Here is a 72,089-nt window from a genome sequence, read left to right as displayed (position 1 = left end):
GAGATATTAATCAGTCTTGATCCATTAAAGATTGACCCAGAAAAATTCCGACTCCACTTCCGAAGAAGATGCACGGGTAGCTAAAAGGAAAAACGGTCCAAGATTGATTATCTTCTTGAAATTTTCTGCCAAGGGTAAGAGATGGATACGTCGCAGGGAAATGGTGGGTAATGTGTGTGTTTCTTCAGGTTTACAAGAGAGAGAGAGAGAGGGGGGGACCCTTTAATATTAAATAATTAGTTTTTTTTAAATACGACAAATCTTCATAAATGGTCCCTATGGCAGTGAAATGACAAAAATACCCTTCACTTAACGGCCAGAAAGCTAACGGAGTGAGCCGGAAGGACCAAATGTAACCACAGGGACCGTCTGTGAGGTTTTTTTGAACTTAGGGACTAAACTTGATATTTTTGAAAACCACAGAGACCATTTTTTAAGTTTTGTCTTTAAAAATAAAATGGAAGTACAATGCTATATTAAGTAGATTGTCAAAAATAAAAATGAAATATATATATCTATGTAGCTTTTTAAAAAAAGATCAATGCCATACTTGTGTAGATTTCCATTTTCCAATATATAAAATTGGAAGTTCAATAACTTTTAAGAAAATGAAAATGCAATCCTATAAAGAAGTAGTTAAAAAACAGAATTACAATGCCATATTTGGGTAGATTTTCAAAAGAAAATGAAAATGCAAGGAAATATCATATATCTAGGTAGGTTAATAAAAAAGATAACTTACATATTTGGGTAAAATTTGGGTAGTTTTAAAAAAAAAAAAAAATGAAAGTTGAATACCATATTTGGTAAGAATGTAAGCTTTTTGTAGATTTTTTAAAAAAATGAAAATGCAAAGCTATATCTAGGAAATTTTAAAAAAAATGAAAGTGCAATGCTATATTTGATTGGTTTTTCACAAAATATGAGAATGGAATGATGTATCTAAAGAAGTTTTTAGTAAAAATGAAAATGCATGCTAAATTCAGGTAGTTTAAAAAAATACAATACCATATTCGGGAAGACTTTTAAAAAATTGAAAATGCAATAATGTATTTAGGTAGTTTTAAAAAAAGAAGGCAGAATGCAATATTCGGATAGTTTTTTAAAATAAATAAATGAAATTTGAAATTTTGTATCTGGGCTGTTATAAAAAAAATGAATATGTAATGCTCTATTGGGGCAGTTTTATAAAAAATGAAAATTTATTTATAAATAATGTATTTAGGTAGTTTTTTAAATAAAATAAAAATCTGCAATGCTATACTTGAGCAGTTTTTTTATAAATATATTAAAAAAATAATAATAATAAATAAATAATAAAAACTGAAAATGTAATGCTATATAAGTATATCCAGGTATTTCTTGAAAATATGAATGTCCAAGGCTTAATTTGAGTATTTTTAAAATAGAAAATGAAAAGATGTATCTGGGTAGTTTTTCAAAAAAATTGAAGGTGCATATGGGAAAAAAAAAATTTTAAAAACAAAATGTGAATTGCTATATTTAGGAAGTTTAAAAAAACGGATGTGCAATACTATATATGAGAAGATTTTCAAAAAAAACAGAAAGTGCAATGCTCTGGTTAGTTCTAAAATATATGTACTGCTATAATTAGGTAGTTTTTTATTAATATATATATATATATATATATATATATATATATATATATATATATATATATAGAAGAGTGCAATGCTACATTCGAGTAGTATTTAGAAAGTTAAAAATGCAATGCTAAATCTGGGTAGTTTTTATGAAAAGAAAAATGAAAGTGCAACGCTACATTTGTGTGGTTTTTCAGAAAAACTGAAAATGGAATGTAATATATCTGACAAATTTTATAAATATATATACGCAAAGCTATTTCTGGGTAGTTTTCAAAAAAAAAAAACACAACGCCATATTTTAGATATTTTATTGAAAATATATAAACGCAATGCTATATCTACGTAATTTTATGAAAAAATCAATGTGCATTCCTGTATATGGAAAAAATTTAAACAAAAAATGGATATGCAATGCCATATGTAGTTAGTTTTTAAAAAAACTAAAAACAATCCTATAGCTGAGTAATTTAAAGAAAATGAAACCTATTCAAATAGAATGTTTTAAAATAAAAATGCAACGTTATACCTGGGTAATTTTAAAAAAATGAAAGTGCAAAGGTATATTTTGGTAGTTTTTTAAAAATATAGAACTTCATATGCTATATTTGGTTAGATTTTCAAAAAAAAAAAAAAAAAAAAAAAAAAAAAAAAAACTCATGCAATGCCATATTAAATTATCTTTTCAAAAAATGAAATACAATGCTATATTTAGGAAAGTTTAATAAAAAATGAAAATAAAATGTTATATCCGGTAGTTATAAAAAAGTGCAAAGCTATATGAAATGCATATATGAGTAGTTTTTCAAAATAAAAAGAAAGCATAATGCTATATTTGGGTTGATTTTTAAAAAAATAAAATGCATGCTTTAAAGAGGTACTTTTTAATAAAAATGGAAGTACAATGCTATATTTGGATAGACGTTAAAAAATGAAAATGCAATGATACACCTTAATAGGTTTAAAAAAAGTTTTATGCCATAATTGGGTAAAAATTGGGTAGTTCTAATAAAATGGAAAATTCAATGTATTTAGGTAGTTTCTCAAAAAAGTGAAAATATAACTATGATTGGGTGGATTTTCAAATAACAAAAAAAAGTGTAAGACTATATCCTGGTAGTTTTCAAAAAAAAAAAAATGAAAGTTTCATACTATTATTGGGTAGTTTTTAAAAAATGAAAATGCAATAGTATATTTAAGAGGTTTTAAAAAAGGAAGTAAAATGCTATATTTTGGTAAATTTTTTTAAAAAAAATGATAATGCAATTCTATATCAAGTTAGTTTTAAAAAAAAATGGAAACTAAATGTTTTATTTGGTAGATTTTCAAAATAAAGAAATGAAAAAATGCAATGATATATCTACGAGGTTTTAAAAAAGAATTCATTGCTATAAAACTGAAAGTATACGGGTGTATTTAGGTAGATTTTCAAAAAATATGAAAGTGTAATGCTATAAATGTGTAGACTTTCATAAAATAAATGAAAATGCAATGATGTATCTGGGTGGTTTTTAAACAAAAAGTTTAATGCTATGTTTAGGTAGTTTTTCAAAAAATGAAAGTGCAATGCTATATTTGGGTAAAAATTCAAAAACAAATGAAAAAGCAATTCTACTTTTCGGAAGATTTGCATAAAAAACATAAAGATGCAATGATATATCTGAATAGTTTTAGAAAAAATGAAAGTGCAATGCTATTTTTCAAAATATTTTCAAAAACAAAATGTAAATTCATCGTAATAATTGTGTTGTTTTAAAATGATTGAAAGTTTAATGCTATATTTGGGTAGTTTTTCAAAAAAAAAAAAAATTTGAATGTGTAAGGCTATATTTGGGAATATTTAAAAATATGAAAATGCAATGCTATATCAGGGTAGTTTTTTTTATAATGAAACTGCAAAGCTATATTAAGATAGTTTTGGGGAAAAAAGTACAACGTTATATTTTGGGCAGTTTTTTAAAAAAACAAAAATGCAATCAAGAAATTTAGAAATATACTCATGTAACCAACCCGCTCCTCTACAAATAACCCCACACATTGTTGGATAAAAATCACCCAAATCCTACTTAAACATAAAATGAACATAACTAAAAACTTACCTTGTTACTGTGCATTGACAATTAATCTCCATATGACAGATATAGAAGCCCTTGAACCTAAAATAACATATCAACATCAACATAAATGTTAGACAGAAGCTAAATAGTATTGTAGTTGGAGATTACAATCAATACACAATTACATATAACATTAGTATCCAACTTTATCACTGTTAAGTGATCCAATTATTAGCATCCTACTTTTATCATTTTGATCAGGAAATCCGTTTACTAGCATCCTACTTTATTACCTAACCCTAAATCTCTTTTCATAACACTTCTTTAAAAAGAGGAAGTAAATGGTTTAGGGAAAACATACCATTGCATATTGTTTTAACATGAATCATTTAGACGCATAATAAATATATAACTTTTATTTTTCAAGTATTTAAACCTTGATTGCATAGTGAGTTTTGATCGAAAATTCACCAATACAAAAACATGAACCTAATAGTGCTAATATCTTGTTCATATCAGTTATGACACAGAATACCCCCAGTAATTACAAAAACATGATCCTTTAGCAACTGCAGTTCTTTTCCAGGCAACAGATCATGAAGTGTTGGAAGACAAAAATTAGGGTTAGCAATCAGTTGCTTTTATTCAGTTTTCCTATAGCAGAATACAGACAATTCATGGGGACTAACGTCCTAATATAAGTGTAATTGTTGAGAAAACTAATCTCCTTCTTTATTAACAGTTAACATGGTCAGGCCACGTGATTCCTCGTTGCTAAAAACAAAAACTACAAGTAACAAAACATTAAGGTGATCGTAATTCAAAATACGGCTTTCTTCTTTGAGAGTGAGATTACCGGTGAGTAAACTGGTGTGATCTGTAAAGGGATTGACAACTGCATTACATGTTGCCTGCAAAAAATACGAAATCAAGTGAATGAACTGAATTCGGCAAATAATCGATTGATTATCTTAAAACGTATCGTAAATTGAACGGTGGATAATGCGTTTATTCAAAATCATTGACAAGACGGTGTGATGAATGAAACAGAAAAGAGTTTTCATTGATGGATGAGCACCCGTAGAGCAAGTTGAAGACGGTGGAGATAATGTGTGAGGGCCAGTTAGACTGCGGTGTTCTTGGACGCTCGGTAGGATTCCAATTTTGACTCTATTCTCTCCGGTAATCGAGGTGGATGTAAGGGAGAGAAATCGAGGAATGTATCACCTTATTTGGATTGAGAACTGCTTAAAGTCCAGAACTATGGAATTGAAACAAATGGGAGAAGAAGGAAGAAAGAAACCCTAAAATAAATAGAAAGAAGAAGAGAAGGGCGGTGATGGTAGTATAAGGCGTTAGGGTTAAACTTCATCGTTTTTACGAGGGAAACTGTTCAGTTTCCAGAGAGATCAAAAGAAGAAAAGGGCGGTGACGGTATACGCTACGCGTGTGGCGGTGTGGATTCCGGACCTTCCAACGGAGCATTAACATCCGAACCGGCTAAAACCCAAATACCGACCCGTAAGGAAAAAAAATATTAATAATAATAATAACTAGCAAGGTACCCATGCTTCGCCTGAGACTGTGTGTGTATTTTTTTTGTATCATGCTGAAATGTGTCGATGTTTCATATGATTCACCTCCTTCAAATTCTTCCTATTATATCATCCTGTTTCAACTCTTGAATGGAATCATTAAGAATAATCTATTCCCAAAAGTGGAATTTAACTAAATTAATTTGGATAGAATCAAAATAGGATGAAATGGAATCATCGGGTGTATATTAATAATGGTTTTGCCATTTGTTTATATTTAATATTTTTTTTATTTGGTAATTAATTTTTTGTGTTCTTATAGAAAACTATGATTATTAATCCCTTAATAGAGAATGTTAATAAACGAAAAAATAAATGTGTCGGGTACATTCCCACAGAGAAGGTAGATAGGCCACAATTATATAAGGAGATGAAAATTAAATGTCACGATGATGGTTAACTAATGCTTAAACTTACCTATAAAATGATTACACCACGAAAATCGAAACAGATTCAAGATGAAATCAAAACACAAATTCTTGTGGAACACCCATTTGCGGATAATACCTTCAAATCCAAAATGAAACGCAAACATTCGGTTGAAGGTTAAACAAATCATCATAAATTGATTCCATGCCCTTTGTTTTTGCCTCTTGAGAAGCATCACCTTTTATTTCAGAGACCTCCACTGAAGAATCTCCCAACTAAGATTAAAAAAACAAAAACCACAAGACACAAAAAGAAGCTATGAGAAAAATAAAAAATCACCAATTACAAACCAGAAAGATGGATGACAGAAGTAGGTACATACTTTTTGTAGTGGATCGTTATCAGGCTCCACAATCTCACCTTCGAATTTAATATCATATTCTATTATCTCATCCTCTTCTTATTCATGTCCTTCAAAATCATCTTCATCCTCTTCTACCACATAAAGCTTCTGCAAGGTCAAAGTTGTTTAATCATCTAATAACCATTCGATACTTATACCAATTTTGAACTTCAAAGATAGCTGACTCATAGGGTATCAAATTAGTTGCTTACAAATAATTAGGTCATTCATACATATAATTTAGATTAATTTGCTTACAGATAATTAGGTAATTCATAAATATAATTTAGATTAATTATTTTAACAACGACGTTTACATGATTATATAGCATTTACCCCAAAAATGCTCCAATCATTCATATTCCTCATCAACAACTACAAACAATAAATAAATCATGAAAAAGAGGCACCGATTGCAACTAACTCTTGAAAGCAGATGATGGAAGTTTAGCTGAAATAAAAGAGTAAACATGTTTCACATACTGTAGTGGTGGTCTCTTTGTCGAACTGGGTATGGAACAAAGATGCAGTAGCGGCACAAGCGGTGATAGTGTTACCTGTTTAAAGCTTCACCGGAAAAGCAATTCTTAAAAAACCCAACACCTCAGGGACTTTGACTACTTAATTCTTAGTTGAATCCACGTTGGTCCGGACGGTGCCTAACCATATGGATTAAAGTAAGCCAATGAACAGGCGACGATGTCCAGGGGAGACAACGATTGGTGATGCAGTGGTCCGGTGAAGCAACGAAGAAGATAAATGTTCATCTAGTCTGAAATCAGCCCCACCAATTGAAAGAGTGAACCGAATAAGGGATATTTGTCTGGATGGAGAAAAATAAAAGAAAATTCGCCTGAGTTCCAAGCGGTGGTAGATCTTAAAATTTGCTAATGGTAATCGAAAATCATGAAAGATGTATTTGGATCGGGGAATGTTAAATCAGTGACATCAAGCTTATTCCTATTGGATTCTATTTTGCCCTTTTCAATTTCTTTTCTATTTTTCATATTGTTTGTTTTCAATTTATATTAACAAATAATTGAATGGTCCATCAATTATACCCCACCCCACCCAAATATTTTGAACTTTCAGGTAGGAAAGAGATACAATTGTCAGTCATCCACTACCACCGTCTCCGACCACCTATCGCAACCACTAAAACGACCTTCATTGATACCAATAAAACTCACACTCTCATTCTCTCTTCCCCCCTGTCACCTTCTTCACCCGACACCTTCCACACTCTCATTCTTCATTCGACCTCTATCACCTTTTCCAAATCAGAGCTCTTTGAAAAGCCTGTAAATCTATTTGATGGTTCAATAAGCACCGAAGAAGAAGGATGGGGGGTTTATAGATGGATGTAAATCTTTGTAAATCTGTAAATCTGTAAATTCGCCTGAGTTCCAAGCGGTGGTAGAACTTAAAATTTTCTAATGGTAATCGAAAATCATGAAAGATGTATTTGGATCGGGGAATGTTAAATCGGTGATAGCAAGCTTATTCCTATTGGATTCTATTTTGCCCTTTTCAATTTCTTTTCTATTTTTCTTATTATTTGTTTTCAATTTATATTAATAAATAATTGAATGGTCCATCAATTATACCCCACCCCACTCAACTATTTTGAACTTTCAGGTAGGAAAGAGATACAATTGTCTGCCATCCACTACCACCGTCTCTGACCACCTATCGCAACCACTAAAACGACCTTCATTGATACCAATAAAACTCACACACCTCTCACACTCCCATTCTCTCTTCCCCCTTGTCACCTTCTTCACCCGACACCTTCCACACTCTCATTCTTCATTTGACCTTCATCACCTTTTCCAAATCAGAGCACTTTGAAAGCCTGTAAATCTGTTTGATGGTTCAATAAACACCGAAGAAGATGGATGGAGGGTTTATAGATATGAGAAAAAAAGGTGTGGATCAAAAAAATAAAGACGATTTAGTGGGTCAAAGATGATGATGAGGTAGATTTGAGATGATATATTTGTTGTTGCAGTGTAGATCTACAACGATGGTGGTGCACAAATATGGTGAGTTTTTTGGGAGGGGTTAGTCGGCGGTCGGAAAAGAAAAGAAGCAGTGTTGCTTGTGTTGTCTTCATCGTCAGGGATGGTTTGGATTTCGGATGAATTGCAAAGGCATGTCGACGACAGCCTTGGTTGGTTAAGGTTTGGGTATTCGTTCGGGATTAGGTGGGAAAGAGGGAGACGGTGGCTTAGGATAGTGTCTTTAGTGGTTCGGAACACCGGTGATGTAGTGGTGGCGGAGCATTGTCGGGTACGTTGAGTTTTAGTGATTTCCGACAGAATAAAGGGTGGCACTGAAGATCTTGAAGGAAATGGAGAAAAAGAAGTTTAGAGTGAGAAAGTGTACCTGGAAGTAGCAAGTGTACCTGAATGATTATTGATGGGGTGGTAGGGTCCAATTCATTTTCTAGAAAAATTATAATTAATAAAAAAATAATAGATAAATTATAAAAACAGAAAAAAAAGGAAAAAGAAATAGAAGAAAATGTTATAGTCATTCTATGTTTGGAAGAGACGAAATGTGCAACTTTTAATATTATAAGGACGGTCCGAGTTAATTTTCGAAAATAGGGACTAAACGTACAATTTGACCCTTCAATTTGGGACGAATCGTGTAATTTACTATTTTCTTTCGTTAATAATGTGCGCGTGACGGTTAGTTTAATTTTGGTAACTAATTTCTAAACGGCGGTTAGTTTCAACATACATCCTTTTGTTTCCTTTCGGTATATATATATATATATATATATATATATATATATATATATATATATATATATATATATATATATAGTCCAGATTAATTTACCTTTTGTAACTCGTCAGAAATATTATAATTGAATTCTGTGTTAAATTGAAACCATTTCATTAAATGTTTCCTTTTAAAATAATATCAAAAAAAAATATGTTAAAAAATGGAAGTCATATATCGGATGTACAAAATATCCCTTTTTATATCGACGATATTTTTCAAAATTCAGAATTATATTTTTACACTTTTGTTGTAATAGTTTTCATGCTCTGATTAGTATTCATGCACTAGATTTGGCGGAATATTTTCTTTTCAATGGATAATGACTGGTTAGATGAATAATTATTTAATGAAAATATAGAATTAGAAATGTTAAAGGTGCCCAACGGACGTTTATTCTAACATCCATAAAATTCATGAAAATTAAAAACTTTTTCAAACATTCAAAATCCAATATTTATTACAAAATGTTTTCAAAATAGTGTCATATCAGAGTATCCCAGAAATCAAATCATAAAAATGCGAGGAGGTGCACGATCAAGCCTTCACATTCCCACGATTATCCGAAGTACCTGAAACGAAATCCAAAACTGTAAGTCCGAAGCTTAGTGAGTTCCCCCAAAATACCAACGCCATACAATCATAACCATATCATAGAAAATAAACAACATGCATGTAGAGTCTACAGTAAAACTAGATTGCCCTCACCGGGCCTGCAGTCTAACTGGCCCACTCTCAGAACCTTCAACATGTCTGGTCCGCCCACCCGGGTCTTCAACCTGTCTGGACCGTTCTCCTGGCCTTCGGCCTAACTAATATGCCCTAATGGGCCTGCAGTCTATCCGGTCCATCTTGGTTTTGTTGGCTCGACCCCATCCGACTCAATTTCACTCATGAACTTGTGTGGGAGGGTGATATTCAATGGGTCCAACTTCAATGATTGGATACACAACATTCGCATGGTTACCCGTTACGAGGACAAAGAGTATGTTCTCAACAAGGAGATGAAAGATGTCAGTGTGAACACTGCCACTCCCGAAGAGATTGTTGCCTACGAGGCTCATGAGCGAGATGCTACGAAGGTTTATTGCATCATGCTTGCAACAATGACTGTTGAACTCCAAAAGTCCTACGAGGACTACTATCTGTAAGAGATGCACCAAGATTTGATGGATAAGTACCATCAAAATGTCATGCAGGAACGGTATGAGATCATCGTTGTGATGATCACTACCAAAATGAAGGATAGAGAGTCCATCATGGCCCACTTGAAGAAAATGCAGAGATACGTGGATCGCTTGCTGAAGTTAAATCTTAACTTCGATGAGGAGCTGGCCATAGATATTATTCTACACTCCTTACCTCCTTGCTACGACTAGTTTCATATGACCTATCACATGAACAATGAAGATGTGAGTCTAAGCAAGCTTCAAGGCCTACTAAGGACTATTGAGAGTAGTCTAAAAGGCAAATATGTTGCATCCACTCCTGCTGTTGCTGCCCCTATTTTGGCTATTGGGCAAGGAAAGGGAAAGAAGAGGAAGGCTCCTTCAAAGAGCCACCACAAGGGAAAGTCCCAAGATGGTACCTCTTCTAGTGGAACCAAGGCGGGTCTTGATGTTCCCTCTTCAACCCCAAGGGATGCAGATTGCTTCTACTTCCACAACAAAGGGCATTGGAAACGAAGCTGCCCGAAGTACCTACAGGACATCAAGGATGGGAAAATAAAGCCCTCCTTCGCAGGTATTTATACTATTCATTCTAATAACTCATCACATGCTATGTCTTGGGTCCTCGATACAAGATATGGTTTTCACATTTGTTCTGATTTGCAGGGTCTAAGAAGAAGTAGGGATGTGGAGCATGGGAAGATAAACTTGATCATGGGGAATATGAAAGTGTCGTCTGTCACCAACATTGGAGTTTACTCTTCAGTGCCTAGTAGTGGATTAGGTTTAGCTTTGAATAATTGTTGCTATTCGTCAGAAATGACACAAAACATTATTTCTTTTCATGGTTTTTATAAACAAGGTTTTAGATTTTCATTTAATAATGAAACTGGTTCTATTAATGCTTTCTTTAATGGTGATTTAGATTTTGAAGCATTACCTTGTAATGGTATATATATGAAATTGTGATGGTTGTAAACAACTTAGGAAATGATGTGTTGCATATCGATTCTTCCAATGATTTGGACAAAGCATGCTTGTGGCATTGTCGTCTTTTACATGTCAACAAGAAGCACATAGCCCAACTCCAAAAGGATGGAGTGTTGGACTCATTCGACCTTAGGGACGATGACACGTACAAGTCTTGTTTACTTGGAAAGATGACCAAGTCACCCTTCACTGGTACTTGTGAAAGGGGTGAGAGTTTATTGGATCTCATACACACCGATGTATGTGGACCCTTTAGATCCACCACAAGGGATGCTAACTGCTTCTATGTGACTTTTACCGATGATTATAGCAGATACGAGTATATCTACTTAATCAAGCACAAGTCATAAGCCTTTGAAAAGTTCAAAGAGTTTAAGCAAGAAGTAGAGAATCAGTTGGGTAGGAAGATAAATATGCTATTATCCAACTGAGGTGGTGAGTATCTTAGTATCGAGTTCCATGACTACCTCAAGGAATACATAATTGTTTCGCAATTGACGCCACCTAGGACACCACAATTGAATGGTGTGGCTGAGAGGCGCAATCGAACCTTGTTGAACATGGTTCATTCCATGATGAGTTGAGCTTCATAGCCTATATCATTTTGGGGGTATGCCTTAGAAACTGCCATCCATATCCTTAATCTAGTCCCGACTAAGAAGATTGCCAAAACACCTCACGAGATGTAGGCATGGAAAGCTCCCTCGTTGGGACATATCAAGGTTTGGGGTTGCGAGGCTTTTGTAAGACGAGATATTCACGACAAACTCGAGCCTCATAGTGTGCGGTGTATTTACATCGGCTATCCACATAAGTCCTTTGGATATCTCTTATATAGATCGAGTGACAATGTTGTCTTCATTGCGAGGAGAGGGGTTTTCCGAGAACAAGAACTCATATGCAATGAGGACAGTGGGAGGCAAATTGATCTTGAAGAGCTTCAAGAATCAAGTGATGAAGGAACCTCTAACATTGGCGCTCAACCCGAGGAGGAAACTCCTGTTGAACCGATTGACGAGTCCTTACCTCTTATACGTTCCAGTAGAGTTAGTGTTTCACCCGTATTATATGGTTTCCATATAACTGCTGAGGGTGATATGTTTATTAATGATAGTACACTGATAAATTTGGATGAACCTAACAACTACAAGGAAGCAATGGTAGGCCCGGAGTCTGTAAAATGGAAAGAGGTTGTAGACAGCGATATTCAGTCCATGTATGATAATCAAGTTTAAAATTGGTTAACAATGTACCAGGTCGTAAGACGGTCGAGTGCAAGTGGATCTTCAAGAAGAAGACCGACATGGATGGGAAAGTACGCGATTGGTTACGAAGGGCTTTACTTAAACTCCCGGAGTTGACTATGATGAGAACTTCTCACCAGTTGCGAAGATTAAGTCTATAAGGGTTATGCTAGTCATAGCTGCATTTCATGATCATGAAATATGGAAAATGGATGTCAAAACCTCCTTCCTTAATGGAAAGTTTGTTGAGGATGTTTACATGAGTCAGTCAGAGGGTTTTGATGATGCAAAGTAACCGAATAGAGTGTGTAAGCTTGAAAAATCCATTTATGGATTGAAACAAGCATCTCGCAGATGGAATCTTTGTTTGGATGAGAAAGTCAAAGAGTTTGGTTTTTCGAGAAACGAGGATGAGTATTGTGTATATGTCAAATGTGACAACCGTCAAATTCCAATCAACTCAAAGTCAACTAAAGTCAACAAGTCAAACCGATCGACTCAATTAACCCTTGTATACTAGGGTTTACGCTATGTTATTTCCGTACAACTTGTTATTCTAATGAGAAATCATATATTGAAAAGTTTGTATATCTAGATTTCATTAACCTAAAACGGTGTTAAGTAATGAACCAAACCGATAAAACAATGTTGCATACTCATCGAGAGGGTGTAAGATCCTTAAACATGATTTAACGGGGTTTACGGACCTTGCGTTACGAAGCCGGACACTCACATATGTCACACACGAAACCTCTCTAAATCGTTTTCACTCTATCTCTCTCTATTTAGAATCTCTCCCAAATCTCTCTAAGAATGTGAAATCTCTCCCAAATCTCTCTAAGTATGTGAAATCTCTCTTTGTATGACAAAATCTCTCTAAGAATGTGAAATCTCTCCCAAATCTCTCTAAGTATGTGAAATCTCTCTTTGTATGAGAAATCTCTCCAAGAATGTGAAATCTCTCCCAAATCTCTCTTAAAAGTTCCCGTAACTTTTTATAGTCATTCCGACCTTTAACCGGGTCAAAAACCGATTAAAACGGGGTTAGAACGAGTAAAATACCCTAAAAGACCCGAAGCCTCTTAGGGCCGAACCCCTTGGACCAAAAGCAGCAAGAACCAAACCCTCTTGGTCAGACCCGAAGGCTGCTGAACCGAAACTAGGAGGACCGAACCCGAAGGATGCTCTCGGGCCCGAACCGAAGCCTCGGCCCATTTCGCTCCAAACCACATTCGCTCCATTTCGTATTATTTCACCTTCGGGCTATTTCGGGGCATTCCACCTTCGGTCCAGAACCAGAAGGGACCGAACCTCGGCCAGGACTGAGAGGTCTCGCAGATTCAGCCTTCCTTGCCGGTTTTCGATTCCGACTTCGTTTTGGCTTCGTTTTTCATCATTTTAACGCGGGATTTTCACCCAAAACTTTATTTTATCAATTAAAGCCCCATAATTCATTAATTCCCACTTTTTTTTGGTGCAAATATTATCCAAGAAATGAGTGGGTGAAGTACAAAGGTTGAGTATTGACTTTACTTTACCTTATGACACAAGCAACCACCCCCACACCCACTCTATGACCAGCCACACCTCCCCACCTTACCTAGGTCACTTGAATGCCCATTCCACTCAATTATCAGCCTTCCCCACATTCTTAGAGCTGGAACAACCCATCCTCTCTCCTCACTTCTCTCATTTGCTCTCATTTCACCAAGGATCCAACTCCACTTTTCTTTCAAAATTTCTCTATCAATTTCGAGATTCCAAGGCTGATCCTAAAGCTTTCTTACATTCTTGGTAAGTATAATTTGTCCTCCTTGTGATAATTACACTCCATTCTACTCCGATCATAGATTGCTTACACAAATTACATCATTTTGGTGTTAGATTCTCGAAAATCTTCAAGGCATCTTCAAGTGTTCTTGAGTTGAACACTTCCCTAATCCAACATTCATCCACTGAAATCACTCAAGGTGAGTTCATACCCCTACATTTTCATATTTTCTTATGTTTTAAGGGGGAGAATACAAGTCAAATCATCAAGAACACAACTAAATATTTGTAACAGCTTACATCAGAAAAGTTGGACTCCATTCACGGACTGTTTTGGTCAACTGGAACATTTTTGTTTTCAAAACTGTATAAGGTGCAGTTCAAGTTCTTAGATTTTAAATGACTACTTGCACATCTCCATACTATTTTTCTACAATTTATGGTGATTTTTGCAAAACTGCCTATCATTTCAATAACCAAACCGGACCAGTCTGTGTTTATGGCTGTTTTCACTTAAGTTGGAGGTTACTAAAAATCATGGAAAAATTTATGAACAAACTAGACTCATTAACCAAACTCCCAGAATTTACGGATTCTGATTTGGATCTTTTATTAAGTTTCTACAAATTTTCTAAGAACAGTTACAAAAAATGTTATCAACAGAAAAATACTACCAATTTCATTTCACCTTGTAACATGTTGAGCAAGGTATATATCTTTATGTGATTATGTGTAATTGCAATATATGACATTTTGTCTTAGTATATAGATATACATCAGTTAAAAATGGATTTTTGGCTAGATAAAGCATAGAAATAACAATGTGTTAAAATCAAATTACATCCATTACATACAAACGTTTGAATAAACTATGTTAAGTATAGTTTATGTACATCACTACTGCTACCCTTGTTTTGGTAAACTATAATAGGTATGATTTATGTTTCCATTAATACATCAAACACTTTTCGGAAGTTTTATTCCCACATAAAAAGGTTCTACACTACGTACACTACACGTAAACTTGTTAACTTAAGTTGTGAGACATTCTCTCCCCGTACGTTCGAGTACGTGATATAAATTCCTGTAAGTTAAAACCAGAATCTCTTGTAGGGAGAGCGTGATAATTGTGTATAAATCTATATTGGGGTTGACATCCCACACCTCGCTGCTAGCTACAACCGGACCGGTAGTTCTGTGGGTGACAAGAGTCATAGGATCAGGGCGTCTGAAAGACGTTGTGCAGGTTACCTCTAGTCATAGTTGATGGGTCTTATACAAACAATCCTATGTGTGCATGCAACCCTAGTATTGGATCTATGTTTTCACTATTAGTTATACAACTTTATGAACACAAAAAGAAACCTGGCATGCTACTATAATTTTCGAAATTCATATATAAAGCTAGAATACATACCTTTTGTTGTTATATAGCAATAACAACTAGTTCCTTGAATTTCCTTAGCTCTTGAAAGCAAGTACCACAAGTGTAGTACCTCTAATGGAGTCACAAACACCATATGCAACTTGGATGAAGAGGAGAAGAAAAAGAGGCACCAAAAACGGCTGGAAACCCTAATGGAAGTGTTGTCCACATTTTTGGGGCCTAAGGGGTCCTTTATATACTAGTGTGGGCTGTTAGGGTTTAAGTCAAAACCCTAATGGACAACTTAAACTCTAAGCAGTCCATGGAACCTTCTGGACAAGGCTATGGACGAAAATATGATGGGCTTCCATCATAATTTCGTTCACCCCTTATTCCTTTAGCATTCCTTAGCCCAATAACTCAATTATCCAATAATTGCAGTCCAGTCCCCTATATTTAATTAATCTCTTTTAGCCACAAAATTAATTCTTAATTAATTATTGACTAATATTAATTAAACAATATGATTTCTCCTTTAATATATTATTCTCATAATATATTAATAAATCATATTTAAACCTTTCTCTCCTTAAATCATCCTACATATTGCTATGGTGAAGGCAACCCAAAAGGACCATGCTCATAATCGGGTCAAGTACATACCAAAACAGTTATGGACTTAGACACTAATCCAACAGTCTCCCACTTGGATAAGTCTAATAACTATTTTCCGTATGACTTCAGAACCTGATCAGCAATCGTAGCTTTCAAAAGCCGCTATCAACTCTGATCTTATCAGATAGCGTGTCCTCTAGATAAGGGATTATATATTCCTCCATTCTCAAGATATCGTATAGACAAAAGACATGAATTTCAATCATTCTCTCTATACTATTTCCCGACTTCCGATTCATGACGACTGATAACAGACTACAATTGAACACATCAACTTAGTCCCGGCTTGGACAAGCGCTTAGGTGTCATCACTAAATCATCGAGAGGCCCACATATATCGCTTTTATCCCACTTTGGGTAAAAGGAATGAATAAACTTCGACTCAAATGCTCGCTTGCATTTACTGATCGAATCACACACAACAATAAGTTTTATAACACCAAGTTACTGGTGCGTTTACTTATTATCAATGTGTAACTGACCAACAAATAACAACTCACACGTCTCGGTTTCAAGAATATACAATATTATCGTCTCACTAATCACTCGTGATAAAACCGTGAAGTGATCCAAGTGAGCGTGGGTTTAATCCAATACTTTAATCTTATCAAAGCACTCACGAACTCTGCAGCAAACTTGTGCCATGTCTAAACACTTCAGACAATCTACAGACAGATTCATGACAGTCTTTATTCATACCTACTCCCAACGTATGACCAACTGTGGATGTTTGAATAACCTAGTTATTTTGGAAGTCAAAATATGCAAATTGAAACATAACAACAATACTTAATCCTATATGGCCCCAAACTTGTGAGAGTAAAATAAAACCCTTCTATTTATTCACCATATTGATTACTCATTATTTATCATTTAATGTTTCGAATAATCAACTCATTACTTGAATTATAACAACAATTGTCCCATGCTCTAAACATGCACACTTTGTTTCCTATGGTCCATGCTTTGTGAAATAGATCACTTGAAAACTTTTCCAATGATGCTCATTTCACAATTCCTTAATCCTAATTATTAGTGTAAGAACACAAGGTTCTTGCCACTACTAGAATATGCTAGATTCTAACATTTTATGCAACGATCCCTTTGCAAAATCATAGCACAAAAGTCACCAAGACGTAGCTAATGAAATTACAAAGTACTTTCTTAGAAATTGTTACAAGACAATTCCATAGATGTGAAGTCTCACATTCAAAGTACATTCCTTTGAACATCCTTCTTGCATAAAAGTTTCTAATCTAGGCATAGACTCTCAATATCCAACTCCCAATATGGAAACATTTCCACATTTGCCATATGACAACTCATTCTTAATAGAATCTTATCTATTCATAATAATGTCGATATGGTGCATCCAATACCATACTTCCAACTACTTACAAGCGATCAATCCTCAGCGAACTTTGGATCGTCCTTTGATAGTTGTTAAATTCTTTCAGTCAAAACCAATTCTATTCCTTTTTCCCTTTTAATGCGCTAGACATTTGGAAAATATTAGAATGGTAAAATACTATAGCATTTACAATCGATCCTACACCCGAAGCGTATGGGACACGATGCATAATGTCTTACATAAAGATATGATACTTTACCAATCTTTTGCCATAATATTTTATGTGTCATGTTCTCACAATTCGAACTATGAAGAGGGATGCCGTAATCATAATCGAATTTTAAGAACACACAATGTATCCTTTGACTGAAAATATTAAAATTTCTTAATCTAAGCTTTAGATTTTGAAACGGAGTATAATATTCTCTCCCTTAATTATAGCAAAACAACTTTTCAACCCATGCAACTTTGCAAATGGAATCTTTGTTTTTCTATAATTAATATTGCTAACTTGCAATACTCGCCATAACAATCATACAAGCATAACACTTATGCTCCCACTATCATGATGATTATCATATAAGCATAACATTTATGCTCCCACTAGCTTTGACATGTATTCAGAAAACAAATGAACTTCCAGAAAACAATGCCTATTGAATTTCTGAAATTCATATTTCTAATACCAGATGCTTCGATAAGCCTTTATCTAAGCTTCTTAACCTTATACACCTTTGCCTTAGATAGCTCATGTGTGTGTTTAAACAATTCATAACTTATGTTACTAAGTTCCAAATGTTGAAACTAATTGCCAAATCTCACAATTCGAACTATGGAAAGGGATGCCGTAACCATAATCGAATTTGAGAATACAATTTTCACAATCGCTATCTTCTTAAAATCTCTCTTAGTGAAAGCATTTCCTCACAGTCATTTTCATGAAGGAGGGAATCTTATAACACTTAGATTTTATGGTGTATGAGTTCCTATCCATGTTAATTTGCCAAAACCAAGGTTCGCGACAAATCCAAACTCATATGGACTGAACTTTCTTAATCTTGATTTCATGCCCTATGGTAACACGAGTGCCCACCATGTATTCCAAGTAACTTGTCCTTACATATCAATGTACTTTCCATCGACTAAGGCTTTAGTATGTATTCAAATGAGAACTCATAGAACTCATATACACAATTAACTCAATTGGAATGGCACAGAAACAAAATAATGTCAGCACGATAGATTGTAAACCTCAAGTCGTGTGCTAGTGATGATCGATAAGGTTTATTCTTGATTTGTTCTTGAAACTTTTCAAGATCATTAAGACTCCCACTGACTTCTTGACATATAAGATTCTCTTGTCAAGAAACATTTCTTGACAAACAAATATTCAAGAGTTAGTGAAGCATTTATCAAGACAAAACACTTCACACAATTGGTCCTAGTTGGTCTTTGTCTTATCCAAGACAACACAACTTACCAATTTCAAATGTGCAAGAATAAGAAAACTTTTCCAAATTCCACATTTGATGAGTGTTATAAACCTACTTAAGACTTTTCACTCAATGTCACAATCTTGACTCTAAGACTTGATATTGGAACGAAGTATGATTGACTTATTGATATATCCATTTCTACAATACTTGATACCTCTTCTTAGACATGCAAATGCACTAAGACTCACTTAAAGGATCAATTGAGATATGGTTCTTAATCATTAAGACTTATCATAAAACACAATAAAAGGTACTCTCCCTTCTTCTTAGAATAGAGAAACTTTTATCTTTCTGCCTACTTGATTCTTCTTTATTCGTTCTACTATTCATTGAAACTTTTTCAATCAACTCAGAATTATACTTAATCTTATAAGTATAATCATATTTACTAAGCTTTAGTAAATCATGACGAATATCTTTGTCACTCTTGTGGTGGACTTGATCAACACACAACCTTGTGTACTTGATCTCCTTGTCCTTTAATTGACACTTTGCCAAAGAATTAGTCTAAGTTTCCCAAATGTGAAAGTTTTTTCATTCATCATACAATACACATTGCATGATTCCAAGTTTCTGTCAAATTGAAACTTGGGTGATGAGAAACTCTCATTACTTGGTAAATTCTTGACACTTCCACAAATAATACAATTAAGAATCAAATCCATTATTGCTAATAATAGAAACATTCAAACATTAATTTTTCATACATGCCATTGCAAGGATAAATAAATAAGATAAAATCAAAATTCATTTTATTGCGGAAAAAATTTGTCCTTACAATGTAATTCAATTGAAAAACTATGATATTACATATTTCTTAACAATCTATTCTAACTCCAAGTAGTAGCTCAAGAATCCATTCTTCAAGTAATGCGATCGAAATCCATTTCTTCATGATTAGATTCAGCTCACTTCTTTTCTCAAGCTTCCTCTCTTTTCTTCGATCCTACAAAACATCAAAATGTAATCTTATCACATCATGTATTAAGAATCTAGAATAGGAACTCAAAAGAGTTAGATAATGGATTTTACCTGAAGTAGAGCCATATGTCCTGACTCTCCCATCTCTTAGATTTTTCAGGTAGTTAGGGCAGCTTCGTCTCCAATGCCCCTTCTCTTGGCAATAAAAGCAGATGGACTCCTTTGGCATAACACATCGGACAATCACAGACTTAGTTCTTTCTGGACTTCCAATGTTGCCAGTGTCCATTGAAGTTTGGGAGTTTGATTCACTAGACAAATTTGCTTGACCAGCACGCCAAATCATTGCTGATTAAGCAGCTATAAGCAAATAGGTGAGATCAATTAGGGTCACGTCGTGGTCCATCATATAGTACTCTCTAACGAACTCACTATATGATTCAGGAAGTGACTGAAGAACCCAGTCAACAACCAACTCACTTGAAATCTCGACACCCAACATGTTTAACCTATCAATGTATGACTTCATCTCTAAGACGTGCGCACACACAGGTTTCCCATCTTCGTGTTTACTTGCCAAAAGGGCTTGAGTGAGCTTGAACTTTTCAAGCCTTTGAACTTGTGGGTCAGGGAGAATAATTGGAGGAGGTGGAGGAAGTGAAGCATGACTCTCATTTCCTTGATCGTATCTCGGAACGTCATCTTCATTTGGAAAGCTTGTTCCAAAGGATTTGGGAAGACCATTGTAAGATTCAGACATCTACAAAACGGGAGAAAATTTAAGTTAAGTTGATTAGAATTCTTGATGCAACACCCAAATGAAACATCAAGCTAGGATCCAACACAATACTCTACAACCTAGAAGAGGGATGCCGTAATCTAGTTGCAGAATATTTGAAGGTAGGTAAAATGACGATTTACCAATTTCCACCATGAAAAACGAAAAAGAAGTTTAAGTTTTAAATGAATTGAAACTCCTAGATCTTTTAAGACTCATTGAACTCTTCAATGGCATGTTTAATCTCGATTATGCCCTACTATTCGTGACTGGGATGCCGAGGATCACAAACAAGGTGTAAATAACCATACGAATCACGTGGTGCACCCAATGCTACTATCACCTAATCAATGTGCCGGTTAGCTACACACGCTCCATTGATCTATGATAAGCATCGAGCCACCCTTTGCCACCAATGTCATCCCCAAATTAGTGTGCCGGTTAACCACACACGCTCCACTAACGTTTGACAAGGGTACGAAGTGTAATTCCATGGGTTAGCATACAATTTCACATTTTGCCTAAAGTAACTATGATTTGGGAATTTGAAAAAGCATTTAGTTACTTTGTACTTCATTATACTTATAATGGAAGGTTTCTGTCCTATCCTACCCGTTCGGCTAACGACCCTCCACTAGTCAAGAGTGTGGTGGGTAAGAGTGGATACCCATTCAATCGCCATTTTATAGGCAATTTCCTTAAACACCCCTTATAGACTAGCTTCGTGAATGAGGCCTACTAACGGTAAGACTGAATTTTTAGTTATACATATATAATATTAAACTTTTAATGTTATATATAGTATAAGGGTGTATTTTACACTTTTAAAATACTAGGTGGTTTAAATTATACTTTTAATTAACCAAAATCATTATGGATTTATTAAATCTCTTTTAATTATACACTTAATTAATTTAATAAAACCATAAGGGTTTAATTTGAACTTTTCAAAATCAGGGTTTTGGATTTTAGACTTTCAAAATTAACTTTTAATCAACAATTTAAATTCCAAAACTTGAGGGCAAGTTTTGAAACTCTTCAAAACAATTAGGTTTTAATCTCACTTAAAATTTTCGAATTTAAGACATTTAAATTAAAATTTTAAATATTAAAACTCTTGATTTAATAATTACCATAAATTAAACAATTAATTTAAATTATTAAATCACAAGGGATTATCTAGATCATGAGGATAATTACCAATTATACATCTAAGATATCCTAATCCCTTGAATCCCTCTCTAAATCTCGAAAATAAGGGATGGGATAATTCAAGATCTTTAATTACCATATTTAACAATTAAAAGATAATTACAAGATATGGGATTATCCAAATCCCTAAAATTTAGGATCTAACCTTGGGGAAGGAGGTAATTTCGAAATCCAAGGGTTGGATAACCCTAGATTTCAAAATCTTGGAGGCTAAGGAAAGGATTTGGGAAACCCTAACAAAAATCGCCATCTAGGGTTTTGCAACCCTAATTGCGAAAATTACCTAGCCTTTAGGGTTTATTAGCCATAAACCCTAATATGTCAAGTTCACAAATTTGAATAAAAGCTAATTGAAAACAAAAACCAATGGCTCTGATACCACTGATGGGTCTTATACAAACAATCCTATGTGTGCATGCAACCCTAGTATTGGATCTATGTTTTCACTATTAGTTATACAACTTTATGAACACAAAAAGAAACCTGGCATGCTACTATAATTTTCGAAATTCATATATAAAGCTAGAATACATACCTTTTGTTGTTATATAGCAATAACAACTAGTTCCTTGAATTTCCTTAGCTCTTGAAAGCAAGTACCACAAGTGTAGTACCTCTAATGGAGTCACAAACACCATATGCAACTTGGATGAAGAGGAGAAGAAAAAGAGGCACCAAAAACGGCTGGAAACCCTAATGGAAGTGTTGTCCACGTTTTTGGGGCCTAAGGGGTCCTTTATATACTAGTGTGGGCTGTTAGGGTTTCAGTCAAAACCCTAATGGACAACTTAAACTCTAAGCAGTCCATGGAACCTTCTGGACAAGGCTATGGACGAAAATATGATGGGATTCCATCATAATTTCGTTCACCCCTTATTCCTTTAGCATTCCTTAGCCTAATAACTCAATTATCCAATAATTGCAGTCCAGTCCCCTATATTTAATTAATCTCTTTTAGCCACAAAATTAATTCTTAATTAATTCTTGACTAATATTAATTAAACAATATGATTTCTCCTTTAATATATTATTCTCATAATATATTAATAAATCATATTTAAACCTTTCTCTCCTTAAATCATCCTACATATTGCTATGGTGAAGGCAACCCAAAAGGACCATGCTCATAATCAGGTCAAGTACATACCAAAACAGTTATGGACTTAGACATTAATCCAACAATAGTATGGTTATAGCGGCTCACATAGGAAGTTAACAACACATAAAGTTTATGGGGATTTTCATAAATCAAAAAGGGGTTTTATGTCGATTTAAAATCACTTTTTATATCAATAATTACATATATTATTGTATACTTTCAGTCTTGGTATTTAAGACTACACACCATTCATTACGGGATTTTTCTCAATTCAGAAAGGGTTTTATGCCAATTTAAAACCACTTTTATATCTTTAAGTATGACAAATACTTGTTCATTTTCGGTCCCGACATTTCGGACCACATAACTTTTTAAGGAAAATATTGGATTTTTCTTGGTAACACACCACACATTACAAAGAACGGTTTCCAAACTCTTTATCTAAAAAGCTTATGAACTCACCAACATTTGTGTTGACACTTTTTCAAACAACTTGTATTCTCAGGAATTCAGTGAAACAGGAAATCGACAACGTTTTGAGGATGGGACGATAAATCGTCAAATAGTTCATTTTGTCATCATAATGTAATTGATTTGAATCATGTAAACATATACTTTGGTATAACTTGTTCAATTATATTTATGATGGTTGTATTTACTTTGAGCACTATTATACTCATTGTTGTGATAATATACATGAAGTCCGCCACCCCCGGACGTTTCCGCCATCCTTGGTTTGGGGGTGTGACATCAAAGCCATTGGGAGTATAGTTAGCTTTCTCATATTGTATGTGGATGATATACTGCTCATAGGAAATAACGTCCCAACCTTGTAAGAGGTTAAGTCCTTGCTTGAGAAGTGCTTTGGTATGAAGGACCTCAGAGAAGCTGCTTATATTCTAGGGATAAGGATTTTAAGAAATAGGAGTAAGAGACTAATAGGACTTAGTCAAAGAACTTAGTTAGATAAAATGTTGAAACGTTTTAGCATGGAAAATTCCAAGAAATGTAAGTTACTAATCCAAAGAAATACCAAGTTGAGTAAGACTCAAAGCCCGAGTACCGAAGTTGAGATAGCAAAGATGAGCAAAGTACCTTATGCTTCCGCAGTTTGCTCGATCATGTATGCTATGACTTGTACTCTCCCTGATGCGGCATGGTCAACAGATATCAAGGGAACCCCGGTAGAGAACATTGAACCGTAGTAAAGAATATTATTAAGTACCTTTGAAGGACTAAGGAATGGTTTTTTCCTTGGTGGGAGTGATGACTTGAGAGTGCGAGGGAATAGTGATGTTAGTTTTCAGACTGAATGGGATAATTTCTGCTCGCAGTCAGACTGAGTCTTTACCCTAAATGGAGGAGCAGTGACTTGGAAAAGTTCCAAACAGGAGACCGTAGCTGATTCAACGTGTGAATCAGAGTACATAGCAGTGAGCGAAGCGTCGAAGGAGGCGATATGGCTGAAGAATTTCATCAGAGACCTTGGAGTTTTACTGACCATAAAGGAGCCTATGGAGATTTTTTACGATAACGAAGGTGTGGTTGCCTTGATGAAGGAACCGAGAGATCATGGTAGATCTAGGCATATCGACAGAAAATATCATTTCATTAGACATTGGGTAGAAGAAGGACTCCGCGTGGTAAAGAGGGTATCATCAAAAGAGAACCCAACAGATCCACGTACGAAGGGACTAAGTAGGGTTAAACACTTGCAGCATGCTAGGAGCATTGGGCTGAAGGATGATATTAGTTTTAGTGATTAGATAGCCTTAGAAACTTATAATGGATAAATTGTAAATGACATTTTGATGATTAAATAAAGGTGTTTTATTTATACGTAATGTTACTGTCTTATGTCAATTATTTACTATTGTTTCACTTTGCATGTTTGGACTTACTAAATAATAAGATTATTTAAACTATCCACAATCGTTCATACGTTGGGAGTAGGTATGAAAGAAGACTGTCATGAATCGGCTTGTAGATTGTCTAAATGTTTAGACATAACAAAGGTTTGTTGCAACATTCATGAGAGCTCTTAAAATAAGTTTTGAGTATTGGATTAAACTCGCACTCACTTGAATCACTTCATGGAATTTAATCACGAGTGATTGTGAGATGATAATATCATATAGTGTTTCAACCTAGACATATGAGTTGTTGTTTACGAGTTGGTTGTGCATTGATAATGCGTAAATACATCAATAACTTGATGTTATAAAACGCATTGTTGTGTACAATTTGGTGAGTAAAAAGGGTATTGGTGATTGATTTTGTATTGAAGTTCAACCTCTTGTTGGAGTTTTTCTTACCCAAGAAAAGTATTTCATCGGAGTTCAACTTATCGATGATGCATTACTGAAAGATTCACTGCTGATCTTTTCTGGAACGATATTGTTTAGGGTTTGCTAAATAATTTCTTGCCTGCTACTCTCACTTTATTTATAGACGAATAATTTGTCTGATGGACTTGCACGTGGCGTATTGTCTAGGGTTTGTGAGGGGAGGATCTGGTTAAAGAAGAGAGCGATATAGAGAGGAGTGCGAGATACAGGAAGGATGGGAAATATGATATTAGGGGTAGCCAATTCTTAATTAATAATATTAATATAGTTAAAATAAATAACAAAAATTTAATATAATATATATATATATATATATATATATATATATATATATATATATATATATATATATAGTCTTTTTATATAAGATAATGACCAAACATGCAACAAAAACATGTTTTAGGGATGGTCCAAGTTAAAAAAATATTTTAAGGACTAAAATATAGTTTACCCCAAACCACATGGATCCTTGGTGTAATTTACCCTTAAGAAAACATATGTTAGGACTATAGGGATGTTGGTTAGGCTCCAGTGGACGGTAAATGGTGAGGTTACCCATATTATATAAGCTTTCATGGATGGTGACTCAAGACTATCACCTAGTAAGATAGTACTCACACATAGTAAGATGGTACTCACGTTGGGTTCATTATGTATAAAATATTTAGAAATTATTGGGATTATCGTCCTGTAGGTATTATATTAATGTTGGTCCCCTTTGGGGATGGCTATATGCCGATCACTCAAAACACAAACGAAAATGTATTTACTTCTTGATTTAGAATGTACTATATTGTTTAATGTAGCTATCTTGTAGTCTTATTCATATGTTTATAATTATTGTTAGTGATGTTGTATAGAAGGTCATGCTAGTTACTCACCAAGCTTTTTGTAGCTTTTTGTGGTTGTTATAAGTTATGATGGTAGGTGCATGTATTAGTAGTAAGGCTAAAAAAGTAGCTGAGCTTTAAGATGACATAACAAGACTTAGAAGTTAGATGTTTATATCAATTTTGTTTTGAAGTTCTATAACATACGTTTGGGTTAGTATATAGCTTTGTGATTTAGCTACAATTGTTGGTACATCTTATTATAATTGTTGTAATATGAAATACTCCACGTTGTATAATTAATGTTCTTCACATGAACTTTTGTGTGTATATTATGTATTAGAGTTTGGGGTGTTACATTTGCACCTCTAAACATACTTTTTCATAGTAGTTTCTACATGTATGCTTGATGATCAATCCTCACTACTCGAAGTTTCCATACCTAGATATCATATAATAGAAATCATAAGATACAAGAAAACCAAGCTCTAATTTCCGGCTTATACTGATTATATTAGATACTACAAACACAAATCGACACTATTAGGAACATACAAAAGTTACATGAATATGCAACATGACAGAAATAGTAAACGAAGCAAAGTAAACAAATATTTAATTATAACAATATTATTATATTGAAAGCAATAGTGTTTAGGACTCAAATCTGTGAATTTTTCCAAGTCTACACTTCATAAGAAAACCATGTCTATGTTTTTGACAATTCAAAAAAATATTTGATAGGCGACTATTCAACATGTTAAGTAATCAATATACTAAGTATATTATTATAATTATGAATAATAAAATACATATCTTTATATTTGCAAACAGTAAAAATACATTGTTATTTTATTAAAATATTTTTTGTGTTGCATCGTTTCATATATTTCAAGACTTATCTAGATAATTTTTAATTGTAAAAATTATTTCTATTAATTATTATAAGAAATCTGGTTTAACTACTTGAAAAAACCCATACATAAACAACATAACCACTTATGTATCTTAAAAAAAAACATTTAAAGGGTAAAATAGTTAGAGGGTGTTTGGCTAATCTTTTCAAGAGGCAAAATGATTTTTAGGAAAAGTCACAAAAAGTTAGGAATTTCTGACTTTTCCAAAAAGTCAGTTTTTCTTATATCAAATTCCCAAAAGTTGCTTTTCAAATACTTTTACCAAACATCTTTTCCCCTTATCTTTTTCTAAAAGTTCTTTTTATCCCTCAAAAAGATAAGCCAAACACCCCCTTATTACAGTTTTGGTGTTCGCATTCATTTGTTTCTCTGCTTTCTTCTTTATCATTTTATTGATCTTTTCCCTCCTCCTTGTTTAAAGTCAATGATTGAGACCTAACTGAAATTCGAAGTAACGACACGATAAAAATACACGATACAAAACGAAACTGTAACACAACTGAAATTTGAATTCATGTTTGTGCCAAGTGTAAAAACACAATATCGTGTCGTGTTCAAGATTCGACACGATATTAACATATGTTTGTCAAGTTTTTTTATTTGTTATTTTTGTAACATTAATTTTGAATTAAATATACTAAATGTTTATTTTATTTTATCTTTTCTGTGTTTGTCATGTTAGTTGTTTTTATCATGTTTTAATTAGATCGTTTTCGTGTTAGTAAACAAAACACAACACCGAATCGTGTTACTCTATACAAAAATGTATACTTGGTTTAAAACCTTTGTCAGAATATATTATATTGGCTTTGAGATGAAGTAAACAACTTTTACGAACTTTTTAAAAGACAAACTATTAAAATAATAATATTTATTTATTTATTGCAATTAAATATGTTATAACAAACTTTTTCCTACAAATGTAATTAACATTTATTTAACATCAATTCACAATGTAGTTAAATTGCGCAAGCGACCTCACCTCGCCCTAAATTTTGTACTATTCATGGGTCCACATGTCACATGCAATGCCCAGTCAAACCATCCGCATGGAGGCAGGGGCCTAAAGTTGATAATATGCAAAAGTAGAAGGGTGTGAAGTGTTAAATTCTTTGGCGCGTAAATTAAACGACGAAAAGGGCAGTCAGTTGGTCGGGTCTATGATGGTCGTTGGACGTAACTGTCCCTTCTTTATATCAACACTTTCGTCTTGTTACATGTGCCATTCATACATTTACTCAATCACAAAAACAACCAATGCAATCAAACTTTCCTACCAAAATATTTTAAATTTGATTCCTTTAATTTGATGGGTAGTCGGTGTATAATTATTAGATATAAAATATATATTTTAAATATAAAAAAGATTTAAGTAAATAATCTTTTTGTTGGTGGAAAATTAAATGATGTTATGTTAATTTATCTAAACAAAAAGTACAAGTTCGCTTGCGTAAGTAAAAGTAATATAGCTTTGCTTCTTTTGATAAGATAGATAAAAATAATAATAAATTTTATTTATCTTTACATTATAACATTATATTTGATTTATTTATTAAACATTGTATTTTCATTCATTGTCTTATTAAAGTATCACATGCTTTGAAAAGTCCATATAGTTATGATTTTTTCTTAGTAGGTAAACTATATTTTTAGACTATGTCAATAATAATAGTAAAAGTTTTGAATGTAAATCAAATGATAATTAAATAATGTTATCCAATATACACCATGTAGTGGTAGGATTTTTATTTTATTTTATTTTAAATTTTATATATATTAAAGGGGTGTTTAGATAGGAAAAAAATAAGTGTTTATTGCTTATTCCCACAATAAGCTAATTTAAGTGTTTGGATAAAATCCAGCTTATTAGGCTAAATAAGCTAATTTTAATAAGCATCCCTTCCAATGCTTATTGCTTATTGCTTATTTCCACTACAAATAAGCTATAAGCAATAAACTAAAAATCTAATCCAAACACCCTTTAAGAACTACAATCGAAAAACCACTAAAAATATTATGTTATTTTTAATTCAAAGAAGGTTTAATAATGAACAGTTTATTTATTTTACAACATATCATTAATTTAGAATAAAATGCTATCATAAAGTAAGCAAATACACTTTGTAATGAAAAATAATAAAATACATTATCATTTCAATTTACAAACAAAAATAAATATATTATTATATCAATTTTAAAAAACAAAAATATATTGCACACTCATGAAATTAAAGTTAAAAATAATAATGATTATTCTTTTGTCAAATTTCCTCTTTTAAAATTTAGAATGGGTCAGATGGAAATTAAACAAAAGCATCCTACCACATCTCTTTTTGGTTTCATATGAACCCCACCCATGATACTTTGTGATTTAGCTAAAGTTTAAAAGCCTACTCATACTCAAGGGGGTTCATACTACCCCTACCCCCTACCCCCTACCCAACCCACCCACCCCTACCCCACTTTACCCCTTGACTAGTGGCACTACTCCATATTTTCCTCACTTCACTCTTTCCCCTCCTCATGTTTCGCCATCATTCACGGCCATAGATTTCGCCACTAAACCCTGTTTTCTCCATTACTAGTAAGAAACCACATATACCTTTTTCTTTTCAATATTCTCAACATTTTCTGTTTCTTCTTCATCACCAAGAACACAATCTGGGTTCTAAATTTGAAGATTCCATTTGTACGAAAACACAATCTATGTATTTGGGTTTAACTTCCCATTTTCGGAAATGGGTTTCTTGAAGAATGTCAGTTTCGCAGCTTCCCCTGTTCTTCGGTTATAACTTTATTTTATCCAAGAACGACATATAAACATGTAATCTTATCCAATCTGGAGCGTATTTATAATCTTTACTTTTTTTTATGTGATTTGGAGCATAATTTTGCAGCTTTCTTGTCTGGAATTTTCGTTCTTTCTTAGTTTCTGTTTTTAGCAAAATTTCATCCTCTGTACTTTTTAGCAGTTGGTGAAATCCTTATCTGTATAACTGTATCTTTGTATTCTTGCTGATGATTCAAGAACACATTGCATAATTATATTCATATATGTTTTTTTTTTTTGCAAATTTTGAATTCCCATAAAGTTAAATGCTTTCATCGTCTTTTAGGGTTTTCCCGGGTTTCCTTTTTTCTAAAGCCAAGTATGGGATTCGGAATTCTCCTCTGTTTTCTTTTTATATTTCTGCAAACTTTGAGGAATCATATTTATTACTCACAAAATTTCTCATTCTTGTTGAATTTATAGTTTACATAATCTGGGGAACACTTGAAGAACATCAAAAGCTGAAAAAATGGATGAAAAACAGCTCGATTTGAATGCGCCTCTACTCTCAGTTAGACGATTATCAACAACCTCTTCGAAATTAGAAGGATTATCGAACAATTCTAGTAGAAGATCAAGGCCAACAAGACAACAATCCCTTCCAGTTCCTAAATCTCAGTGGGAACCCGAACCAGAAGACACAAAGCCAGCAGCAATTCCGTTCACCTGGGAACAAATCCCCGGAAAAGCAAAATACCCAAAAAAATCAGAACAAAAAAACATCAAAAATTTCCCGATTGACGACCAATCATCAGACGATGTTCCTCCTGACGCCATTGAAACACTTTCCATGTCGTTTTCCTGCAATTTCAGTGAAGAATACAGCGATTTGGAATCTTCAGGATCGTTTTCTTCAGATTTACAAACTCGTGATTATCTGATGAATCGGTTTTTACCTGCAGCAAAATCTATGATTGTTGAAACCCCACAATACGTTGCAAAAAAGCAAGAAGCTCCTGTTCTTGAGCCTCCGAAGTATGTCAAGAAGGTTTATAGTGGGGAACTCAGGCCTTTGTTGCTTGAAAAATACCCGATTACTTCAGTTTCACCTTATAATCATGAAGTTGATAAAGAAATCAATGTGATTGATGACACCAAGAAGAAATCGAGCAAAAAGGGTTTTAGTTTTTTCCTTCCACGAATATGCACAAAACGTAATTCCTGCCTCTCGAATCCAACTCCGGGTCCGAAAACAAAGATTCCGGATTCGCCGGGTCCGATTCCACGGCTCTCGCGAAGAACTTCTTACAGTGGACCGCTAACTCCGAGTATCGAAAAGGTTAGCGTTAAATTGCTTGGTTTTTTATTTGAGAAATTAAATATCTTTTTAAAATTTTTAATTACTTTGAGAAATCTACCATGATTATAGCATTTTACTTTTTTTAGAAGATTATATTTTAAAAAATCTACCCAACTATAGCAATAAAAATTGCTTAGGTTTTTGATGACATGTTTGGATTTTTCAAAGCCGATTTATATGGGTAGATTTTTAAACAACAATGTTGTAATAAACAGATAGGCAAAATGGGAGTAATAGTATAATACTTTCATGAATTTGTCTATTGTAACATCCTACATTCAAATAACTTGATATTTTTTTGCATTTAACAAAAAATGGTATTATATCTCGGGCTGAATGCAAGAAATAACAACATATTTCCACTTATTTGTGTATAGCAATTACAACATTATACTCTCAATTTTTTCTATACTTTAAAAAAACCCCTACTTCGAAAATTTTCTCATTCGGACATTCTACTCAATTATAACAGCTCCACAACACTACGATAATTGGTTAGATTTTTCAAAATACAATGCTTTAATAGGAAGAAATAAAAGCACGGCGCTATAATAAACATATAAATAAAAGTAAGATGCCCTTACATGTTTAAAAACTTGTGCATTTAATCATGAATCTTTTCTTAATTCCTTCAAGTTACTAAATTTGCTATTGTTTGAAAACCTCCTTTGCAGCAAGCAATGGACGCAGTTATTCGAAAAAGAGCCGAAACGCGATCAAAAGAAGTCCCAGAAACCCGTAAATCAAGTCCATTAGCTCGGTCAGGCAACTCACTCCCATCATCTCCCTCCCGCGGCATGTCTCGTAGCGGTCGGATATCTCCATACCGCAATGAATCACCTCGGTCTCCGTTCCACGATGGGGCCCGCTTTCTCGGAGTTCCAAAAGATGTTCAAAATCATCATATAGTTAATAAGCCTAAAACATGCCCTTCATTTAATGTAAAAAGTAATTTTCATGAAAATCCTCCGGTTCCTGAGAAAACGTTGTACATAGATTGGATTGGGAAACCAACAAATGTGATTCCCGATGATGATAAGGTTGAGGGAAATGGCGGCGTTGATGATTCCGAAGTTCCTCGTGTCCCTCCATTGCCTAAATCGCCATCGGAATCATGGCTTTGGAAAAAGATGAGTTTAAGGAGTCCGTTTCATAAGAAGGTGGAACGGGGTTCGATTGAGAAGACTGATAAAAGTGGCCCAAAATGGGAAACGATTGTCAAGACTTCTAATGTGCGGAATGATCATGTTCGGTATTCGGAGGTAAAGTTATTTAAATAATTATTTGATCTTTTCAAGTTAAGTCTTACGAGTGTTGTTTCTTTTTTACTTAATGGACTTAATGGGGATCTGTCTTGATCTAGTAAGCTATATACGAGTGTTACTTTTGACATAATGTAGAAAGAACGACTTAATAGATAAAGTCAAGGAAACGGAATTTTACCCATTACATCCAAAGTTTTGAAATTTTGTTTGAATGCAAGAAAAAACGGTGTACCTAATTATAGCTTTTTTTTTTTTTTTTTTTTTTTTTTTTTTTAAAATTAAGGACACTGTATTTTGATAAAGTTTCCCAATTATAGCATTGTATTTGGATGACATTGCTACAACTGGATAGATTTTTAAAGTAGAATGCCATAATACGAAGAAATGAAAATAGGATGCTATAATACACAAATCACAATGAAAGTATGTTTGCTATTTCTTACATTTAACACTCTATTCTATCTTCCATTTCATTTACCCAAATAACTTTATCCATATCTTACTCAATGAGATAAAAAAGAAACAGGGTCTTAGTTTAATTATACTGAATCTGAACCATATTTACTCGATCCAACGAACTAAATCTTGTTTTTCTTATGAATCTTGTCAAATTTCTTTCAGGAACGGCTTAATATTTCAAAGTACACAGAGATATCATTTTAACAAAATTGAAACGATTGTTAACACATGAAGAATGTGAGGCTGTTTTATTTTTCTGATGGCCCCTTTGGTGAGTCTACTTCAACATTTGCGTCTTTTTTCCTTTTTTTTTTATTTTCTGTAGTTTTAGAGGTGATCTTTTGTGGGTTGTGGATTGGATTAGTTGATGAATTTTGCATCCAGAAGATTTGTGAATTGTGATCATGGTTTATATGTATGATGAACACATTGTTCTCATAGGGGTTTGATTTGTAACAGAAAACTACAGAGATATCGTTTGTGTTTAAAGGCAATGAACGGAGTTTTTATTTATTAATCTTTATATGTCAATGTCGTGTGTTTGGTTTTGTTGACAGTTTTATGTGATGTGTACCACTATTTATGTGATTTGTACCACTATGAGTATCATCAACATAATCAAGATTTGTGAGTATACTTCAATCGATATTGGGTTTATTTTCTTCTAGAGTGTACAACATTTATGAGAACAGGAAAATTAAGAGAAAAGAAAATTTTGAGGATGCGAAAATGCAAGAATATATATGAGAAGTATAAGAATAAGAGAATTCTGAAATCCCTCGGAAATAAATATGTGTGTTTTTCACTTAGTTATGGGTTGAGTTATCTTATTCGGATCACCAAATTTCAATTCATACTCTTAACAAATAGCATTTAAAAAACGTAAGAGCTTTTTCATTGAAAAGATTTTTGAAAAAAAAACTCTCAAAAAGCTTATATTGTGGAAAAGAAAAAATAATGAGTAAAATGATCATTTTACATGTGTAACGAAGTTGGATTAAACGGTAACGGCCAAAAGGGACAAACTTGATGGATTTTAAAATAAGTAGAACCATTGATATCAATTTTTCAAAGGTAGAACTAAACCTATAAAAAAATGAAAACAACATAAATTAAAACTGTAATTTTCTCTATATGCTATCATTATCATTATGGAAGAAGCACATGTAACCTATTACTATAAATTCAAACTTAGTATTGAATAATATTGTATCTACTCTTTAAAAGAGTGATACACATTATACATGACATATGATGGTGTATATTCATTATAAACAAATATATGATATTAACTTTGATTCGTCATCAACAAACAGTTATAAACGAAGAAAAGGCGACCAACAGACAACAAATGCATCAACCCAACAAAACCTAAGCTTCCACCCACTATTGGCACCAAGAAGATCGTCAACAAGAAGAAAATGCCTATATGCAAAAGAGAACCGAACATAATATTTTTCAATTGGTAAAAATATTGAAACAACGAAACATCCATAGAAATACCAAACACCAAAAAGAACAAATCAAAAGCAATAATATTTGACAAAACATTGGGGTAAAGATGTGTCAAATGGGCACCATGATACCTTAAAACTTCTACGAAGCACCATGAAGTGGGATGGAGTCTTAAGCCACAATCTAAATGCCTTAAGTAAAACCCAACTTTACCTATTAGAGGTTCAAAATAAGAATCATAAGATAAAGGTATTATGGACGCCATGAACAACTGAAAAATGGTAGTCAACAATATACCGGTCCAACATGCATGCATCATCCTCAGATCGAACTGATGACATCAACACAACCATATGATAAAGTTGGAAAAATATTGTGACAAGTACAATAAGCAGCAGTCTCAACAACTGTATCTCATAGTTAAAAAGAAGGATTGAACAAGCGTTAAATTCCATTAATAAGGAGGATACAAATGTCACTAATAAATATTACAATCATTAAATGCCATCTAATGAAAGGTGAATCCCCTAGCAAGATAGCAATTTAGACAAAAAAAAAATCATCAGGCTACTTTTTATCCTTTGGACCGAGAGGCTTCTTAATGGTGTACCCAACTCGATATCAAAGTAATTATACCGACCCGGGTCCTATCCAAGGTAAAGATCCACTTGAAAATCCCCACTATCTGAGTAGCAATGGACTCGTTACAATACATACCAGTCAAAGACTCTTGGCCAACATATCCCTAAAGATGCACACTCTATAAAAAGAAACGTATAAATACAAAACATTATGCAACATTCTGTTATGAGAAGTTTCTTATTTCTGGGGTGTGGGCAATAAATGGATCAAGTAAAGGCCTTGAGCTTCAAGGGAATAGGGTTTAGACTCTATTGGATGGTGATAATATTGGTCAAGTGATCTAAGCCCTTGGTTTGTGTTTCAGAGCTAAATGGGTAAAATGGGAAAAGTTAATTGTTGGGCATCTTGCATGGATTATGGTTTTTAGATCGATATGTGTTAAGCTAAAAGTAACTAGATAGAAGTGTGGGGAATGTCAATACATTTATGTGGATAAAAAGATTGCCGAAAATGGAGTTGAAACGAAGAAGTTATGGCTGTTTAAAGTCGCGGTGGATTTGGGTGAAAAGTCGTGGTGTCAGGACCCACGACGTGGCGATCAGTTAAGCCCATAACCATGATTTTTTAGGGTTTTCAACGTATTTAAGCTTAATGTTCTGTATTTTTGGGCATTTATCAACCTCCATCACCTCTAGGACCCATAGGGAGAAATCCTAGCCTCCACCTTCAAAATTTGAGCTTCTCCCCTCTACTATGAAGTTCGAAGATCAAGAAGGTTCTTTTGGTTTCAAGAAAAATTGTTTCAAGTTTGGATTTATCAAAGGCATTGTATTTATGGACTATTGTAAGTATAAACTTTCAATCTTAATTTCTAGTTCTTTAGATCTTGTCATTTGGGGTTTTTGGCACTTTTATTCCATTTTATAGGTAATCTTGGAGTAAGGTGGACTCTAACATCATTTGATCAGTTTAGAATGCTTCTTGAACCTTATGGACAAGGAAAGTTATGATCTTTAGCCTTCCCTTCTATCCATGTAAGTTATCTTTGCCCTTTAGGTCATTTTGGTGTATTAAAACTTAGATCTTGAAAGGTGGTAACCTTGTTATGGATAAAGTTCGAAAATTTATCAATCTAAACATCATGTTGATCCAAATATGAAGGCTGGAGACTTGGATTTAATGGATTAAGTTAAGAAGGATGCATTTTAGGTCCCATTGACTCATTGAGACTTAAATTCCACGTCTTGGTGGCTTGGACCTTCCTATTGGATAAAGTTAGAAACTTTATCCATTAAGACCTTGGACAGGATTAGATATGAGACTTAGAGCTCTTGAAATTGGAAGAAAATGGATTAAACTCGTTTGAGTTGTTCATACCGGTCCCCACGATGTGGCCTTAGACTGCTACGACGTGGCGACTGGAGTATCATCGACTATTTTGGCATTTAGTGTCCATGACTTGGCCAAGGAAGGCCACACCATGGAGAGCTTTTGTTGGCAATTTTGACCTTAGCTTTGACCATTGGATTTTGACTAGTTTGAATTTTGATCATAAAATGGGTAGAAATTAATATTTGGCTAAGGATTGGTCTCGACTTGGATTTATGAAGCTTGGGTTGGCTGTGTTGCTGTTGACGTAGCTATTGAGCTTCTATTGAGTTGTTTAGGTGAGCTTTACTCATTGTACTTGTGGGTTGAAGGAACCAATGCGGGCCCACTATATTATGTATCCTGGTATATATGATGTTATGTTGGATATTTGATAGAATGGTAGATTTGTATGATTACTTGTATTCTCTTGATATATGTTAGACATATAGATCTATATGATTACATGTACTTGCTGGTTATTGATTGTTATTGTATATGTTGACATGTTATTGTTTTGTTGGGTTGAGGCGGTCCTACTTTGTCTTGAAGGCCAAGATACCCAGGGCGGTCCATATATGTTGTAGGCTTTGCAAGGCGGTCTAGTCAGGCCGAAGGCCTAGAGAGCGGTCCATATAGGTTGTAGGCCCTACGAGGCGGTCTAGTCAAGCTGAAGGCTCGGAGAGTATTCCAGATAGGCTGTAGGCCCTGCGAAGCGGTCTAAGCAGGATGAAGGCTCATGTATGCATGATGTTATCTGTTTGCTTATGTGGGGTACTTTGGGGTAACTCATTAAGCTTTGGCTTACAGTTTGGTTTCACGGTTTCAGGTACATCGGATGATTGGGGCAAGGCGAAGGCGTGATCATTCACATCCTCCTACTGATATTTGTTTTGAGAAATTATGATACTCTGATTCTTATGGATTGGAATTTGTGTTTTGTATAACTTTTGGGTTATGAAAATGCTTTTGAAAAATGAAAATTTTATTATGATTTTTGGGACGTTACACATTAATTAAAGAGTAATTGTCACTATAGCCCAACAATGTTTAGTATATTGGTTTAAAAGGTCCTTCATGATTCTTTTTCCTTTAAGGGGAACGTACTTGTGCTTTGCCGTTTTAAAAGGCATTATAAAAGATGTGAAGGGGTCACCCGGTGAACCCTTTCCTAATCATTAGTTGTCATATACCACGTAGTGCCACATCGATTAAAAATAGTCCAAGTTAGTTACCATGTAGGTGTAATTAATTCACCTAAAAAAATGTTTGGAGAACACTCAACTGTCTCTTTTTTCATTTTTATTCTATTTGTTTTCTTCCTATCTGTTCTTTCCTTTCTTCAAATGTTCTTTCTCACAAGCTACTCAATTGAATCTTTGCTATGGTTGTTTACATGGAGATCGATCTTCATTTCGTAGGTATTTTTATGAGGTACTCGGTTATCAGTTACTCATATGGAGCTGAGGAAAGGTTTGAGGATGTCGATTTTGTTGGGATGGACAAGAATGATTTTATGATGTTCATTCAAAGATTCGCCAATGAGAAATGTATGAATGTTTATTATTGCATGCCTAATATTGAGTTTTCTTAATGATTGAGGATAATAGCCATTGATTCCAACTATATGGATATCATCGAAGTAGGGTATGCTTGTGGTTATATAGTTCCTGTATACATGGATCATCTTGTTGTGAATCTTCCTGAATGGCTTAAAGACGAAAAAGATGAAGTATGCAGTCCTAAAGACAAACTGTCTAGTGTAGGTGAAGTTCATGAAAAATTGCAAAGTGATATGGATATTGGCATTGAGATGGATGATTTGGAAGAAGATATAGATGTTGGCATTGAAATTGAACTTGACAATGAACCTGATATGGATGTTGAAAATGAACCCGATGATTGCATCCTTATGAACAAGACAAAAAATGATGAGTTTTTGAGCAAATTGTGCCTAAAGGAGCAATAAACCCCACCCAATCCACCTCATGAAGAGCCATATGTTCAAGTGGATGAGAATAAGGTAATACCTAATGACTAAGCTACTTATAATGAGAATGTTTGTTGGAAAAGGCAAATGTATGTATTAGGTATGAGATTTGAAAGTCCTAAACAATTAAAACATACAATGTGTAATTATTTTGTTGCTAATGGTTACCAGTTATGCTACAAAATATAGATAGTAGGGGACTTTTAGTTAAATGTTGTTCTGACAGTGCAAGTTTAGAATGTGGGCTTCTTGGATTAGTGAAGAAAAGTCCTTCTAGAGAAAGAGCCTTATAAATGAGCATAATTGTGCAAGAAACTTCAAATTAGGATCAATTTTGTAACTATTCCTGGATTGGTAGTCATTACACCACACAATTCTTACAAAAATAGAAATTTAATGTTAGGCTGCTAACGGAAGAGGTTAAAAAGAAATTTGGTATAGATGTGAGTATGGGACAGTGTAGAAGAGAAAAGAAATATGCAATTGAAGTGAATGAAGGAACACTAATTAAGAACTATGTAAAGCTTTGGTAATATGGTGAGGAGATAAGACGATCAAATCCATGATCCACAGTCAAAATGTATGTCAATTGTATTGTAACGCCCCAAAAATAAGACCCAAAAATTTTATTTATAATTTTAATAAAATGTTATTTCAAAACATTGTCATACAACCAAAATAGACAAAAGTATGTTGTTACATCATATCATATCAGAGTAAATCTCAAAATACGGAAAAGGTGGTGTGTGCTCTGCAATCATCCCATCATCCCAAGCTCTTCCCTTTTGATCCTGAAACATAATCTGAAAATCATAAGCATGAAGCTTAACGAGTTCCCCCAAATAACCCATACCATACATAAATAAACACATGCCCAACATCGAGTCTCACTTGGGCCCCGCCCGACATCGAGCCCCACTCGGACTACAGATCTATCATTCATTAGGCCCCGCCTGACACCGGACCCAGCCCGATACACATAATAAACATATGAACATATAATCATGCTAACCTATGTGATAATCATAAAACAATAGCATACAACACAGTCATCGGGCCTCGCCCGACATCGAGCCCCACTTAGTATACATACCAACACATAACACATGCAAGAGTCACGCAAACTTCTAACATCCTAACATAATAGTCGTGGTTCGACATTGGTGCCTTCGACCCGCTAAACCCAGTGAGGAAACTCACCTTAGACTACTGAATCTCATAGATAAATCTCTGATTGTTGGCCCACTAAAATCCCCGCGCTATAATCACAAAATAACATCTAAGTAATAATTGGGTCCCGAATCACACTAAAAGTCCAAACTAGGGTAAAAGACCATTTTACCTTTTACCTAACTTGGCCCAAGGCCAAGGCCTAAACTAACTGTCCAAAAAGCCTAAATTCCAAAATAATCACCCAAAGCCCAAACATGACCCCATTTTCCAAATTGGAACCAATTCTCTTCATGAGCTTTCAACCAAAACAGTACAATAAAATATCATCAGCCCAAAAACAGGATTCTGATGGACGAACAAGGCCCAAGACTACTAAGGTACGACATGGTCCCAATACCGAGAAGCCCATAAATCCGAAGCCCATTACTGAGTACACATGGAAGACTCAGCTTGTACGCTCAATGTACTCTTTTTGGGGCTTTTACACGCAGCGTACCTACTTGTACTCCCAACGTACTCCCTAACTTGTCCAACTTCCATCATTAAGCTCTTAATCGGTTAAGACTTCAACCCAACACTCAGATTTGACTTCCATAAGGTGGTTTATCATGTAAAGTTGGCAACGTTACGTGCATGCATGGCTTAATGGGGTTCTAGGAGCTTAAAAGAACCTAATAAAGGGTCTTAACACATGCATGAGTCCATAAAAACCTCAAAGCTAGCATTTTTATGGACAAAGAGACCAAAAGAACCCTAAATCTACCATAAATCACTTCTGGAGTGAATCAAGAGGCTCAACAATCATTCCATGGACTCAAAAAGCACAAAATGGCACCAAAACTAAATCTAACATCATAGATTAGCAAAATGGAAGCTTTTTACCTCACAAGGATAGCAAATGATGAACAAATCTCAGATCCTCGAGCTCCAAACACTACCCCAAAAGGTTCACTTTTTTTCTCCTTCACAAAGCACCAACGATCACTCTTTATGGCTCAAAACGCTCAAGAACTTACTAGGGTTTCGATTTCTAGACAAGAGGGGATGAAGGCTTTCTAAACATGACCAAATGAGGCTATGTTGGCACTGGCATTGGCGGTCAACGTGTAAGGTGTTTGATTCATTAGATCATAAGGTGTGACCTTACAATATTTTACAAGAACACTTACAAGTACCAAATACATGGGACGAATGATAGTAATGTGTGGCCACCTATTGAGTTTATACCACTACTCCCATCATTGAAGAGAAGAATGTCAGGTAGAAGAAGAGACACGTCTGAAAAGCTTTCAAGACACACTGTATCTAAGGTAAGGAAATGAATTTTGTGTAGTCCGTGTAAACAAGTAGGACATAACAAGGTAATTTGTCCTTAAGCTGAAAGACCTTAAGTTTAAAGGCCCACAAAACTAAATTTTAAGAAAAGGAAATCAACAGTTAGGAAAAAGGAGAAAGAAATTGTGGAGCAAAATCAGTTGGTGAAGGAGATAAATGAGCAAAAGCAGTTGGTGAAGCAAATAGTGTAGCAAAATCAGTGGTTGAAGGAAATAGTGGAAGGAAAGTGAACAAAAAGAAAGATGGTAAGAATAAAAGAAAAAATCTTACCATCTTTCTTTTTGTGAAAGGAGGTGATAATGAAAACCCAGTTACATTAGATGATAATTGAGTAAAACCCAATTACATTTGATTCCAAATCGTGTAGAAAGATGGTAAGAATAAAAGAAAAAATCTAAGAGAATTGAGTAATTCCAAACATAAGCATTCATGGTAAACATCCATGCTAAACACAGTTACATTACAACTTCTTTATAATTAATTCCAAATTACTTTTATTATAACTTGTACATAATTAACCACAAAAAAAAAATCCAACTACAAATTATGTACAACTTCAACTTAAAAACTTCTAATTCAAGCTTCTTCTTGACCTAATCACTCCAGTTATAATCACAACTTTACTGTTGCACTTTAATTCATCTACCCAAGCTATAAAACCTGAACAGACTCCCTGAATTTGCTATTAAGTGCCTCAATTAGTAAATGTTAAAGAAACTAAGATTACAATAAGAAAATGAAAAACTACATTTTACCTTGTTTCTACATGCGTAAAATGGTTTTCTTGGGTTATTGGTAGTCGTTGATGTTCGTATACTTACAGGACTTCCACAAACATAAACCATCTTTTTGAATTTCTTGGCTAATAGTCGAGAGTTTATGAAGGAGAAAACAAAGTGAGAGATTGAAAGAAGTAAGTAAACATCCTTTTAATAGATTTTAGTAGGCCAAAAAGACAAAAATACCCCTATCGTGCAAGGAACGTGGGGTTCACTAACACACTACTGTTTCCTTTTTAATCTCCATTTGCAATTAGGAAATCAAAACATATGTACAACTGTGAACAATGGAAAGTTTAGATATAAAATCCCTAATTTCAAAAGGTCTTTTCCATTAATTATTGGATTATTTCCACTAGGGTTACAAAATGCCTGACATCAACACATGTCTAGGGCTGTAAACGAACCAAACGAACACGAACAAGGTCTTGTTCATGTTCGTTCATTTAACAAATTACTTTGTTCATGTTCGTTCATTTATGTTCATGAACATGCTAAACGAACATAAACGAACAAAGATAAAAAAAAAACACAATTGAACATATATGAACATAAACGAACATACAACATAACAATATAATAAAAAATAATTGAATATAGATGAATATAAATAAACTTAAACGAACAAACATAAACGAACGTAAATGAACATCATAAAAGAACGTTCACGAACATAAATGAACGAACGAGACCATTGTTCCTGTTCATTCATTTAACTAAACGAACGATAATTTTTGTTCATGTTCGTTCATTTATTAAATAAACGAACATAAACGAACTTCCTGCCGAACAGTTCACGAACGGTTCGCCGAACGTTCAGTTCGTTTACAGCCCTACACATGTCTTTTTCATTCAACCATATATACCGGCAAAAAATAAACAAGAAAAGGAAAAACAAAACATAAAATGGAAAAACAAAACAACCATATATATACATATATATATATATATATATATATATATATATATATATATATATATATATATATATATATATATATATATATATATGCTTCATGATGTCTCATTAATAGTTCATCCAAGCTTCATAACGAAGTGAGCACAACCACCATCATCGCGAGCAAGCACACCATTATGCCACCAATCGCTAGACCAACAACTTGAAACTTCTTGCCATGGTCATCCAACTTGTGCTGGAGACTCATGTGGTCAACCCTATAGGCGATGGAGTCTTGACCTAGCTGCTCCTTTAACCGTTACATCTCACTTTGGTTCTCTTCAATCTTCTCGCCACAGGCACATAAATGAAATGCATGTCATTGTAGGTAAGACACTCACGAGAATTTAAGGAGTCAGGGGAAGGTCGTGGATCTGACATATACGATGTTTTAGGTTTTTTTTGGAGGGTTGTTTGGCCAAAAATGGTAAAGAAGTTTTAGGTTTTGTTTGATTTAAACCTGACATGGGTTTGTCGAGTTTTAATATACCCACCACCTTCGGCGATTACTTGGGTTCTAAGAGTGGTTGGGGAGTTGGTGGAATTAAATTATAGTCATTAATCCTTGCACATGTGGCGTCGTTTCGACTTAGTAGCGAGTCTGTGTTGACTCACCAACTTAGTTGGCAGATGACAAAGCAAAGTTACCTCCTAAAATGGGTAGAGGTACCTTTTAAAACGGTATAACACAAGTACGTTCCCCTTAAAGAAAAAGAAATCACGAGGGGCCTTTTAAACCAATATACTAAACATCGTTGGGCTACAGTGATAATTATATTTAATAAACAAACTCCACTAGAAAGTGGGTAAAAATAAAGACATCCGACATCCACGCAAACATATTTTGGGCCAAGGGCGTAAACAAAAAGGCCCCATAATTTAAGTTTTATTTAGGACGAAACACATAAAACACACGATAGTTTGGCCAAAATATATTTTAAGAATCACATTTTGTTTTGTTTACAAAAACTAAAAATAAAAAAAATAAAAAAATAAATACAACATGCTAAGGTTACCATGATGAATCACTAAAACCACCAAAGTTTATTACATTGTGCAAGCACATATGATTTAAAAAAAAACAAAAAGAACAAAATAAACTTGATGCTTAAACTGAATTTGTGTCAATTTATAATGGTTTAAGTTATTTGTATTTAACTTAAAATTAAAATTTTCTATTAAGGCCCGAGGAGCTAGTTATCTAGAAGACAATAAATTTATTTTAATTTATATAAAAAAATTATTGAGAAAAAGATTTCTAAGTAATTGAACTTTAAGGATTAATAAAAAGAAAAAAGATGCAACTTGTGGAAAATCAAAAATTCTAAACCGCCCCAAGAAATGAGAACTCAATTATTATTTTTAAGAGTGAATTTACATATAAGGCTTCGTGTGTAATTCATTTGCTGCCGCTAATATGACGTCGCATGTGTTCCCGGCGGTATTTGCTGCTCTTGAATGTTTTTGTTGGCGGACTATCCCCAAGAACCAACGTTAAGTCCGTCGGCCGAATATCTAATTTTGGTTTACTAGTATTATTTACTTGCCCCAGTTTTATTCCCTTTTGAGAGTCACCCATTTTACTAGTAATATCACTAGTATTATTTACTTGTCCTATTTCCATTCACTTTTGAAAGTCACCCTTTTTACTTTACTTGTCCTAGTTCCATTCCGTTTTGAGAGTCACCCTTTTTACTGGTAATATCAACAAGATTTCCACTTCAGAAAGTGTGCAGGAAGAGGCACATAAACACATTTAATTAATATATTCATTTAATACCGTTCTTTTTATTGGTAGACAACAATGACACCACACCTTGCTCATAGGCAAATATTATAAGAATGGTAAAAACTTATGTGGCGTTTATGTGTCACCAAAATTTTGTAGGCAACAAAAGTGGCCAGTATATATAGGTCCAAGGTTGACCCACCTAAGAAACAATATATAAAAAATATATGTAACCTATCTTAAATTTTATGAGTGAACCACTAGGGCAAAAATATTGAGATAAAACAAAGACTTTTTTTTTACCCATCTTTTATATCTAGAGCACAAATATTTAGTTCACTTAGAATAGAAATAACTCAATACAACTTAAAATTAGATTAAAAAAAAAGCAAAATCGTGAATATTGATTCATCATTCAAGCGTCAGCCCTCATCATTATGCACGAACGAAGTTATAAGTAGCAGAAAATACTTTAACTCTTCATGGTCGCCATCGTCATTCACCACCGACCCGACCCGCTAATAATAATATTTTTTACTCTTTCATATTATCAGTTTAATTTAAAAAGTGAACCATGTGAACTTCTATTCTAGATTCGTCACTAGGCAACAACATCACGATACCATTCAGCCTAACGAGAAACAACTATACATGGAAAGAAAATTGGTGTTGTAATGATTCGTACAAGAGTTGTTTAGACCAACCGGGGTACCAAGCATGAAAGAAGTCTGGCAATGAACCACGACCATGAACACCACCCCGGGTGTCTGTTGTGGCCCGTGGTCGTGGTGGATCATGGTAGCGACAACTATATACAACGACCAATCAAATTCGTTAGGTGTTTGACTCAAAAGACTAGCCGTTCAAAGATTAGTTTTGGGTATATATTTTTTTTAAAACCTATAAATATCACTACATACTAAATTATTTTTCACACCATTCTTCTATTCCTCTATTTACACACATAAATTTGTATTGTTTTAAAATCCAAAAACCATGGATTCAATCAAAATACCCACCAAACTATTCAAACCGCAAACCCGATAACGTTTTTGTGTTAGATACAACTCTTCGCCAATACTCGGACATGGAATCTCCTCAAGATGGTTTTATGAATTTGCTCAAAAGTGCTTCACCTATCCAACAAACTCAACATTTTCAACAACTATATCAACCTTTCCCACCATATCAACAACCCTTTCCTTAACAATTCCAAACCCCTTTCGTATACCAACAACCTTTCTAATCATAACCTTCACAACCACGCTTTTCACCCCCTAATTCACCAAATTTTGTAGCCAAAACATAACCTTCACCACCACCTAACCAAAAAAAGAAAGGAAAAAAACTTGTTAAAACCTCTCAAACCAATCAAAGTGAATGGACGAATTGGACAAAAGATGAAGAAGAAAAGTTACCATAAGCATGAGTTTCGGCTTCCCAAGACCCAATAGAAGGAGATAGTCGAACCTTTAATTGTTTTTGGAAAATTTTTTGAAGCGTGTTCTATGGCTTAACGTGAAGTGAAAGTCGAAATCCCGACCAAATTAGTTCGAAGCGGTGCAATTTGAAGCTAAAATGTGGTGAATTCGGAGAAATTTACAACAATCTTAACAACCTATACAAAAGGAGGTCAAACGATTTCGATGTGTTCAAGGTGGGCATAGATCAATATAAAAAGCAACAACAATTTGAAAACATTTTTTGTATCTCAAACCTTCGCTAAAGTTGAAGGATGCTCCAAAATGGAAAGAGCTCACCTAAGGGTCCTCTTCTTCCGGTTCGAAGCGTTCAAGAACCCCGATGGAACTTCACAACAATCAGACGACTGAACACACATCGACATCAATGGTGATATGATAGATCTTGAAGATAAACAACCTCTTCGTCGGCAAATAGGAAGAAATATAGCAAAAAAAGCGACTTCGACGAATTCAGGATCTAGCGTTATCGATCATTTTGGAGAAAAAATTGATCAATATATTCAACTACAAGAGAGCAAGGCATCGATCATGAATCGGGTAGAACAAAATTGCTAGAAGCGCAAACGTCATGTCTAAGAGACACAAACGCCGTTTCAAACAAAAAACAATTTGGAAATATTGAAAATGAAAGTGGACGAGTATGAAAACAAAGATGTGGAGATTTGTCTCGCACCGAAAGAATCCGTGCAATCGAAATATAGTAAAACGGGGTAGTGTGTTATCTTTGGAATTTTTATGTTTTTTGGTAATTTTTTTCATGCACTTTTTTTTTTTTTTTAAATTAATGTAACTTTAAAAAAATTAATATAATGGCTTTTTTTATTGAATGAAAAAATAGTTTATAAATTATGTTTTTATTGCATTTTTTATTTAAATTTAATTAAAAAATGATATAGAGTTTTGTTTTAGTAATATATATACCAAGTGTTAGTGGTTTTATGTAGTAATGATGTAATGCCCACCATATAAATGGTTAGTGGTGACCGGTGGGTAGTCCGAATGACTTTATAACAAAAATGTAACAAGCACTTTACCAACTTGCTAAATAAACCGTTTGAATTTGGTTAAACATTATAATATATACTAGGTGTAAGATAGATGTATTATATGTGTTCATTTAAAAAAAAATTAAATATGAAATTTTAAATATTTGAGAAGTTTGAATTTTTAAGAAAAGTTAGAAGTATTGAATTATTAAAATTAAAATGTCTTTTTCTCCTAAATTTAAATAAATAATTTAGATAAATAAACAAAGGAAACTAATAAGATTTTAAATATTTGAGAAGTTTGGTATGCATTTATTACTAGGAAGAAGACTCATGAATTAGATGAATTTATTGAAAAGAAAAAACTAAATATATAATTCTAAACATTTGAGAAGTTTGAATTTAAAAGAAAAATGAGAAAAAAAATATTGAATTATAAAAATTAAAGTGTTTTTTTCTTTAAATTTAAACAAAAAATTTAGATTTAGATAAACAAATAAATGAAAGTAATGAAGTTTTAATTTAGTAATTTTGAAATGAAAAAGAAAGTTCATTAATATGCATTTATTATTGAATTTAAATACTATGTAGAATTAATAAAATAGAAAAAAAAATCATAAAATGACATATGAAATAAATTTTTTAATTCAAAATAACCACAAAATGATATTTAACAAATTGAATGAGATTGTGACAAGTGGCAAAAAACCTTCATTTATTACAGGAGAATACATTTAAAAGTTATGTGGAATTTAATAAAATGGAAAAAAACCACAAAATGCCATATGGAATAAATTTAATTGAAAATAACCACAAAATGACATGTGGCTAAATCAATAAAAGTGTGAAATGTGGCAAAAAAAAATTTCATTTATAAGAGTAGATACAAGGTGTCAAGTTTCTAAATGTTATACGTGATTTGACGACAATATCAAACCTTAAATTTTTACAAGCCGTGGTGATACACATCCTTTGTAAGACATGACTTAACGCGGTAGTTTTATACATAATTAATATATATATATATATATATATATATATATATATATATATATATATATATATATATATATATATATTCTAATATTATTCATTTTTACATACATATATAACTTAAATCGACATTTTATTAAAACGTGAGTTTTTTTTTTAAAACAATGACTATAATATTCCCAAAATAAGGGTAGGGGTGGTGCCTAACTTGCCACACTTATTGGTCCGGACCTGCCAGAAGACTATATAAAAAAAAAAAGATAAGTCATAAGGTAAGGGGCATCTCTTTTCTATCCCATTGTTACCTTACATCAAAATACAATCTCGTCCTGACTTGAGCATTAGAGAACAATACCCAGGAGGCAACCCCCGAATAACTCCTGGCGCTTTGTTTGTGTCAACATGTTGCATATAGAAACACACCAACTTGTGATCTTCTGGATAACTTATAATCGGAGAAGGTACATATCTTCATTACAGTTTTACATAATATCTGTATAAAGCAAAAAATAATAAGTTATTTATTAAGGGATAATGACTTAAAAGGATAATATATTTTTAATTTGTACACATTTAGTCACTGATTTTTTTTCATCCACATTTACCCATTCAACTTGTTAAACTGTACACATGCAGTCCTTATGACCGATTACTCTAGGTTAGTCGGGAAAATGACTTAATATGGTAATATATTTCTCATTTGTACACATTTAGTCCTTAATATTTTTGTACATATTTAGTCTTTAATATTTTTTTGTTTCAAAATAAGTCATTTTTGTTTTTGTATTCATTCAGTACTTATGAATGATTTCTTTAGGTTTTTCTCACGACATCTTACGTGAGACAATAATTGATGAAGTGTGTGCGGTTGTTGATGTTTATGTGTAATGTCTCATTTTCACAACCAAAAATTTTCATTTTGAAATAAGGAAAAACTCCGTAATTATAAATCCATTATTTAGAAAAAACATTCCAAAATTTATCGAAAATCAGAGTAATATAAGAAATGCTTCAATATTGTTGATGAGTGTGTACAGTCATGCCTTCGCTTTCCCAAGATCAGTGATAGAACCTGAAAACATAAACAATTGGGTAAGCATAAAGTTTAGTGAGTTTCTCCCAAAATACCCGATACAACAAACGTATTATCATGCATAACGGGCTCACACTCATCAGATTAGAATACCTTGGCCCAATCAGTCTGGAATGCGAACGCAACAAGTCCAATCAGTCATCGGACTTGAATACCCAAGGTTTTTCGGCATGTCACTTAACCCAACCGCTCTTCTCGAGCCTCCGTGCCTACAGTTTACAGCCGGTCCGCACCAGGTATCTTGGCCAACAACATATAGCATGACCACCTCAATCTATCCCCCCACCATATGACTATCCCACATAAGATGTTGTGCGGAAAACCTAAATAAATCATTTTATAAGTACTAAATGAGTACAAAAATAAAAATGACTTATTTTGCAACAAAAAATATTAAGGACTAAATGTGTACAAAAATATTAAGGATTAAATATATACAAAGTGATAAATATATTAAATATATTATCTCATCAAGTCATTTTTACCGGCTAACCTGGAATAACTGGTCATAAAAACTAAATGTGTACAATTTAACAAACTGAAGGGGTAAATGTGGATGGAAAAAAGTCAGTGTACAAATCAAAAAGTATATTACCCTTTTAAGTCATTATCCATTTTATTAAATAGTTAGAAAATAAAAGTTATATTTTTAAGTAAAATTTCAAGGATGTTCGGATGATATTATCATTTATCATTTAGGAAAAACGTGGATTGAGAAACTCATTGCCGGAAAATATGTTAGGAATCGTGCATGCTGTTTTAATCGTTGGAAATATGATTTCAACAATAATCGTAATGATACACCACCATTCAGTGTAACACATTTATTAGCTTATAAAAAAGTTGGTATTTCATGCAAGTTTTTTATGAAATAATGATAAACCACGAGTTATTTATAATAAATGGTCGTAAATAAAAAATGATATGTTTTAAACTAAAATAAACAGTTTAGCATAAAATATTAAATAATTACAATTTTGGTCCCTGGGGTATACTGTATTTTCGGGTTTGGTCAAAGGGCGAATCAGCTATTTTATCAAAGTTAACAGGTGAGTGGTTACGTTTAAACGGTTAGAACCAAAATCACAGCAATCTAAACCATAAGGACGGTTCATGTAACAAAATTAAAAGATAGACTGAACTTGTAAATTTTAGTATACCACATGGACCTTTTTTAATTACTCTAAGAACAAAAGCACATTAGGATACCATCTTGGGGGCCAAATAAGTCATTTGACATGCTAATATAAGAACAAAATCAAAATAAAAAAAAATTATAAATTTTAAGCGAGCATCCTTAAGACCCATGAGTCATGAAGATGAAGCAGTGACGAATCTAGAACCAAAAACCATATGGTTCCTTATGTAAATAAAACTAAAAAAATATGAAAGTGTAAAAAATACTAGCGGTGACGGGTCGGGTTGTATGACTAAAATATTTAAACATCAGTTCAATAGTTATAATAAAATTTTTACAATTGAACCGTACGAGGTCTTATATTTTGAAACATTGTCACAATTGCATCATTGCCAATACCTTTTAATACATTTTTTTTTCAATATAAGACACTAAACTATCACTCAAAAATTGATCACTCATTTTGTTGCGTATATCAGTCTTTATTAACTTCATTGTTGAAAATGCACGTTCTACACTTGTTGTTGCTACGGGTAAGATCAATGCAAGTTTCATAAGAAGGTAAATCTTAGGAAAATATTATATGCTTCTTTTCTTCAACCATCTTTTTGGCAAGATCTCCAATACTCTTCAAATCATTAAATCGCTCATCTTCTCGCACATCTTTAATGTAATTCCAAGTTCCACTTCCAGAACTCGAAGATCATATTCTGTAGGAAACTCTTTCGGATAAAGTGAAGTCATTTTCATTATTTTTTCTAAATCAAAGGCTTTGAAAGATCCACTTGGGCACAAACAAGCAATACAAAGAAGTAAATTCGTGTTTGCTTCATTAACGCGTTGGTTCAGCTCTTGAAGTTGCATATCAATCACTTCCTTGAATACATCAACTTGATAATGGTGCAAGTTGTTAACCTTGAAATATATATATGTATACATATATATATATATATACACACACACACACATATATATATATATATATATATATATATATATATATATATATATATATATTAATAACTAACAATAAAACACAATAAATTTATAAATTAGTGTGGTAGTTGGTAATAAGAAACATTACTAACCTGTGAACCTCTGCGACGACTGTATCCATTAAAATATTCATCTTCCAAATCCACAACTTTAACTTCGTTTTTAGCACAAAACAAAGTAACTTTCTCTAAAAGTGGTTCCCATCCTATATTCCTAATTCTTGAATTGCTTTTTTTGAACTACTTACTTGATTCATGACATTTATGATATCTTGGTCTTTTCTTTGTAGTATTGTATTCAAATGATCCGTCACTCCCAAGATATCAATCATCAAATGTAGACAAAACACAAAATCAAACGATTTTAACCATTTTAAGATGCGAATTGCTTCAGCTCTACGATCACGATCACTATCAAATTCACCAAGATCTTCAAGTACATCACAAATGGAAGCATATATGGTTTGGATATTTAATAAAGATGCAAAATGAGAACCCCATCGAGTATCAGACGGTCGTTTAATACCGACTTCTTGATTCAAACCGGCACCACTCTCAAGCTCACCTAAAATAAACCACATAAGAAATGAATTAGTCAAATAATTAGCATAAACAAATGAAAGTAAACTAAATAAAGCATACCTTCAGCCAATGCTTCCATAACTTTATCTGCTTGTTTTTTTCTTAACTTAGCCCGTCGTTTGTAAGAAGATCCAATAATATTTAACAGCCGAGAAACCACATCAAAAAAATCATTAACCGTCGTGTGATTCTTTGCAACAAACACTAGGGCTAACTGTAACTGGTGAGCAAAACAATGAACAAAGTGTGCGGATTTTGTTTCATTCATAATCAAAGTCTTTAATCCATTGAATGCTCCACTTATATTGCTAGCACCATCATAGCCTTGTCCTCTAATCCTACTAGGATTCAAATTCCGTTTTGAAAGCATATCATAAATGGTAGCCTTTAGTGACAAAGCTGAAGTGTCATTAACATTTCTAAGGCCAACAAACCTTTCTACAACTTCACCTTTTCTATTGAAAAATCGCAAAACCAATGCCATTTGTTCTTTACATGAAACATCACGTGACTCGTCTACTAAAATTGCAAAAAAATCATTTCCAAGCTCACCCATAATAACATTTAAAATTACATCTGAACATGCTTGCACAATATCTTTCTGGATTTCACCGCATTTCATTTGTGCATTTTTTTGGGGCATTTTTTAACACAACACGATCTACAACATCACATCGATCGGCTAACCACTGTAATAGTTGAAGAAAGTTACCTTTATTATCCGAGTCTTCTTTCTCGTTATGACCATGAAATGCTAACCCTTGCCGAAGTAGGAACCTAACACAATCAATTGAAGCATTCAAACGAATACAATATTCTTTCTCTTGTAAAGTAGTTTGTTTCTCAAAAGCAGACGTGATTGATTGTCTTTGGTTCATCAAACTTTGGCACTTTTGGACAGCAGTAGTGTGTGGAGTTCCTTCTTTGTGTTTATCTATTCCTGATTTCCTATTCCAAGCCTTGAATCCAGATTTTACAAAATGATCTGATCCACCTTGATTTGGTATACTTGATTTGAATAGATAACAACATAAACAAAATGCAACATCCTCTTTTATACTATATTCTAACCAATATTTATTATCATCAAACCAAGATTGAATAAATCTTCGAGGTTTACCTCCAAAATCACGTGGTGGGAATTTATGATTTAGAGGTTGGAAAGGCCTTTTTTGCAAGTATGCTCTTCTAATTTTATCTTTTTGGTTTACATGATAGAACTCTATACTTGGTCGTTCAAACGGATCAACAGATAATGAGTTTAAATCCACCTTTGTATACTTATGTTTTTGTTTGTTATCTTCTTTCTTTTTATAAAACTTATGCAAAGACATTCTTAATTCCATGATTCTTGATTCTTGATTCTGAAATTGAATTATGAAATTGTATGTTACAAGAGTCTCAAACTAATAACCATTATCAATATTTTGTTATCATATATATATATATATATATATATATATATATATATATATATATATATATATATATATATATATATATATATATATATATATATATATATATATAAAAACAATAACAACTTAACAATGTGCTCAAATTTCAAGTCTAAATAAATAGTGAAATTGAATGGATATTAATCAAATTTTAAGAAGGTTAATCAACTAATCAAGACAAGAATTCTAAATAATTACACTGATACGTGGGTCATTTAACTACACCTTAATCTAATTAAATTCAAGTATAATAAGTAATAAATACATGTTCTTCAAATAAATGAATCAATATTCAATCATTAATTCATTATTCGTGTAAAGTTAAAAGCTTGTGGTGGATAATTAGTGAATTATACAAATCAATGAATCAACCATAATTAATACAACATTACAATTTACAAATACAAACCTGTTAAGTGTTGATCACTTCATTATCACTTCATTCACTTGGCTACTTTGACTTTTGCTGGAGTCTAGCTTAATTACTAATACTATGCTCTAATGCTTTATAATGTTGTGGCTGGAGTTTGGACAAATGGAGGGAGACGGCAGTCGGCACAAGGCAGCCGATGTTCAGTTTCTTTTGCCAAAATTAGTTACCAAAACTACAAAACCTTTTTTTTTTCAAAAATAATTAGATTGGACTGTGGATTAATGAAAGTGGGTTAATATATTAGGCTGTTAAATATAAAAATATGGGCTGATGATAAAATTTCGTTTGCTAAAAATAATTAGATGGTTCCTTTCATAAAAATTAGGTAGTTCCTAAATTTTTTTTATATATCCTTGTTCTGTGAAAAAAAAAAAAAAAGTAGGTCCTAGAACCCACCTTGTGACATGCTACCTACGACCTGAGATGAAGGCATATATTTAGGGCTGTAAACGAACTGAACATTCGGCGAACCGTTCATTAACTGTTCGACGGAAAGTTCGTTTCTGTTCGTTTATTTAATAAATGAACGAACATGAACAAAAATTATCGTTCATTAAGTTAAATGAACGAACATGAATAATGGTCTCGTTGGTTTATAAGGTTCGTTTACGTTCGTTTATGTTTGTTCGTTCAAGTTTATTTATATTCATCTATATTCAATTATTTTTTATTATATTGTTATATTATATGTTTGTTTCTTATATGTTCAATTGTGTTTTTTAATCTTTGTTCGTTTATGTTTGTTCGTTTATGTTCGTTTAGCATGTTCACGAACATAAATGAACGAACATGAACAAAGTAATTTGTTAAATGAACGAACATGAACCAGAAAATCTCGTTCGTTTATCTGTTCGTGTTCGTTTGTTGTTCGGCTAACTTAAACGAACGAACATGAACAAAACCTTGTTCGTGTTCGTTTGGTTCGTTTACAGTCCTACGTATATTATAAAGAAACAGGATTTTAAGCTTTAACTCGATTGGGCCTTGGATCACTTCCAATGTTAGTACAACATATAAAGTTGTAGAAGTGACAAGACACTTAGACACATGAATTCAAGGGAACATAGTTCAATAGATGTAATAGATGTATGTATGTCACATCCATAATCATTGATCTTTTGACTCTCAAAATTTCTACTAATTTTATTGAACAGGAACTTCTTATTTTAAACATTATGAAATTGTTCATTATTTTCAAAAGATTTTTTTTAAGCTAATTTTTTTTACATCTTTATGTAATTTTTTGAATCTTCTTCGTTTAATTTTCTATTTTGGCAAAAACCATGTTTTTAACAATAAACATTAAATGAAAAAACCTTTAACGAAATAATATACTACGATACCGGAAATTTTAAAGATAACCTTATTGGATTTTATTTTGAAAATATAAAAATAATAAAGATATTACATTACATATCTAATTATATAATTGACAAATGATTAAAATAATTTATGAATACTTGGAATTCATATCTGATATTATAGTTAATATGAAATTAAAATTTGTTTTTGAACAGCATGAAATAAATTAATTACTCAAATGGTAATAAAGATATGAAGTTTAAATAGAATTAGGAAACTAAAATAAAATAGGAAAAACTCTATATAAAAGTCATATATTTTTAACAGAAAAACCCACTATTTTATTATTAATACTATTACTTTTTTTCTAAAAACGTCATTCATATTTATAAGAATTTTTAGAAAAAATTATGCAGATTAAGTAAAATTATTAGAAAAGCAAATTTTTGACGGAATGAAATCTGTTTATATGTTATTACAAATTTATATGCATAAACCTTAGTTATGTGGCATCTATGTAGCAAATTATGTAGCAAATATATGAAAAGGATTTTCTAATATGTGCCTTAAGGGCACATATAAGAAATTAATCACAATTATTACCATAATTAAATGTTAAACACATTAATTATAAGAAATATTACCATAATTAAGTATAAAATTCATTAATAATCTCTATAATTAATGCACTTCACATTTACTTATGGTAATAATTGTGGTTAATTAATACTTCTTATATGTACCCTTAGGACACATATTAGAAAATTATATTTCCTTTTATCCTTTTATATTTTCTATATTTGATGTAACTAGAACCAGAACTGGCACCAACATTTTCTAAGATATTATAATTGGAACCGGAACCCTTCTGGGGAACCGGGTTCCGTGTATCCAATCTCCATCCACAAAAAAATATTGTTTCCTATTTTTACTGTTATAACCGATTTGTTTTCTCAATTCCGTAGTTCTGTTCATTATGAGGACACTGATAGTACTAACAAATAAAACACATAAAATGGATATGAGGAGGGCCGATCCATAAGATTTCTAAAACCTGGGTGAAAAGACTTAATGATGCCCTTGTGTTCATATTTTATACCATAGGGTTAACACTAAACCTATATACAACAAAAACTTATAACGTGTCCTAATTATTTGTCGGCGATTCAGTCATAGGATTAAATTTGCTGAAAATGAAGGCTTAATAAGATTTCCCACAAGCTTGTCGGAGAGACCTCAGTGATGATTATTTGTAATGCTATCAAGCTTTTGTAACTTTAATATTTCTTAACCTGGAAAATTAATACTAAAACTAATATTAAAGCAATATCTATTTGACTATAATTACAGAAGTTTATAAACTATAAATGAAATTAACAAATAACAAAGAAATTTAAATACTAAAATTGACAAACTGCAGAACTTTAATTACAGATATTGACTCTAGTTTCAAATAGCAAATATAAATTTGACAAATGACAAGAAAATGCCTCTAATTATAAAATGACATATCAAATCAAATGACAAAATTTTCATAAATTCTGACTCCAAAAATTAGAAAGAGATTAAAGTTAGATAGCTAATTAGCATTCATACGAAATACAGATTTATTGCATTCCAACTCATGTTGCACAATAAAATGACAGGAATTTCATCAATCATGACACTAGTGAACAATAAATCTAATTCCTTGAGAACAATGCAAATATAAGTTCTTATTGGAAACAAATAAAAAAAATACAAAAGCAGAATACATCATTACGTAATCAAAAGTTGGTAAACAAATGTGCAATGGAAAAATATGAACTAAAATTGCTGAAATGTAAGCTAATAGATTTTTGCCATAAATTACCATCTATTTGAAATTCCTACTGAACCTACATAGTAACATAATGCAAACATAAACAATTCAAATCAAGTCGTTCACTTAGTTATATGATCAGGAGTTTGAATTGCACTCTATATCCTCTGAAACTTCAGCAAAGCCCTTTGAAACTTGAAAAGTTCACTTTAAGTGAAAACAATCAAATTTAAAAGTCAAGAGAAAACAATGAGATTAAGGAGAATAGATGATTAGGAGGATCGATTCAATCATAAATTCACAATCAAAATCTCAGAAAGAAATTAAGGGATCCATAAGTTTATTAGAAGTTGAGATAGTGAGATCAGCAGTGAGGATCGATTCAATCATAACCTCGGTTGCCTCGTCTTCTCGTCTTCAATTATTAGGCGTGCCGATGTTTCCTGGGAGAACGAGGAGTCGAAAGCGTGCATCGTGCATGCCAAATTCCAAAATCGATATTCAATTGCCACCGAATGCTGCTTAGGTGTGGGAGACTTTGTTGCCTCTTTTCATATGAATTGGACACTTAGACTTCTCAGTGTGGTGCGGCCTGAGACCGCGCTTCTATGCCAACTCAGCATAGAACACCGCCCCTAGGGTGCGGTTTGTTGCGGTCTAAACCGCGGTGCGGCCCCTCAAGACCGTGTTTTCTGATTGGCTGGTCATTTTTGACCGTTGAAATTGAAGATTCGTTTTTTTTTCCTTTTTTTTTCCTTTTTCTTTCCTATATATACACATATCAACTTAATTTTTTTATTCACAACATAATCTTCTCTATCTCTCAAAAAATATATATATTTTTTAAATCACTACTCTCCCAAAAATGTCATCTTCTTCATCTTCTGAAGAATTTCAGACTATTTTTGATACCGCTATTGCGTGTGTTCAAATGGCGGAACAAACATACAACGTTGTATGTAACAACGCAGCTGCAAGTTCTCAACAGAGAACACGAAGATACATTTACAGAAATCGTGAAGAAGCCAACCAACGTTTGGTACAAGACTATTTTGCAGAGAATGCCACTTACCAACGGTATTATTTTCGTAGGCGCTTCAGAATGCTCAAAGGTTTATTCGAACGTATAGTTGAAGATGTAACGAGGGAGTGCAGTTTTTTCCAACAATGCCACGATGCTAGAGGCACACCCGGTTTCACTCCGTTACAAAAATGCACGGCCGCACTTCGTCAGTTAGCATATGGCATTCCGCCTGATGCGTTAGACGAAAGTTTTAGGATGTCTGCTAGGATAGCACGAGACAGTCTCCATTTTTTCTGCAAAACTGTCATTCAGTTTTATGGTCCAAAATATTTACGTAAGCCTACACGTAATGACATCTTGCAATTGCAAGCTCATCATGCTAGTGTGCATGGATTTCCTGGAATGCTAGGAAGCTTAGATTGTCTCCATTGGGCATGGGAAAATTTCCCTACAACATATCATGGGCAATTTACCCGAGGTGATCATGGTCACCCAACGGTAATACTTGAAGCAGTTGCATCACAAGATATGTGGATTTGGCATGCTTTTTTGGTTCTCCTGGTTCGATTAATGACATCAACGTTCTTAACCGTTCACCAATATTTAACAACATATACGATGGATCCGCACCAGATTCTTCTTTTCAAGTGCATGGAACGCCATATAAGTATGGTTATTATCTGGTCGATGGAATCTATCCTGAGTATGCTGTGTTTGTTAAATCGTTTTCAGTTCCGCATGGTTCTAGACGAAAGAAATTCAAGAGAGCTTAAGAAAGAGCTAGGAAGGATGTTGAACGTGCTTTTGGAGCTCTGAAGAAACGGTGGTTCATATTGAAAAAACCAGCAGCTTATTTGGGCGAGGAAAAACTTCAAGAAATCATGTATACATGTATTATATTGCATAACATGATTATTGAAGACGAAGGAAGAGCGATATGTGCGTTTGACGAGGAAGAAATCATACCAGAGACACAACCAATAGAAATTGGTGGCGAAGAGTACATAATCAGGAGAGCAGAGATACGTTGCACCGAAACATTTCACAATCTTCGCAATGACTTGGTGGAACACATTTACGGGGTTCAAAACATTAACCTTAATTTGGATCCACCGGATGACCCCGAAGATGAGTTCTCGGAGAACGACTTTATGTAGTTTCCTTTAGTTATTTTATTTATGTTTTTTAAGTTTCTAGGGTTATTTAAATGTCATGTGTGTGTGTGTGTGTGTTTTTTTTTTTTTTTTGGTAACGCAATGTACTGTTTTTTTTATTTTTTATTTTCAAGTAATGAAGAATTATGTTTTTTTTTTTTTTATTAAAATAGAAGGTATATTAAATTAAATTAGTTAAAAAAAAAGAAGTTTTATTAAATTAAAATACTTAAAAAAACAAAAAAAATGAAAAGTGTGGCACCACACCCTTGGTGTGGCAAGAAACCACACTTGAGTGGTAAAAAATGACATGACGCTGATGTGGCGGGGGATGGAGTGCGGTTTCGGTGGCACCACTCTTTCCAGTCTTATGTTTTCGTTGTTGGATTAAAAGCTTTGGCGCATATGAATACACATAACACCCATATAAAATCTGATGCCCCATCAAATTATGCTGCCCTGGGCCTTGGCCTAGCTGGCCCTGGGCTTGGGCCGACCCTAGATATGAGGAATCCTGTGCCAATATTTAACAATATTTATTAGCTTTTTTCTTATTTATTGAAAATTAATAAAATAAGTACTAATAAAAGTATAAAACACATGAATATGAGAAAGGCCCTTACAATAGTTAACTGTATATATTTGTTTTTTTCTTATTTATTGAAAATTAATAAAATAAATGTTAATGTTATATTTGAGAGTAAATTACACAAATCATCATTCGTTTAAATGCTAAAACATATGTTTAGTTATTTTTTCTTTCAAAAATTAACTCGAACCGTTCTTGTAGTATTATTTTTTTACTTGGGCCGCCCCTAAAGATATAAAATGATTATTTTGTCCTTAATAATTTATTTATTAGTTTCTATTATTATTTATCACTTTTTAAATAAAAAAACAAAAGAATTGAAATAAATATTCTCGTCCCCATCCCCTTTTCCTTTCCCCTGTTGCCCTCTTTGTCTTCCGGTTTCACACGCACTCTCGACAACCACCCCTCACCCTCCTTTCTCCGATAAGACTAACCAACCTAAAATTGTATGTTCCTCCCCCGATCATATTATCATCGTCCAACTCAAACAACCTTACCTTTAAAACATACTTCAATCGATACAACCAATTATCACCATTTTCCTCAAACATCGTAATTGATTGTTCAAGAATCGAAGCTGACAAATAACATCGTAAATGGTAAATTTAGAGTGTTAATTTTTTTTTTCTTCACTTAGTGGGGTTATCAAAGATGAACAAAGCCGGATTCTGGTTTAGACTTTGAAGAGTCGAGTGTAAAGTCAGAGTTGGAGGAGGAATTATGATATGAGGAGTTAGATTTGTTTCGATTATGATCTTGACGGAGGCGTTTAGCCTCGACGTCATGTTTCTCTTCCTCACAAAGATTTTAGATTCGTTTCTGTTCGACCTCCAACAGAGCAAATTTTCTTTCATGGTTGCATATGTTCTTCAATTTGACTGGACAAAAGATGAAAGAAGGGGAAAGGGTAGGACCTTGAGAGGTTGTGTTGTCGGAAGTGAAAGGCAGTGGCCGGTGGTTGTTAGAGATGAGAAAAATGACAAAGAAGAGAAAAATGAGTTGGTGGTGTTTAATGCCATCTGCAAGAGGGGTTCCCGGTATCGGTGGTGTTAACCGCTCTTCAACAAAAGGGAAATATATAAATATTAGGTTTAAAGAAATAATTTTTTTAACAATTAAAAATAATGACCCATATCAAAAATAAATGAAAAGAATTTAAAAAGGGCATTATAGTCATTTTATGTCGCACAAGGGATGACACGTGCAAATTTAAGCGAATAAGGGATGAAACATGCAACTTTGTACGATACAAGGGACAATCTGAGTTAATTCCTGAACATAAGGAGTAAACGTACGTTTTTGTACATAGATGAGGGACGCTCTGTATAATTTACTCTATATTTGAAAATGAAAACTATGAGAAAAAAACATATGTAAATTCTTTATACATTTCTTTTCGTTTTTTTATGACAAAATTACAAAAATGGTCTCTGTGGTTTGCCAAAAGTTACAAATTAAATATCTGTTAATTTTTTTTGATGCAAATGGTCCTTGTGGTTTGTAAAACTTGCACATATGTCCCTTTTTATTAACTCCGTTAGTATTCAAACGTTAAGGATTGAATTTGTAAATGTATTTTTTTCTTTTCAAGCATAAAGAGACTAAATTCGTGACATTTGATAAATCATAGAGACTTTTTTTGTAAAAAATAATATAAATGCTAGAAAAAAAGATATGAGAATTCAAACTTAGAACACATCTCCATAATCAACTAAAGCTCTAGCTAACTAGACTAGACCTAAACTTGTTTAATATTGTTGAAAATTAATTAATATTATCTAAAATCGTAAATATATTAATAAAAAAAGATAAAAAACATATTTTTTACAAAAAAAAGTTTTTTTAATAAAACAAAATAAATTTTTTTACGTATTGTATAAAAAAATATTTTTATAAACAATTTAGTTGTTTTTTTTTACTTATTTTTTATGTATTTAAAGAAAAAACGTTTTAGTATAATATGTTATTATATTGCTTTGATTTTAAAATATATTTTTATGTTTTCATATAAAAATAAGTTTTTTTTTTCTTTCACATAGAAAAACAGTTTTTTATGCATTTATTTTATGTAAAAAATATTTTTATATATATTTAAAAAATACGTTTTCGTATAAAATATTATTACATTGTTATAATCCGAAAATATATACTTTTAAATACATAAAAAACGTAATAACATATTATATAAAAACGTAATCATAAAAAAACGTAAAAAATGTTTTTTTTGTGTTTTTTATTTTATGTGAAGTATGTTATTTATGTATTTAAAAAAAATACATTATTATATAATACATTATTACGTTGTTATAATCCTAAAATATACTTTTACTTTATCTTAACGTTTTTAGTTGATTTAAAGCGAATATGTAAGTATTTTTTTTATGTAAAAACGTTAACGTGATAACATATTATACGAAAACGCATTTTTACATTATGTTGACGTCTTTAGTTTGTTTTACGTAAAAAAATATATGTCGTTTTGCTTTCATCCTAAAACATTTTTTTACGTTACGTTATCACGTTCTTAATGTTTTTATGTAAAAGAATACATATAATTTTTGCTTAAACCAACTAAAGATGGTAACATAATATAAAAATATATTTTCAGATTATAACAACATAATAACGTATTATACGAAAACATATTTTTTTAATATATAAATGAAGCTTAACTTACAGAGAATGGGAGGAGGTACCAAATTCGAATCTTCATCTCCTCATTTTCTAGCATTTATATTATTTTTAAGACGAATTACAAAAATAGTCCTTATGGTTTACCAAATATCATGAATTTAATCACTTTATACTTGAAAAGACAAAAATACTTTGAAAAATTCAGTTCTTAATGGCTAAATACTAACAAAGTTAGTAAGAAGGATACAAGTTTTGCAAACCACAAAGACCAAATGCATCAAAAGAAAAAAAAAATTAACGACTAATTTTTTGATTTTTAATAAAACACAGAGACCATTTTTGTAATTTTTTCTTTTTCTATGTTATATTCGTATATTATGTATGTTATATTCGTATATTATATACAATGAGTCTTCCTTTTTTTTTTTTTTTTTTTTTTAAGCTTGAATCAAGGAATTAATATATGAAGGATTATATATATATATATATATATATATATATATCGGTTCCGACGGATATCCAATACGGTTTCGAAAAAATTAAAACCAAAATCGAAACCTTTTAAGACGGTTGCGGAACCGACGACTTCAATACGGTTCCAGTTCCGAAATTTGATTTCCAGTGCTGTTGCTCATCTATATTTTTGCATTGAATGATTGATCCCCTTAATACCATTAGGTTTGTTTTTTCCATACCTAAGGTCCTTACAATTTTTACATAAACCAAAAAAAGGAATGACTAATATTACATGCACGACTTACATTAATAAAATAAACCTACAAAAAACCCATTAGTGAACTCATTATCTATATATATATATATATATATATATATATATATATATATATATATATATATATATATATATATATATATATATATATATATATATATATATATATATATATATATATATATATAGGTTACTTTTGGTCATCCATTATTTACAACATTGACCCTTGACAATTCTTTAACTTTGTTTTGAATTTTTCATAACCCTCCCATTTTATTACATATTATTAGTATTTCTACTTAAAACATTGACCCTTCACCTTTATGCTTTTGTTCACAAACAACCCTTTCACTTTGGTTTGAAAAATGATCCCTCAACTATATTTTGGTCATTTTAACGTTGCTTTTTTTTTTTTTTTTTTTTTTTGTCTTTTTTGGTCGTTGTGGTTTAACAGATTTAACATATTGAGGACAACGATGGAAATTACTCATAATCCGATTTTTTTATTAATTTATTTTACTGTTTTTTGTTTTAAATTAATGTTTTGTTTATTAGAAAATATCCGTCCAATACCATAAGGCCACCCACCATCTGCCATCACCATCACCACCACCACCATCACCGCCAAAATTACATAAATTGTCCATATGGTTTACCCGTAGTCACAAATTCAGTCCCTACTACCTGAAAAGAACAAATTACTCTCACATTAACGGACAAAAAACAACGGTCTATATTTTTCGGATTGGTTTTCCGTCCGCTGCCAAACATGGCAATAAAGTTCAATTTGTGACACCATTTCTTTATTTTCCTCATTTATTGTAAGAAATAATTATTTAGTTTTCTTTACTTATGTAATTAGATGACATTGATTATCTTCCTTTACTTTACTGGATTATCCCAATTCAATTCAACATGCTACTTTACTTTACAAAGCAATACCTTCCGACCCCGGCAACGCCGGAGAATCCTTTCTAGTTTTCATTAATTCGTTTATTAAAGGCTTTCTACTATGTAACTCCTTTTGTATATCATTTAGATGTATTTTTGTAATACACATTTACAAACCTGCATAAAACAAAGAACATATCTTTAGTAATTCTCAATTATTTTAGAATGTTCTTTACTGCAATCCATTGCATTTCTTGTTGGTTCTGCTACATATGACTTGCCACACGATACGTCGTGTCTAATGCATAACATAGCGTATTTAGTAGATGCAATAATCAAAGCATATGTGATTTCTTTCATACATATTTCCTCATTATGAGTCAATGAGCACTAAGACTTGTTAAAAAAATCAAATGATGCATTTGGTAAGGTTACATGCTTGGAGTCTAACATCTCTGGCATTTCATTTGGGACACTCTGATTTTATGAATAATTTATCTCATGTTATGGATTTTGAAAACAAATGTGTTTAGAATTTTATATCCTACGGAAATGTATTGGTTATTTAAAATGAACAATTTTGTTGGAAATTTGGGCTGTTACAAGTTGGTATAAGAACTTTGGTTTGAAGGATTCAGGCACACTCTCGGGTGTGTCAGAACTCAAACTGAGGAAATGGTAAAATTGTTTTAAAAAATCAAATTCAAAAACTTTTTTTTTTAAAACCGAGAAAGGGAGAGTGCAATGTGCGTAATCAGCCAAGCTCAAGTAAGTGTTTTCCCCAATATGTTAGCCATGCTATATTTGGAATGTGATAGTCGTATGGATTTTGCTATGTGTATGCTTTAGAAATTGTATACGGTTAGGATCTTATAGCCTTAGAATAATTGATTTGGCCTTGTTTCATGTTCCTTGTTTGGTTGTGGTCCTAGGGTAGAGTCTGTTATTCGACAATCTATTGGATCTTGTTCTATGTATAATTTGCATGCATAAGGCAACCTGTTATGGTTGCTTTGAGTTTGGGTTTAATGGGAATGAAGAGAATCTTAGGGTAGTCTAGGATTTGAGTTATGTGGGATATGTTTTGTTCTGGTACGAATTAGAGTCATTAGGTAGAGCCTTGGGGAAGGTATAGGTAGGGGTGGAAGGTATTTTTGGGCCCGTACTACCGAAAGCACAAGACCTGTACCCGAACTAAAGTTAGATCTGGAAGCTCTAAGGAGACCGATGCGGAGGAATTCCTTTGAAGATCCTGATCATTTTATTGTAGGGTATTTTTTTTCATTTCAGTATGGTGGTGACATGTCATGGAGGAGGATGCTCAGGATTAGGATCAGGATCAGGATCTGGGTCGGGCTACAGTACCGAGCCCATTAACGAGAGCCTGTGTGAGCTCATCGCAACCGAGGTTACGAGAGGCATTCTTGATGCCACCCCAGTGATTTTCGGGACCGTCAAGGAGGGGATGATGGAGATCATGGAGGAGCAGCTTAGGTCTTTCTGATCCGAGATTGTTGCGGGCTAGGTTGAGGCTCGAACTCCCTCGTTCTGAGAGTTCAAGGTGTGCGGAGCGCCTGAGTTCTTTAAGGTCCAGGATCTGGGTCGGGCTATAGTACCGAGCCCGTTAACGAGAGCCTGTGTGAGCTCATCGCAACCGAGGTTACGAGAGGCATTCTTGACGCTACCCCAGTGATTTTCGGGACCGTCAAGGAGGGGATGATGGAGATCATGGAGGAGCAGCTCAGGTCTTTCTGATCCGAGATTGCTGTGGGCTAGGTTGAGGCTCGAACTCCCTCGTTCTGAGAGTTCAAGGTGTGCGGAGCGCCTGAGTTCTTTAAGGTCCAGGATCTGGGTTGGGCTACAGTACCGAGCCCGTTAACGAGAGCCTGTGTGAGCTCATCGCAACCGAGGTTACGAGAGGCATTCTTGACGCTACCCCAGTGATTTTCGGGACCGTCAAGGAGGGGATGATGGAGATCATGGAGGAGCAGCTCAGGTCTTTCTGATCCGAGATTGCTGCGAGCTAGGTTGAGGCTCGAACTCCCTCGTTCCGAGAGTTCAAGGTGTGCGGAGCGCCTGAGTTCTTTAGGGTCCAGGACCCCATATTTATTCGACGCTGGGTGAAAGATATGGAGAATACCCAATGCACGATCTCTTGCCCCGAGGCGGAAAAAGTGGGGTTTTCTTCGCACATGTTGAGGGACCGAGTTAGGGACTGGTGGGAGGTGGTGACCTATGAGGTGGGATCAGCTGGAGTTGTTGATATGTCATGGGAGGAGTTTTTAGGCATTTTGAGTTGGAGTTTGCACCATCCATCGAGGTGTAACGGTTAGTGACGGAGTTTTAGGAGCTACAACAGACTACCGAGACTGTGGCCGAGATCACTGCCACATTTCGGGAATGAGCACTATTGATCTTGTAGTATGATGCAGATGAGGATATGAGGAGGATGAGGTATCATTCCATGTTGAGAGATGATGTCCGTGAGTTTGTGAGCTTTTCAGGGAGCAAAACCATGAATGGGATGGTGGAGAAGGTCCGGGAGCGGGAGATGGAGTTGAAGTTCCACCCCAAGCGGAAGCCAGAGCAGGTTCAGATAGCTGTAGGTCAGGCTAAAAAGCCTAAGACCTCAGATTCTTCTGGTAAGGGACAGCAGGGTCGTGGCCGGTGTGCTAAGTGTGGGAGATCGCATAGTGGAGTCTGGCGGGGGATGAGCCTGATATATTATACTTACGGTCAGCCAAGGCACGTGAGCAGGGACTGCCCCAAGAAGCGCTTGATTTGTTTTCACTGCAACCAGACCAACCATAAAAGGGCCGACTGTCCGAGGTTATAGGGAGGAAGAGGTGCAGTGGTGGTGCCTGCGCTCGCCATAATACGGATCACTGATGGCCGCCCCACTAAGGCGGAAGCTCCTGCGGTGAAGAGCCGTACATTTTAGCTGAATACCGAGGAGGCTCGGGCAGCACCAAACGTCGTGGCTGGTACATAATCTATTTTTTCCTATTGATATTATTTGTTATGCTTATGTATGTATGTGATCTTATATAGGGACCTTTTTGGTTAATGGTATGTTGGCTCATGTTCTTTTCGATTCGGGAGCTACTCGATCTTTCGTATCTCTTGCGCTTAGCAAGAAGTTTCAGGATGCTCTAAGGACTTTGGATTCCCCGCTTGAGGTCGAGATTGCGAATGACCGCACTGTGAGTGCTGCTAGGGTATATCGGGGTTGTGTAATGAATATGTTTGGGGAGAGGTTTTGTGTCGATCTGGTTCCGATACCGTTGCGAGGGATGAAGGTGATCATCAAAATGGACTGGTTGGGGGCTAATGGGGCTATGATAGACTGCGAGCACTAGATGGTGAGAGTTCGAACCCTAAGTGGGGGAGAACTGGTTATTCATGAGGAGAGGGCCTCGCAAGGACCAACCCTCTGTTTGACTGCGAGGGCGAGGAGACTTTTCCATCAGGGTTGTTCAGGATTTTTCGCATAAATCTCGGATATGAGGATTGAGACCACGACAGTTTCAGATAGTGTGCTAGTTGTATGGGATTTTCAGGATGTCTTTCCTAAAGAGTTTCCTGGGGTGCTTCCGTAGAGGTAAGTAAAGTTTCACATTGATTTGGTGCCAGGTGTCGCTCCGATAGCTAAGGCACCGTATCGGCTAGCTCTGCCCGAGATGTAGGAGCTATCTATATAGCTTCAGGAGCTGCTAGATCGAGGCTTTATTCATACGAGCCGTTCCCCGTGGGAAGCACCAATCTTATTCGTGAAGAAGAAGGACGGGTCAAACAGGATGTGCATCGATTATCGGGAGCTGAACAAGCTAACGGTGAAAAACCGCTATCCGCTTCCGAGGATCGATGATTTGTTCGATCAGCATCAGGGTGCATCTTGGTTTTCCAAGATTGATCTTCGGCTGGAGTACCATCGGATGATGATTAGGGATGAGGATATACTGAATACAACTTTCATGACTCGGTACAATCACTATGAGTTTGTGGTGATGCCATTCGAGCTCACCAATGCCCCAGAAGTGTTCATGGACTTCATGAACATGGTGTGTAGGCCGATGTTGGATCGGTCTGTGATTGTTTTATCGATAATATCTTGTTCTATTCAAAGACCAAAGAGCAACACTTGCAACACTTGAGGGAGGTATTGATGACACTGAGGACATAAAGGATTTATGCCAAGTTCTAAAAGTGTGATTTCTGGTTATGAGAGGTGCAATTTTTGAGGCACATCATCAACCAAGAGGTTATTTTGGTTGATCTAACCAAGATTGATGCGGTGATGCGGTGGGAAATACCAAAGAATGCATCTGAGATTCGTAGCTTCTTGGGTCTAGGAGGGTACTATCGGAGATTTATTCACGATTTCACCAAGATCGTCGTACCTTTCCCTTGCTTGACCAAGAAGAATGTGACATTTCGGTGGGGCTCGAACCAGTAGTTGGCTTTCGAGACATTGAGACAGAGATTATGTGAGGCCCCGATTTTAGTGCTACTTGAAGGATTGGATGATTTAGTGGTGTATTGTGATGCGTCTATCTCGGGGTTAGGGCAGTTTTGATGCATAGAGGGCATGTGATCGCGTACGCCTTGAGGAATTTGAAGCCCCACGAGGCGAACTACCCCATTCACGACCTGAAATTAGGAGTGGTTTTGTTGTCCCTCAAAATCTAGAGGCATTACTTGTATGGAGTTCGGTGCATCATCTTTACCGACGACAAAAGTTTGAAGTATTTGATGGATCACCAGAACTTGAACATGCGGTAGAGGAGGTGGTTGGATGTACTGAAGGATTATGATTTCGAGATCTTGTACCACCCAGGGAAGGCTAATGTGGTGGCTGATGCCTTGAGCCGCAAGGCGGTGCGTGCTCAGACTAAGGATGTTTGCTTGAGGATGACGATGATTTCCCCCTTATTGGATATGATCAAGGAGGCTCAGGTGGAGGGTTTGAAGAAAGTGAACTAGAAGATAGAATGAATTTGGGTTCAGATTCCCTTGTTTGTTTAGGATGGTCGGGGTCTTTTGACTTCATGTGGCTGGGTATGGGTACCAGTATCCGGGGGTGTGAGACAGAAGATCTTGGAGGAGACACACAAGTCCTAGTTTTCTATTCATCCGGGGGCTACATAAATGTACAAAGATATGAGGTTGAGTTACTGGTGGCCCTGCATGAAGCGAGATGTCGCTTGGTTTGTGGAGTGGTGCATGACCTGTAGGAAGGTCAAGGCCGAACATCAGATGCCTCACGACAAGGTTCAACCGCTACCCATTCTCTTGTAGAAATAGGAAAAGATCACCATGGACTTCATCACGAAGTTACCGAGGACGGCGAGGGGTGTGGACGCCATTTGGGTTATTGTTGACAAATTGACTAGGAGTGTCAATTTTATCCCGATATCCGAGGGTATCTCTACTGAGAAATTAGTAGATATCTATGAACGAGAGGTGGTGGTCAGGTACAGAGTTCTAGTATCTGTGGTCTCAGACCGCGATGTCCGTTTTACCTCCAGGTTCTGGAGGAAGTATCATGAAGAATTGGGCACCCAGTTACATTTCAGAACTACTTACCAACCTCATACCGATGGTCAGAGCAAGTGAACAATCCAGACACTCGAGGATATAACAATAATTATCATGCTAGTATCGACCGACCCTATTTGAGATGTTGTATGGTCAGAGGTGTAGGACCCCAGTTGTTGGGGTAAGGTTGGGTACTGAGTCATGGGAAGCACCGAGGTGGTGCTTAAGATTACCGAGTCGATCCAGCAAGTGCGTGACAGGCTGCGGGTCGTGCAGAGCCATCAGTAGAGCTATGCTGACCGACGTCGCTCAGATCTCGAGTTCCAGGTGGGAGACTTCGTTTTTCATAAAACTGTCACCATGGAAGGGTGTCATTAGGTTTCGGAAGATGGGCAAGTTAGAGCCCCGATTTATTGTTCTGTTCAGGATTTTTGTCCGGGTGGGCAAGGCGACCTACCGTTTAGACTTGCTGGACGAGCTTAGCCAGATTCACAACACCTTCCATGTGTCTCAGCTTCGGAAGTGTGTCACTGACGAGGCTGCGATTATTTTAGTGGATGACATTCAGGTGGATGAGAGTCTAAACTACATTGAGAGACCCACTATGGTTTTGGATAGAAAAACTAAGGTTCTTCGTAACAAAGAGGTGAAACTAATGAAGGTGTAGTGGCAACATCAGAAGGGATCAAAATAGACATGAGAGCCGGAGGATGAGATGTGAGAGTATTATCAAGATTTGTTTGTGTTGGTAGACTTCGAGGATGAAGTCTAGTTTAAGTGGGGGAGACTTGTAACGCTTGGTTCATGTATTATTTATTTATCAATATTTTCGGGTTTTGGGTTGTAACTCGACGAGTTAGGGAGCTCCAAATCATCGTGTAGAGATACATTTGGACGCAGGTTTAAGGACTCAACTAGACGAGTTGGGGAGCCCCAACTCGACGAGTAGACGCTGGAAAGGAAAACCCTAATTTTCTGGGTTTGCACCCTATATAAAGGCCCTAAGCCTCATTGTTAGCCTCCATTATCGCCCCTTTATCCAGCGAAACCCTAGTTCGTGCTTTTCTTACCAGTTTGAGTGTGTGAGAGCTTAAAGAGTGCATTTTTGGTGTTTTTTTTGAAGAAGGCTTGAACTAGGAGGTGCATAGCTGAAGGGAGAGGTTGTGGATCCCGCATCTTCTCTATTGTGGTAGCCATATTGAGGTATAATGTTGATACCTTGGTCATTTATTTGGTAGATCTCTTCATGTGGGAGTTTATGGTCATTATTAGCTCATTTTGGGACCATTCTTGGATTTGAGCATGTCATGAAGCTATGACTTCAGATCTAGACATCTCATGTCCTCTTTTGATAGTTGCCATCTTTATTAAGTCATGGCCTTCCTTCATGACCTAAATCCCTTAAGAAGCTATGATTGAGTGTTTTAGCCCTCTTAATGCCATGCATGGATGTAAAGTTAGCAACTTTATGTGGTATCTTCACTATAGGGATTCAAATCTATAGTTTGGGGCTTTGGACTCGCTAAAAAAGTGGCTGAATGTGTTAAGACTAGGAAAACTTGACGATTTGCCCTGCCAACTCGCCGAGGTAACTCAGGTTTCCCCGATCCTCTGGATATTATGCGAACTTGACAAGTTGTCCTGTCAACTCGGCGAGCTGACTAGGGTCTGTCTTGGTTTTCTAAGAATTGAAGGAACTCAACGAGTCAACAAGTGCACTCAACGAGTTGGGTCAACATGGACTGTTGGCTTTGAATTGGACTAGGGTTGACCAAGTTTGACTTTAAGGTATCATTTGTAATTCGGGGTTTTGTTGAAGTTAGTTGCTGGGTGGTTGTAGGCAGTTGAGTTCAGAGTTGTGAGTTAGGATTGGATCTTACCAGTTCAATAGTTCTTGAGAGGTGAGTCTCCTCAATTACATTTCAACACTACTTACCACCCTTAGAACTATGGTCAGAGCGAGCAGGCAATCTAGACACTTGAGGATATGGTGCGGGTATGCGTATTGGATTTATGAGGGAGTTGGGATACATACCTTCCACAAGTAGAATTTTCATATGACAATAGTTATCATGTTAGTATCGATGACCCCTATTTGAGATGTTGTATGGTCGGAGGTGTAGGACCCCAGTTTTTTGGGGTGAGGTTGGGTACCGAGTCATGGGAAGCACCAAGGTGGTGCTTAAGACTACCGAGTTGATCTAGCAAGTGCGCGACAGGCTGCGGGTCATGAAGAGTCGTCAGAAGAGCTATGCTGACCAACATCGCTCGGATCTCGAGTTCCAGGTGGGAGACTTCATTTTGCATGAAAGTGTTACCATGGAAGGGTGTCATTAGGTTTTGGAAGAGGGGAAAGTTAGGGCCCCGATTTATTGGTCTGTTCGGGATTTCTGCCCGGGTGGGCAAGGTGACATACCGTTTGGACTTGCTGGATGAGCTTAGCCAGATTCACAACACCTTCCATGTGTCTTAGCATCGAAAGTGTGTCACTGAAGAGGTTGCGGTTATTTCTTTAGATGACATTCAGGTGGATGAAAGTTTGAACTACATTGAGAGGCCCGCTGCGATTTTGGATAGGAAAACTAAGGTTCTTCGTAACAAAGAGGTTAAGCTAATGAAGGTGCAGTGACAACATCGAAAGGGCTCAGAATGGACATGAGAGCCAGAGGATGAGATGCGAGAGCATTATCATGACTTGTTTGTGTTGGTAGACTTCGAGGATGAACTCTAGTTCAAGTGGGGGAGACTTGTAACGCTTGGTTCATGTATTATTTATTTCTCAATATTTTAGGGTTTTGGGTTGTAACTCGACGAGTTGGGGAGCTCCAAATCTTCGTGTAGAGATACATTTAGATGCGGGTTTAAGGACTCAAATCGACGAGTTGGGGAGCCCCAACTCGACGAGTAGACGCTGGAATGGAAAACCCTAATTTTCAGGGTTTGCACCCTATATAAAGGCCCTAAGCCTCATGGTTAGCCTCCGTTATCGCCCCTTTATCCAGAGAAATCCTAGTTCGTGCTTTTCCTACCAGTTTGAGTGTATGAGAGC

At 34.4% G+C, this 72,089-nt stretch overlaps 3 protein-coding genes and 2 long non-coding RNA genes across 16 annotated transcripts in view; 1 reads left to right on the top strand and 4 right to left on the bottom strand.

The window, feature by feature from the left end:
• LOC145041987 (uncharacterized) overlaps positions 1-7,082 on the bottom strand; it is an 11,958-nt gene extending 4,876 nt beyond the window's left edge. The window contains exons 1-7 of one of the 11 annotated variants that reach the window (XR_013680517.1): positions 6,586-7,081; positions 6,365-6,479; positions 6,008-6,136; positions 5,764-5,900; positions 4,518-4,572; positions 3,704-3,760; positions 1-80 (exon numbers count right to left, since the gene is read on the bottom strand). The exon at positions 1-80 is cut by the window's left edge and continues 406 nt beyond it. This is a non-coding gene — a long non-coding RNA (uncharacterized LOC145041987). Of the gene's footprint in view, positions 126-3,703; positions 3,761-4,517; positions 4,573-5,673; positions 5,901-6,007; positions 6,137-6,364; positions 6,480-6,511 lie in introns of all 11 variants that reach the window. The other 10 variants (XR_013680513.1, XR_013680516.1, XR_013680509.1 and 7 more) reach the window with 10 other exon arrangements.
• Positions 7,083-29,471: 22,389 nt separating this feature from the next.
• Positions 29,472-33,358, top strand: LOC145041986 (uncharacterized). Of its 2 annotated transcripts, none has more exons than XM_078990262.1 (4): positions 29,472-29,571; positions 30,241-31,096; positions 31,792-32,379; positions 33,004-33,358. In XM_078990262.1, exons 2-4 carry the CDS (start codon positions 30,287-30,289, stop codon positions 33,043-33,045), a joined length of 1,440 nt encoding a protein of 479 aa, XP_078846388.1. In that variant the 5' UTR covers positions 29,472-29,571; positions 30,241-30,286; the 3' UTR covers positions 33,046-33,358. The 2 variants fall into 2 exon arrangements, with proteins under 2 accessions (XP_078846388.1, XP_078846387.1); XM_078990261.1 differs by lacking the exon at positions 29,472-29,571 and adding an exon at positions 29,578-29,811.
• An 11,745-nt stretch (positions 33,359-45,103) lies between these two features.
• On the bottom strand, positions 45,104-46,373 carry LOC145038554 (uncharacterized). The gene is made up of 3 exons (XR_013679429.1): positions 45,928-46,373; positions 45,629-45,828; positions 45,104-45,532 (listed from the first exon to the last, which is right to left on the bottom strand). It is a non-coding gene; the product is annotated as an uncharacterized LOC145038554 (long non-coding RNA).
• A 4,547-nt stretch (positions 46,374-50,920) lies between these two features.
• Positions 50,921-52,037, bottom strand: LOC145039669 (uncharacterized). The gene is made up of 4 exons (XM_078987696.1): positions 51,542-52,037; positions 51,148-51,464; positions 50,993-51,054; positions 50,921-50,927 (listed from the first exon to the last, which is right to left on the bottom strand). The coding sequence occupies exons 1-4, from the start codon at positions 52,035-52,037 to the stop codon at positions 50,921-50,923; spliced, it is 882 nt and encodes a 293-aa protein (XP_078843822.1).
• Positions 52,038-52,089: 52 nt separating this feature from the next.
• Positions 52,090-52,827, bottom strand: LOC145039668 (uncharacterized). The gene has a single exon (XM_078987695.1). It carries the CDS (start codon positions 52,825-52,827, stop codon positions 52,090-52,092), a length of 738 nt encoding a protein of 245 aa, XP_078843821.1.
• Positions 52,828-72,089: the final 19,262 nt, after the last annotated feature.

This window comes from Lactuca saligna, chromosome 4 (assembly GCF_052625555.1).
Source record: "Lactuca saligna cultivar CGN05327 chromosome 4, ASM5262555v1, whole genome shotgun sequence".
NCBI lineage: Eukaryota > Viridiplantae > Streptophyta > Magnoliopsida > Asterales > Asteraceae > Lactuca > Lactuca saligna.
Note: the sequence above shows the minus strand (reverse complement) of the source record. Positions and strands in the feature narration are given on the sequence as shown.

Coding starts and splice junctions, on each gene's coding strand:
- LOC145041986 (XM_078990262.1), top strand. CDS start 30,287: ATGGATGAAAAACAGCTCGATTTGAATGCGCCTCTACTCTCAGTTAGA. Junction 31,097..31,791: donor TAACTCCGAGTATCGAAAAG/GTTAGCGTTAAA, acceptor CCTCCTTTGCAG/CAAGCAATGGACGCAGTTAT. Junction 32,380..33,003: donor ATCATGTTCGGTATTCGGAG/GTAAAGTTATTT, acceptor AATTTCTTTCAG/GAACGGCTTAATATTTCAAA.
- LOC145039669 (XM_078987696.1), bottom strand. CDS start 52,037: ATGGGTGAGCTTGGAAATGATTTTTTTGCAATTTTAGTAGACGAGTCA. Junction 51,465..51,541: donor TATGGAAGCATTGGCTGAAG/GTATGCTTTATT, acceptor GGTTTATTTTAG/GTGAGCTTGAGAGTGGTGCC. Junction 51,055..51,147: donor TCATAAATGTCATGAATCAA/GTAAGTAGTTCA, acceptor CTAAAAACGAAG/TTAAAGTTGTGGATTTGGAA.
- LOC145039668 (XM_078987695.1), bottom strand. CDS start 52,827: ATGGAATTAAGAATGTCTTTGCATAAGTTTTATAAAAAGAAAGAAGAT.